The following is a 72,089-nucleotide window of genomic DNA, read 5'->3' as shown; positions in this document are numbered from 1 at the left end:
CTACTCTTCTTTGCCAGCTTGTACATTTATGAGTTTCCCTAAAAGCAATAATAGGACATTGTATTTAAGGCTATTGAAAGGGAGAAAAATTGAAATTGCCTTAGCACACTACACTGACTATAACTAATAGGATGAAATATAAGGGAATTATCTAACAATGTGTACTTAACAATACTACAAGGATTAGCTAAGGAAACTTTACTTCATCATCATACAAACCACTAAGATGCTACATACATTCTAAGATACCTCATTTATGAGAGGATTTAAACCGATGTAGCCACATGTGTTGAAGAAAGGGTAACTAGGTTCGGTCTTCATAATGACATGATCTCTGTAAACGATGAAATAAAAGGAATACAATTATTTTTGTATGCCTTGCTGCATGGGTTTCATGACAAGAGGTTTATTTGTTTGGGGCTCCCATTGAGAGCCTTAGGATTTATTATTAAGTCAAAGAGTCAATGTCATGTATGAAGAAGCTCATATTGAGCCTATGTTAGATGTATACAAGTCTATAGAAATTTCTAACAACCCTCCAATGACAAGCACAATCCCTCTTGAAGAAGTCCTCCAACAAAATGAATTAAATACACTCATGTCATCTCACTTGAAATGACACATCTCTTCATGAATACAAGTAAGCTTATTATGGAGACGAAACCACTATAAATAACCAGCTAGGGTCTGCGCAAAAGAGCAGGTACAAGAACTCAGATTCCCTGCAATTCTCAGATGGGTACAGGGTCTGAAATCCGCATTACAGGAGGGCATAACAAAACTCAGATGCCTTTGTGCTTTCTTGGGTAATTATAGTCATTGTACCTCACAAATCTATGAGATTTCGGTAAAGTATTCCAATCATCAAGCTCAGGTTATTTCAATAAAGTCTCGGTGGATGTCACAAAAAAGGACTTAGACCCATCTCCTTGTAGCCTCAACATACATATGATGAGAAGGATCTCGGTAACACTCACTGTCTCAGCATACATTCTAGACATAGTCACAGTCTTGGTGATCACTGTCTCAACATATTAAACATAGTCATGGTCTTGGTATATTTGTGATGAAGAGGATCTCTGTGATACATTCTCGGCATACATTCTAGACACAATCTTGATCTTGGCATAGATGTAATCATGGTAGTTATAAGGTCATGATCTTGATCTCGGTACAACTCTCATATCTCAGTGTAGAGATCTCATTGTCCTAATGAAGATCTCAGTGGTGTAGCAATGATGCAGCAATGATCTCAGTGCAGCAAGGTGCAACAAAGATGCAACAATAAATGATCTCAGTGGTACAGTAGTGAAGGCCTCGTGTTGCAGCAGTGATGACTTCAGACTTCAGTGGCAGTGATGATGATCTCAACAATGACAAAGAAGAGGATTGGTGTCTTGGTCTTGGAGTGGCTAAATAGGTCAAGGGTCATGGTATTTGTATTCATCAATTGGAATCTCTATAAGAATAATTTTGCGCGGGTTTTCCTCTAAAAGAGTGAGAGGTTTTGGCCCTGGCAAAAAGCCAACATCTCGTGTCCTCATATCTTTTGTTTTGGTAACTATTTGATGAAATAAGAAGACACACTCTAATAATAACAAGTGAATATTATGCTAATAAGAAAAAAGTTAAAAATACCTCACAAATAGTTATCTTAGCGAGAAGAATCTTATTAACCTAATTTGCCCTAGATTCTTCAACAACATGTAGTCAATGTTCAAAGTTTTTGACCAGTGTTTATATCCCCCTCTTAGTTGCGGGTACAATTAATGCATCTAATGAAGCCTATACAACCTCTGTGTGAAATTGGGTGAATCAATAGATTTGGACCTACAATGATAACAAAAAACAAACAGAAAATGAGAATGAACTAATTACATGCATCTAATGAAGCCTATAGAACCTTTGTGTGAAATTAGGTGAATCGGCAAATTTGGACTTGCCACGACAAAAGAAACAAACTAAACTTGAGAAGGAACCAAGTTCCTTTTATAACCCTTCATGCCACCACTAAAGCTTTTGAATTTACCTTACATATATAATTGGTCTAATCATTATGGTCAACAAAGGGCAGAAGACAACACCAATTAGACTTATTGCAAGTTTCATTATGACAATCCAATCTGATCAATTTAAGCAATTGATCATTGTTGAATGCAAATGCATCAAATGGGTACGAGGGAGGAAGAAACAAAGCATTGTTCCAACCAATCACTTCTTCAAACATGGTATTTCTTTATGTAATGTAATCATAATTGGATCCAAACACATTAAGACAAAATATGTAAGTAGCCAGTGTGGACCAACCAAGGCACGATGAATCAATTAACTATTTAATCCAAACCCTGGAGGTAATGAACTGCCCCTAGTTTGTAAAGACATGCAAACAAGCTTGGTGTGTTTTTTACCATGACTCTTCCATTATTCAAGTAGATCCTTTGTTCTCAGCACTGGAAGACATATTTGGGAAAAATTCAAAACTAGATTCATGCACAGTTGGCATACAAAATGATGTTAGCAAATCTTCCCCAACTTGCACGAGAGTTTGTGGTGTAACATAAAAGTAAACAATCTGCTAGATATAGGTATCGAGTTCCATCCTCTCGTTAGCAATAACTACACTTTTGGTGCAACTGATAACTGGGGCAGAATCAAAGTAATTATTCAGGCTAAAGACCTTTGGGATTCTTGTGCTTGGGTACCTACAATGTTTTGAGCTATTGTATACTATTATAATTGAACCTAGTGATTTCATACCATAAATAAATGTTAACTCCCAAAAACAAATAACATTATTGTAAAATTCTAATTTAGATGCATGAATTTCTCAAAAGAGGAAAGTCATAGGCCTAAAAAGTTGGACTTAGAAAGTGGCAAAAGGTCGGGAACTGTTGACCTAGGTTGTCATTGATGATAATGTGGCAATATTCTAGATACTAGAGGATGATATGAAGCCAAGAGGAAGCCGAGCAGATCCATGAAGAGACAGGAGCAAGGCCATCAGGATAGCCAAGCCATAAGCAAGAGTTTGTTAACAGAGGAGTTAACAAAGGAGGCATATTAAAGCATATTGTAGAATATCAGAGCAAGGTATTGCAGAATACCAAACGGAGCTTTGAAAGACATTTCCAAGCCAGAGGAGCCACATTGGAGCAAGAGGAGCAAACAGGAGCAAGAGGAGCCATATCAAAGGAGCGTTGCATGTAATACATGCCCAAGAAAAAACCAAGAGGAGCTACAGGAGGAGCCATATATATATATATATATGCCAAAACAGAGCTAAGAAGAACAGTGCAAACAGAGGAGCAAGTGGAGGAAGCAGAGAGCAAAACAGAGCCATCGGAGAGCATATCAGAGGAGCAAGGCGCATATATATATATATATATATATATATATATATATATATATATATAGTGTGTGTGTGTGTGTGTGTGTGTGTGTGTGCTTTTACACTATCAGAGAACTTATATGCATGCATTTAACAACTATCGGGAGCTATCGGAGTGGAATACACTATAGTGGAATACACTATGCATACAAATGCACTATTGGAGGTATAAACCCATATATATAGATGCATTAACACTATCGACGACAAAAACATATATAGATAGGGCTATATACACTATTAGTGGCATAAAACGCATATACATAGGCAAATGCACTATCGGGGCGGAAAAGGTAGAATTCATATAAGTATGCACATAATACACTATCAGAGGCGCAAATGGAGGCCAAAACATATATATAGGCAAATACACTATTGGAGGCGGAAGACTGAGCTATAGTGGAATACACTATCGGAGCGGCACAAATATATGTATATCAATGACAGTGAAATCGACGAGTTCTACCATGCCATCACCCCAAAACCCCTGACTGCGATATATATATGGATATCATATAATTGCAATACATGTGGACCCGCTGCAGCATTGTGCTATGGTTTAATGCTATATCGCATCCGCCCATCGCAACAATACACAAAGGGATGTCACTCTCCCGAGCGCTGATTGCGATGTAAGTCACGGACCCGATGGTCCGACTGTAACACAACTCAATGCTATATCGCATTCACTGGAGGATCGGCCCGTCGGCCATCGGCCATGTCATGGGGTCGATGTATAAAGGACCCCTGGAAGCCTTGAGCCTCGATTGCAATAAAGATCAGACCCGATACAGAAATAGATGCGGGTAAAATAAATTTGAAGTCTGCCTTTTAGCATTTTCGCCTATTTTAGCTCATATTTCTTGTGTATTTGTATATTTGGCTTGCGCAGGGTTTGGAGGCAGAAATACGTTAAGGAATGCTCCCAATAGTTGAGGAGGCTGAATCAAGCTGATTGCGATTGCGATAGGAACGTGGCATGTCCATTACACTGTAAATCCCTGTGTATGTCAATAATTATTGATAAAAGGAGCGTTGTTACAGGTTTTAACTCGTAATATGTATTCTCTGTGTATTTGGCCCTTTCTTATGCATTAACATGTCATGTGAGCACGAAGAGACAGAGGAAGCTACAACGACCAAAAAAGCCAAAGCAATGAAGTGGTGAGGAAGCTGAAGCAAGCAAGGAGGAAGCCAAAGAGCCTGCGAAAAGAGGAAACCGACAGACAGAGGCATGAGGAATGGATAAAAGAGGAAAAACAGAGAACAAAGGTTGTTGAACATTGTTGAAATAAGTTGGAGGAAACAGAGGCAGTGAGAGGGTTTAGTAGAACAGAAAAGGGCCAAAGGACCAACATGACAGAAGGCATTCGAAGGGTGAACTTCTTAGCTAATCATGTTACCCTATGAAAGAATTAATCAGGTAAGCAATGCAGTCTGATGAATAATTCTATGATGTAATGAATAAAGTTTTTATCTAACATTGTTTGAAGGAAGAAGTACCGAACATAGAAGCAGTTATGCTGAAGCATTTACTATGACAGTAAGAATAGATGCTTGAACAGAAAGTTGGTTCTTATGCAAAGCTTAGTGCAGCTAATAGTAGACTCACTAAAGCTATGTGGAGACTTTATCAGAGGTCATCTATTGGAGACTCTGTGTGGACAGTATGAAGAGTTGCAAAGACTCCTTCATGAGAAGATTGGTTGTCATTGATGTTGTAGCGTGGAGACTACAGTGAAGCTGTAAATAGACAGAACTCAATAATAAAGAGCTCTGAGAGCAAAACATCACTATTAAATGTGCCTTGACAAGATTGGGTCGGAACCATTGGCGCTGGTGCCTCAAAAGCAAGAAGGATTGGAGTCCTTGGGGCTGGTGCCTCAGAAGCAAGAAGGATTGGAGTCCTTGGGGCTGGTGCCTCAGAAGTAAGAAAGATTGGAGTCCTTGGGGTTGGTGCCTCAGAAGTAAGAAGGATTGGAGTCCTTGGGGTTGATACCTCAGAAGTAGGAAGAATAGGTATCTATTGGAACTGGTGTCTCAGGAACTGGAAGGATTGAAGTCCTTGGGAGTTGGTGCTCTTAAGTCCAAGACTGGTGTCTTGGCAAAATAGAGTTGGATCTCTAGACATTGGAGCCTCACAAAAGTCCAAGTTGGTGCTTGGAAATCGATTGCAACCACTTATATATTGTATCTATTTTACTGCAAAGATTATACTAATAAAAGCATTCATTATTGTTGTTCACCTTGTGTTCTGAATATAAATGTCTTAACTGGTAAAAAAATAGTTGGAAAAAAAAATACTGATTCACCTCCCCTCAGTATTTCCAACAGGAATAATGTTTTTACTTGTAATCCTTTTCTATTGAGTTGCTTCAAAGTTACCTCAACTTTCGCATGGGGATAGTTAAGGATTTTGATCAAACCTCTGTACACAAACCCAAATCCACCTTCAAGCATGAGGGCACAACTAAAATTCTTGGTTGCAGCCCCGAGCTCGGCATAGGTAAACACCTGAAGATTGTGCAGGGGCCTCTATGACAAGTTGGTCATTATATTGGATCTAGGGGAATCAATGCTCACGTCTAAAGAATTTGTTTGAGAGTTAATGTCATAATCTGACCTCCTCCCTTATGTGCATGACCCACCACTCAAAGACCTCGTCCATATTGATTTATTGTTGATGCTTGCATCTTCCTTCCTCTCCCTCTCTACATACGAAAAATGAAAGCACTTCATCCTGTTGAATCCCTAGGTTTCTGTCCCAAATCTCAACCTTGAATTTTAGTTTACAATTAGTTTCTAACCTAGAAATCTAATCTGCCCAATTCATGAACATTTCATGAATTGGGTAAAACATTTTTCTATCTATTGCCACAAAACTGATATACCGAGATGCACCCAATTAGCCTTAAAATACTTACAAAACTTTAGTTGTTTATCAGATAATGTCTTTTCAAAATACAAATGTCATTGAATTTTAGCTTCTATTTACTAGACAATGTCTTTTTAGAATACATAATTTCTAGAAGCTTCCCAACAAGTTCAATGTGACATTCATTATTCTCCATATATAATAAGATTACTTGTTGGAAAAATGTAGGATAATAGTCCGACCACTTCAACTCCTGAACACACAACTTTGCTTCTTCACAATAATGAACACTAAAATACTCCTCCAACATATTTTGACTTCTTATCTAAGTCAACAGGTGGTTTTCCTAAGGCCAAAGGACTTTTCCATAACAGACATGGGGGTCGAGTACCTATCTTTCTCAAATTCTTGGACTTTAAAATACCTACAATAGATTTATATCCTCTAGATAGACCTTGAATATGAGGCTCATTTGCCCCTACATTCGGCCCTGAGGTTGTCAACGACCTAGGCGTTGAATTCTGCAGTAATGCACTTGGAATACCAGTAAAAACCCCCCTAGTTACCTGTGGCAAAAGCCTTGCATTACCAACTGAATGCTTGGGAACAACCTTGACTTGGAGGTAGAGCAACAAATGGCACCATATTTTCATTTTTGTTTACTAATAGACCAGATAGGCCTTCCAAACCATCATTGCCAATTGTAGGCCTCCCGGGCATATTCCAAACCATTACAAGCAACCCAAGCATCAAACCTCCAGGCCGTCCACTCACGCAAATGATGCGATGACGAACTACATGAACCAGAAAAACACAAGCTCACACGCCTTGGTCAATGGCTTGAGGTCGAAGGCGGACGAAAAATGGTTAGACAAAGTTTCCACGCATCAGATTTGATTAGACAGAGGATGACAAAAATAGAGCATAGGGATTGACTAGGGTAAACAATGTCTTCTCATTGAACCCTACAAAGAAAACACCTTCGGTGTAATTACAAATAATAAAACACCTCAATTTACCAATAGGGCAAATCCATGTAGACCAGATTCTAAACTTTAATGCTAACTTCACTTCAGTATTTTTAATTTATTTTAGCTATATTTAAACTAAACAACAAAGACTTTTATTTAAACTAAGCGGTAAGGCTCTAGTAAGATTGTCTATCATTCTTAAAAACAAAAACAAAAACATACAAACAAACACTAAAAAAACAAACAAACAAGAGAACATGTAATTTCCCGAAATGTCTTCTTTTATACATCCTTACATATATCCCCTATATGAATTGTGAAAATAAAAATGGAAACCAATCATCAAAGCAAAAAAAGTTATGGGTTTGTTGTGTTTAAAGGTGTTATTATATTTTCTATTATGAACATAATTTTATATTAAGAAATAACAAAAATAATAAAAAAAGGTAGTTATATTAAACAATAATATATGTATGAGAATGTCATTTAGTATATATATATATAAACTATCAATTTCCCAAAATGTCTCTTTTTGTACATCCTTACATATATCCTCTATTTGAATTGTGAAAATAAAATTTGAAACCAATCATCCAAGCAAAAAGAGTTATGGGTTTGTTATGTTTAATGGTGTTGTATTGTCTATTATGAACATAATTTTATATTAAGAAATAACAAATATATATATATATATATATATATATATATATATATATATAGTTTGAGTGGCCTAATGGGTAAGAGCATGTGTTTCCTCCTAAGAGGTCACAAGTTCAAAACCAGAGGGGGTAGAGTATGTATGCCTTTGTAGGCTTAGCAGTCAAATTGATGCGCGGAGGTAGGTCCCTTGTCCCATAAACAAGGGGTCTCATACAACAATTTGGTGTCACTCACACACACACACACACACACACATATATATATATATAACAATCTTGATAGAAATACATATATTCGTAATACAATTTCTATCAAGATTGTTAATTGTTCTTGTTTAAAATGTTGAATGTATAAATAGGTTTAACACCCTGAAAAAAACTCATAATCACTCAAACTTTACAGATTAAACAACCAGATTTACTACAAAGTTGGCCACGTTGTAAATTAAACAACTTGATTTACTGTAAAATTGACCAGTAATATACATTAAACCACATTAAACCATATTTACAATGTCAAAAGTTTTAGAATCACTTTCTACCTCTAAAATTTCAAGGGCTAAATTTCACCCATGTCTAATTTTCCATTTCCCTAATTTTTATTTTTTCTAAAAATGATTAGCGTACAATTATTTTACCTTGCAAGTCGCCAAAATTTTATAGAAACTACATAAACTACTTAGAAAATTGAAAATATATTTATAAAAATAGCCAAGCATTTCACAATTTTATCTTAAATGCTAGTAATTGTTGAAATTTGGTACCGGAGGACAGGTGGTTCCCTAAGGCTTTGATCTTTGGCCTAGGGAAAAGTGTCCAAAAGAATTTAATTTTTCTCCTAAAGTAACTTTATAATTTTTATAAAGTTAAATCTAATTTGAAAGTGACTTTAAGTGATAAAGTTACTAAGTCTAATTTTAAAGTGACTTTATAAAGTCAATGAAAAATTAGAAAGGAAAAGTGACTTTGGAAATAAATGACTAAGTGGGTCTTTATTAAAGTGGGGTGAATTAAAAAATAGAAAGTGAGATTTAAATGAGCATTTAATCTCAGCCATTGATCTAAATCTATTTCAGCCATTGGATTTAGGGATCACCCAAAAGTCATTTAGGGTTGGGTTAAGGGAGGAAAAGGGGAAAAAGATCATTCATTCTTTCATGAGCAGATTGGGAGAAGGAGAGCAAGAGAGCAAGGGAGATTTCTGGACAAGGAGGAGAAAGAGGCAGCAGTTTGGCACACACACCAAGGCAGCATTTCAGCAAATCTGAACAGCATAAAGAACAAGCAGAAAAAGGCAGATTTAGTGAGCAAAACAATGAAAAAATTGATTTTCAGCACGAATATCGAGGAGGCGATTTTCTGCACGAATTTCGAGGTCTGTCCGTACAGTCTGTACGGCCGTCCGTACATTCCGTACATTCCGTACGGTCCGTACACCCGTACGTCCGTACAGTCCGTACGGTCCGTACAGTCCGTACAGCCATTTTCAGACTATCTGTTAGCTGAAAAAACAGATAAGTTTGCTTGCTGGAAAATTTCTGTTTTTGCTGATTTTTTGCTGAAAAATATTTTCTCTGTAAAAGGCATTTTCCAGAAATAAAGAAGAGCTCTTAAACTGGTTTTCCCCAAGAGTTGTAGGGGGTTTTTCCAGGGTCAAGTTGACCAAAAATCACTGAGTTTAAATGTGTTTTTATGGCTGTTTTAATTGCTGATTTTTTATTTCTGCAATTTCCAGCACTCTGAAAAATTTCCAGAATTTGTGTTTTCAGCAATATTTATTTTTTCAGTCTGTTAAATGTATGGCTATGGGAATGGGCATTTAACTATATGGGAGAAATAAGGTGAAACCGAAAACCGGGGTGGGAATCAGAAAATTTCTACATGGTATCAGAGCTTGAGCGCTGAAGGGCAGTTTGGGACAGCAAAAGAAAAAAAATACAGCTGCTGATTTTTTCACTCAGAAAATTCCAGCAAGCTGATATTTCATAAACAGCAGTTTTATCTTTACCACAGCAGTGCTATTTTTCAGTTTTAGGACAGCAAGATGTCATTGGGATTGAGGGTGGAGGATAGGTTGGATGGGCATACAAATTACAGCGTTTGGAAGGAGAGAATGCAGAGTATCTTTGAGGAGGCAAGAAAGGCAAAGGGAAGAAGCAGGCTTCCACAAGCGGTGGTGGAGGCAAAGGCAAAGGTAAAGGTAAACAGGGTAACTCACAAAAGGACTATTCCAAAGTGAAGTGTTGGAATTGTCAGAAGATGGGACACTATGCAGTTGTGTGTCCGGAGAAGAAGAAGAAGAAGAAGGGGAAGACCCAGGATGTGGCAGCGTCAGCTGAGATTGAGGACTTTGCAGGTCGTTTTGACCGGGAGTTTGCGTTCACTACATGTGAGTCCTCTAGTGCAGGATCACCTGCCACACAGGTTCAGAGGGAGCATGCTTTTCCCTCGATTAGCGGAGCATCTACAGGTATCTGGTATGTGGACAGTGGGGCTTCACGTCACATGACAGGAGTCCGGGAGTACTTCTCAGAGCTTTCAGAGAGTGGCACTGATATTGAGGTAGTACTCGGTGATGACAGAGTTGTTAGAGCAGTCGGGGTGGGGACAGTGACATTTCAGAGGGAGTCCAAACCTCCCTTGAAGGTGTCAGAGGTTCTTTATGTGCCAGGGATGAGGAAGAACCTCATATCCGTCTCAGCGTTGGAGGACAGAGGATATGAGGTACTGTTCAGGGAAGGACAGGTGTTGATGTATCCCAGGGGCTCTCCAGCTGATTCAGCTAGAGTGATAGGTGTACGCCATGCAAAGGTGTACAAGTTTGCATTCCAGCCCCCTTTGGCATTGAGCTGTAGTACCGACAGCAGAGCTAGCAGTTCTGAGCTATGTGAGATTTGGCACCGCAGGATGGGGCACATGTCTCATGGAGCCTTGAGGACATTGCGGGAGATCACTACAGGTGTGCCAGATTTCAGTACTGATCACCATGATACTTGCAGAGGTTGTGCGATGGGCAAGTTTGCCAAATCCCCTTTTCCCAGCAGTGACAGCAGAGCGACGGGGATACTTGATTTGATTCATTCCGATGTGAGCGGTCGGATGTCTCATGTTTCCTTGAGTGGATATGAGTACTATGTCTTATTCATTGATGATCACTCCAGGAGGACCTGGATTTATTTCTTGAAGACCAAGAGTGAGGTCTTCAAGCGGTTTCAGGAGTTCAGAGCTCTTGTGGAGACTCAGACAGGTCGAAAGATCAAGTCCCTGAGGTCGGACAATGGAGGAGAGTACACCCTTGGAGAGTTTGTTGACTATTGTGCAGAGGCAGGCATTAGGAGGGAGTTCACTGTTCCTTACAACCCCCAGCAGAACGGGGTTGCGGAGAGGAAGAACAGATCCATCATAGGGGCTGCCAAAGCCATGTTATATGATCAGGGGTTGCCATTGTTCTTGTGGGCAGAGGCCTGCAACACAACTGTTTACTTGCAGAACAGGAGTCCGCATCGTGCCTTGGGGCACATGACTCCGGAGGAGGCTTTCTTTGGGAAGAAGCCTGATCTTGGTCATCTTCATATCCTTGGATGCATTACATACTCCTATATACCCAAGGAGGAGAGGACCAAACTAGAGCCCACCGCAGAGAAGGGTATCTTTGTGGGCTACAGTGAGACCTCAAAGGCCTTTCGGATTTACATTCCTGCACAGAGGAAAGTTGTTGTCAGACGGGATGTGAAGTTCGAGGAGGACAGGGCCTTTAGGAGGTCACGGGAGTTAGAGTATCTGGATCAGCCAGACCCTCAGCAGCAGTTGAGTCAGTCGCAGGGATCCAGTGGGCAGGGATCAGGAGGATCCGGAGGTACATCTATGAGGATGTCAGGTCCATCAGTGAGCAGTGGCTCGCCGAGCCAGAGGGGTGGTGCTCCGGGCAGCATACAGAGCAGTTCACAGAGCAGTTCACTAGGGAGTCCACTGATGGACAGTTCACACGGTACCTCAGCTTCTACAAGTTCAGGTGCAGGCAGGAGGACAGCAGACAGACAGTCAGGAGTTCAGGCTACTGATGGGGATGAGGAGGAGGAGTTTCATTCTCCTATGGGAGAAGCATGCTCAGGGAAGAGGAAGCCCAAGTGGCTTCAGGACACCTTGAGAGATGCCACATCTGTTGCTGAGCCGAAGAGGCCGGTCAGAGAGAGTAGACCACCTGAGAGATTTTGTAGCTATATGGCGATGGTTACCAGCATCCTTGACTCTGAGCCTTCTAGCTATGAGGAGGCAGCTAGCCAGCAGGTCTGGAGAGAGGCCATGCAGGAGGAGTATTCTTCTATCATGAAGAATGATGTTTGGGAGGTGGTGCCGAGGCCTGAGGGCAAATCCGTGGTTACTTCCAGATGGCTTTACAAGGTAAAGCATGCTGCAGATGGCAGCATTGAGAAATTCAAAGCAAGGTTTGTGGCTAGAGGGTTCTCACAGGTAGAGGGAGTTGATTATGAGGAGACCTTCGCTCCCGTGGCTCGATATACTTCGATCCGCTCCATTATATCGATAGCAGCAGAGATGGGTTGGAAGATCCACCAGATGGATGTGAAGACCGCATTTCTCAATGGCTTCATACAGGAGGAGGTGTACATTGAGCAGCCACAGGGCTTTGAGGTGCATGGGAAGGAGTCCCATGTGTGCAGATTGAAGAAGGCCCTTTATGGCCTGAAGCAAGCTCCCAGAGCTTGGTACTCCAGGATAGATGCATACTTGCAGGGGATGGGTTTCACAAAGAGTGAGGCAGATCCGAACCTTTACTTTATTGTGATTGGTGAGGAGCCTCTCATTCTGGTGCTGTATGTGGATGACTTGATCATTACAGGTGCAGAGAGACTCATAGAGCACTGCAAGAGAGATCTTGCAGCGGAGTTTGAGATGAAGGACATCGGCTTGATGCATTACTTTTTGGGTTTGGAGGTGTGGCAGGAGGAGGGGCATTTCTTCCTGGGGCAGGGGAAGTATATTGTGGACATCCTTAGCAGATTCCACATGGAGGATTGTAGACCCATGTCGACACCGATGATCACCAACTGGAAGAAGCTTCATGCTTCGGATTCCGAGTTGGTGGATCCCACATTGTACAGGCAGCTGATTGGTTCCTTGATGTATTTGGTCAACACCAGACCAGATATCTGTTTTGCAGTCAACACGATGAGTCAGTTTATGTGTGAGCCTAGGAAGGTTCACTGGGTGGCTGCAAAACACATTTTGCGGTACTTGCAGGGGATAGTGGATTATGGTTTGGACTACAGGCAGGGAGATGGAGTGAGATTGGCAGGATACACTGATTCTGATTGGGCAGGTTGTGCTTCTGATAGGAAGAGCACTTCAGGGTGTTGTTTTGGGTTGGGTTCAGCAGTAGTGTCATGGTTCAGCAGTAGTGTCATGGTTCAGCCGGAAGCAGCAGTCAGTAGCACTGAGTTCAGCGGAAGCAGAGTATATGGCAGCCAGTCTAGCTAGTTGTGAGGCCATCTGGCTTCGCAAGATGTTGTTTGGCTTATTTGGTCAACCGTTGAGACCTTCAGTGATTTACTGTGATAATCAGAGTTGCATTAAACTCACGGAGAATCCAGTATTTCATGACAGGTCAAAGCATATCGGGATCAGATATCATTTCATCAGAGACCATGTTCAGAAGGGAGCTGTAAAGCTTGAGTATATTTCCACTGATGAGCAGGTTGCAGATATTCTTACCAAAGCCTTACCACGGGGCAAGCATGCCTACTTCAGAGACAAGATGGGTGTGGTGAGGAACACCTTCCTCGGTAAGAGGGAGTGTTGAAATTTGGTACCGGAGGACAGGTGGTTCCCTAAGGCTTTGATCTTTGGCCTAGGGAAAAGTGTCCAAAAGAATTTAATTTTTCTCCTAAAGTAATTTTATAATTTTTATAAAGTTAAATCTAATTTGAAAGTGACTTTAAGTGATAAAGTTACTAAGTCTAATTTTAAAGTGACTTTATAAAGTCAATGAAAAATTAGAAAGGAAAAGTGACTTTGGAAATAAATGACTAAGTGGGTCTTTATTAAAGTGGGGTGAATTAAAAAATAGAAAGTGAGATTTAAATGAGCATTTAATCTCAGCCATTGATCTAAATCTATTTCAGCCATTGGATTTAGGGATCACCCAAAAGTCATTTAGGGTTGGGTTAAGGGAGGAAAAGGGGAAAAAGATCATTCATTCTTTCATGAGCAGATTGGGAGAAGGAGAGCAAGAGAGCAAGGGAGATTTCTGGACAAGGAGGAGAAAGAGGCAGCAGTTTGGCACACACACCAAGGCAGCATTTCAGCAAATCTGAACAGCATAAAGAACAAGCAGAAAAAGGCAGATTTAGTGAGCAAAACAGTGAAAAAATTGATTTTCAGCACGAATATCGAGGAGGCGATTTTCTGCACGAATTTCGAGGTCTGTCCGTACAAGTCCGTACGGTCCGTACATCTGTACGTCCGTACAGTCCGTACGGTCCGTACAGTCCGTACAGCCATTTTCAGACTATCTGTTAGCTGAAAAAACAGATAAGTTTGCTTGCTGGAAAATTTCTGTTTTTGTTGATTTTTTGCTGAAAAATATTTTCTCTGTAAAAGGCATTTTCCAGAAATAAAGAAGAGCTCTCAAACTGGTTTTCCCCAAGAGTTGTAGGGGGTTTTTCCAGGGTCAAGTTGACCAAAAATCACTGAGTTTAAATGTGTTTTTATGGCTGTTTTAATTGCTGATTTTTTATTTCTGCAATTTCCAGCACTCTGAAAAATTTCCAGAATTTGTGTTTTCAGCAATATTTATTTTTTCAGTCTGTTAAATGTATGGCTATGGGAATGGGCATTTAACTATATGGGAGAAATAAGGTGAAACCGAAAACCGGGGTGGGAATCAGAAAATTTCTACAGTAATATTAGGCAATGTTTATACACTTTAAATAAATTTCCATTATTGAAGGGTTGACTTCTTTTTTCCGGAGAAAGAAAATTCATAATTTCTATTAATAAGAAATTACATGTTGTTGATGCCCGAAGGCATATGCTGTAATGTGACACACATCCACTATCAAAACTAGTTGCAGAAATTAACCCCATAGGGTATACAGTTTTTAGGTGCCGAGACCTTCAAGAAAATTTTAGAAGTAGTACGTCTGTACATAAAAAGTTCCTATTTACTAGCATATACTGAAATATATACACTGTATAATCAAAAAGTTGTGTTCATCCTCAATCTGATATAGAGGCCTCTGCCTCATTGGAGAGCCCCATCTATATATGGCCTGTGAAAATATCGGTATGTCCCTGCTGGAGAAATTTCCTCGATCATCCACTCGCTTAGAGGACGATTCGTCGCTTCTTTCGATAGCCGGTTAGCAGTTCCATTTCTTTCCCTGTAGATATGAGAAACATATATCTGGTCAAAGAATGTTTTGAAAAAAACAATTTCTTCCAATATATGTTTCAATGAGTATGCATAACGAACAGACGTGTTGTTACACCAATCAATCATAGTCTTTGAATCGCCAAATATTTGCAGCTGCCGGCAGTTTTTCATAATAGCAAAATATAAAAGGTGACGTAGAGAAATCAATTCTGCATGATTGTTTGTTCTGGGACCAAGCCCCATGCTAATCAGATAGTAATGCGAATCAGATAAGTGCAAGAGGATGTCGCCACCACAGCCGTGCTGTTGGGCGGCCCCATCAAAATAGGCCTACGACATATCTTTATTTATCTGCTCCTGTCGAATGTTTCTGGGCAGATTAAGACTGATCTCGTTTGGTAGTTCTGAGTATGCCGCACAGATAATAGGGTGTAGGAGGTTCCAATTAACTGTACTATTCTCAAATATTATAGTGTTCCTCTTGACCCATATATACCAAGAAACTAGGAGGGGAAGGTTCCTAGGCTTTTCCGCCACCACTGTGGTCCACCACTGATCCCACGCTGAGTTTATATCCACCTCTTGCCAGTCTGCATTTAAATTTAGAGATTGAATGACATGAGACTAGATAGTCCTAATAGTCGGACATGAGAGGAAAAGATGTTGGGTCGTTTCTTCATCATGCAGGCACATTACACATCGGGAGAGTCTCGAGAAAGCCCTTTTTTTTAAATAAGAACCAGTGGGGACTTTGTTCTCCAGGATGTTCCACATCAGCAGCCTGGTTCTTGGAGGAGCATTCAGTTTCCATATAGAGACCCACCAGCTTTTGAGGTTGTTAGTTTTTCTGTCTGCAATGATTTTATCATAGCCCATCTTCGGCGAATATTGACCAGATTTTGCTAGAGCCCATATGAGTTCATCCTCATCTGCCCTTAATCTGATATGGGTCTCAGTTAGGGCCTGTATATATCGCTTCCAATCATCATTCCACTCAAAAGGTATGTTCCAGTGTTGTTCATTTAACCAGGCCTGAGAAAAGTTTGTGGAATTCTGCTGGTCACCAATCTGTGAAAGAAATTTTATGCCTCTGTTATTTAAATAGAGTACCAGACCATCTGGTAATCTGTGGGAGTTTCCGCATCCCGGCCATGGGTCAATACCAATGTGGACAGAAGAGCCATTGCCAATTTTCCATAACATGCTATCTTTTATTATGGGCATAGCATTTAGAATAGCCCTCCATATCCCAGAGATGCCATGTCTATTCCAATTCGGCCTTCGGATCCAGTCAGTGATGGTCAATGGCCAAATATATTTGTGATGTATGACATCCGCCCATAGACTGTTCTGTTTCAATAAAAGCCATCCTTGTTTTGCAGCCAAGGCTTGTGCAAAGGCCGGGAGAGTTTTTAGTCCCCACCCTCCCCACTTCTTAGGAGTAGCAATCTTGGTCCATTTTACCCAGGCAAAAGTCTTTCCCTCCTTCTTGCCCTTCCAGAGGAATCTATAGCAAATTTGTTGAATTCTGTGAAGTATACCCCTGGGTATCCAGGCAAGAGACATCCAGTATACCGGGGTGGCTTCAAGGACAGATTTAATGAGGGTGAGTCTGCCCGCTTTTGAAAGGAGCCTGTGATGCCAGCAGCTGATTCTCTTTTCTATCTTTGTGATGAGCCAGGTCCAGTTTTCAATCTTGTATCCATCAGGTTTAAGCCTGAAGCCCAGGTATTTGATTCCTTCCATCAGATCAGTTTCTTGGAAAGAAAATTTCTGCAAGGCAAGCTGTGATTCCTGTAGAGTACATACCGATAGGGATATAGTGGATTTTCCCCGGTTTATTTCCATTCCTGTAGCACTGCAGAATAGGTGCAGTATCTCATTGAGCGAGGTAGTATCCCGGACACTCCCATTTAAGAATATCAGTATGTCATCAACAAAAAGTAGATGAGTTAGATAAAAATGCTCCATGATTTTTAGGCCACTAATTCCCCCGCTCCTTTTGGCGGATGCAATAAGTCTGCTCAGGCCTTCCATAACGAGCAAGAAGAGGAGAGGGGATAATGGGCAGCCCTGCCTGATCCCTTTGTCGATATTGAAAGATGATGAGGCCGATCCATTGATAAGTATAGCAAAGGAAACATATGAGATACAACCCATGACCCAGGATATGAGAACGGGGGGGAAGCCCAAATGGGTGAGGATCATTTTTAGATAAAGCCAATTAACTTTGTCAAATGCCTTTGCTAAATCTATCTTGAGGGAGATGCCCTTGAGATTTTTATGTTTGATAGAGTGTAGGGCTTCTTGGGCAGTGCCAATGGCTTCCTGAATGTGGCGGTGATGGAGGAAAGCGAATTGGTCTTGAGAGATGTGGGAAGATAGAATGGGCTTGATGCGGTTAGCAATGATTTTGGAGATAATTTTGTATAGGCAGTTGCAAAGGGAAATTGGTCGAAAGTCATTGAAAGAAGATGGAGAGTCAGTTTTAGGGATCAAGGCAATGTAGGTGAAGTTCATAGGGGGGTGAATATGTCCGGTAATTCTACTTTCTTCTATGACTGCCAACAGATCCTCCCCCAACAACTCCAGGAAGGCCAGATAGAACTCCATAGGCCAACCGTCCAGACCCAGACTCTTATCTTTCTTGAACCACTTTAGTGTTCCTTCCAGTTCCTCCATGGTGACCGGTTGGATCAGATCCTCGATATCCTCCTGCTCAACAAATCTTGGAAATTGTCCTGCCAGGTTGATAATTTCAGGGAGATTTATGGCAGTCGGGGCAGTAAATTGCCTTTTAAAGTGTGATATACCCAATCTGGCTAATTGTTGGTGCGTTGATGCCCATCCTTCCGGTTCACTAGGCAGCTGCCAGATAGTATTGGAGGCCTTTCTGCCATTTGCAAGGTTGTGGAAGAACTTAGTATTGCTATCTCCCGCTTTCAGCCAAATGGCTCTGCTTTTTAACCTCCACTGCTCTTCCTTGTCTTGTAACAACTTGATTTTTTGCTTCTCCAAATTGTTCAGAAGAGATTTTGAATCCGCCGATTGGAAGCCAGTCCCCCTTTCATCCATAAACTGTGCTATCTGTACCTCAATATCCGAGAGGAGCTGATCATCTCTCAATCTCTTCCTCTTAGCCCAATCCTTAGTCTTCTTCTTTAGAACTTTGAGTCTATCGCAGAAGTCAGCCGCCTTCCTCTGCTCCCTCAGTGGGGGTTGCGATCTCCAGAAGTCCGTAACCATATTGATGAAATCAGGATCATGCAAATGGCCAGCAAAGAATTTGAAGGGGGAGCGGGGTTTCTTAGTTGTTCCACTGACTTGTAGTAAAATGGGTAGATGATCAGATAATCCGCTTAAGCCTACCCATTGTCTGTACAGGGGTAGTTTATGGATGAGGTCTTCATGTATAAGGAATCTGTCCAATCTCCGTCCCAAGGCAGCTTCCCCCGTTCTCCTGTTATGCCAAGTGGGGACCTTCTTGTTCATGGGGACATCAACAAGCTTGTGTGAGTCCAGTAACATACTCATCTGCTCCGAGATAGGGTCCAATTGAGCATGATGTCCCCAGGATTCCCCCACCCCCAAGGAGAAGTTTAAATCTCCGCCCATAATGGTAGAATTTGTGACAAGATTATTTTCTAATAGATTGTGCCAAAAGGCCAGTCTGTTCTGATTTGGGGCATAAATGTTGATAACTTTTAATGTTAGCCCAAGTTCTCCCATGAAGATATCCATACCAATAAAGCCCCATCCACCCCAGGATGATATGATCTTGACAGTCCTGGGGTTTATGCCAATAGCTAGGCCACCTGATCTGCCATTTGCATCCATGCCTTGAAAAGTCCAACCCGACAGGATGGATTGTAGAGTTCTCATAGAGTTGTCCGAAGAGCATAGAGTCTCCTGTAGGAAGAGGATGTCACATCTGGATTCCTGAGTCAGCCTTTTGAGAGCCAAATGCTTTTTGGGGTTGGCTAATCCCCTGCAATTGTAGGAGAGCCAAATCATGGGGAACTAAGGGCAAAGGGCTCAATTGCTTTAAGCGCCCTCTCAATAGTGCATTGTCGTCCTTGTGCTACATCTGCCACAACAGTCTGAATGGCTGATTTGATTTTGGATGGACGACCCCTAGATGGTTTATGTTTAGAAGCCCATCCAGGGGCTAGTCCCAGACCCAAAAATTTTGGTCGGACTCAAGGTCGAAGGTGGTATGGGTGCGATCCCGAACCAGTATGGGAGGAAGAAGGGTTGGGGAGAGACGATGCCATCCTGAGAGAGGAGGGAGTGGTGGAGAAAGTGGGTGGGGGAGGGGCAATGGAACATGGAATAGAGGGGATAGAGCCCGGATCGGAGGATGGAGGATGCAGAGATGAGTGCAATACAGAAAACATAACTTCTGAAAAAAGTGCAGATGTTATGGGAAGAGATTCATTACCCGGGGCAGATGATGCTTCCGCCGCAGTCTTGGAACGGGTACGAGGTGGAGCAGGAGATGACGCAGCTTTCCTTCTACTGTTTGTCTGCTTTGTGGCACCATATTCCGCCTCCGATGGGATCTCGCTATGGATCAAGTCATCTTCACCTTGCTTTATGTCACCTTTGTTCTGCCCAACTGATGGCTGTTGTTTTGTTCCTCTTGAATTTTCGAAGTCACCCCCGAGAGCAGTGGACAGTCCTTGTACATGTGGCCCACTTTGTGTCATCTCCTACAATGGAAAGGGACACCCTCATAATCCAGTAGTTGTTTGCGCGAGAAATGTCTGCGATGCAAAGTGATTTTTTCCTCCAGCCCAGCCCTGGTGTCAAGATGAACTAATATCCTTGCCATGGTCATAATTCCCGTTTGCTCATAGGATTTGTCGTGTTCAAGATAGGCACCCAGTGCGTCTCCTATGCGTTTGAACACCTGGGGAGTCCAAAATTGCATGGGCAATCCCGGCAGTCTGGCCCATATAGGCCCAACACCCATCTGTTCCCGCTCCGGATCAAAGAGGGGATCCCATCGCTTCAGAAGAACAGGAGCCAACTCGATATGCCAGAATTGGGACAATATCCATTGTGTGTATTCCGCTCTATGAAAGTGAAGAGCAAACCAGCCTCTTGCTAAGACCCTTATAGCTGGCAGTTCCTTCAGTAAGGAACCCCAAATCTCCTCTGTCCATTGCCGCAATCTTTCCACTGAATAGGTCCGTCCACGAACCCGGCCGACCAGTACTTTCCTCGCAGTATCAATCGCATCCGCCATTTGAACGTCCTCCCCGAAGGTCAAGTTTATATCTGAGTCTATGGCCCGAAGGCACCTACCTTTTTTCGGCTTTTCTGAACGCCTGCCAATAGGGAGTTCCTTTAGAAGCTTGCGACACGGGTCCGAGGTGCTATGCTGGGCAGACCTGGCCGGACGAGCAGGTAGGAGCGGAGAGCTGAAGCATCCCGAACGGATAGGGGAGTGAGGATTTAGACTGCAGGATCCGGGATGATAGGTAGATCGAGCGGGTCGCTGTAGTTCAGGGGGCCCAACCGGTGCCAGGGAAATGGTGGAAGGGTTTAAGGGTTGGGAGGTAAGCGAGGGGGAAAGCAGGGGTTGCTGAGCAGGGTGCGGTAGAGGGGAGTCGAAGGATGGAGAGGCCTGTAGGCAGGAGCCCAGCAGATGAAGCGTGGCCGGCGAGAGAGGAGGGCACTCAAGAACCGGAAGGTCTGCTATGTTGACATCCGGATGCTGCTTTTTTCCAGTGTGCGGTAGGTGGAGTGGCGAATGAACTGTAGCTATCGAGCTAGGCTGGTCTTTACCCCAAGGATCCATAGTCGGTTGATTTTTATATGCCCAAATATCTTGATCTGGCATGGGGTCCTCCTCGTAGTCCACGAGGTCCTCCTCCACCATAGCAACCCGACAAATCCTGCTCTGACCACCGACCAGGGGGACCGACTGCAAGGGATACCGGGAATTCGAAGCGAGAAATACGGCCGTTCAGTTCTGCGAGCCCTAAATAACAGATACCAGTGATCCCAGTATGGATCAAAGCATATAAAATGTAAAGACCCTCAATGGGCCCGCGAGAGTCACCATAACCCGTGAAACCATAACCAGGTCAGGTTCCATCCATGATTCCTGTGTTTCATCGGGCCGAAAACCTAGGGTTTGTCGTTAGCGCCATGTCCGCCGTTCTCCAGAGCTCCCACGCATCTCACCAAAAAATACTTTAAACTTATGCGGTTAGTCAAGGGTTGACTTCTTGTTAAAGTACTCTTCATATTTTTTTTTTCCATGTCGAGAACATATCACTCCAAGATACTCGAAGTATGACATGATTTAAGATATCCTTAAGAGTATGTTCCAAAGGTTAAAGAGAGAATTTTCCTACAAAGAAAAGGTGATAGCTTACAGAGAGAATTTGCCTTCAAAAAAAAGGTGATGGATTGATTTGCTTTATTCACAACACAAAACACACATTGATGGCCATGGCCCTTGCATGCCTCTTTTCTGGAATATTTTATTAGCCATCAACTTACCGTAAACCATTACCTAACAAAAAACATTAACTCTTTGGAAGTGAGTCATTTTTCCATTTTCTGGGGAACCTTTCGATAAGAGAGCCCAAAAGCATAATTTTGAACATAATGATCTAGTTTAAAATAGGATAAGCAAAAGGAAAAATGTAACAAACACAACAAATCTAATAATTTATCATTAGGGCCTTTTATAATTGATAAAATTGAAGGTCAAAATTCTCTCATTAAAAAAATTGATGGAAAAACCATTGATACACTCAAAAATAGGTGAGTTATTGAACATTATCTTACATACTAATTTAAAATAATAATAATAATAACAAAGAAAACAATTGTACAAGTACAAAGTTTATGGCTTTATAAAATCTTTGTTTTTAAAAGCTTTTTATTTTGAGCAATATTATAACAAAGTCTAAATAGCAAGTGCTTTCCTTTTCTTTTCACATTCTGTAAACATATTTATTAGTCCATGCAGAGGCAAGATTCTAGCAATCGATTTGCTTGTTGACCTCTAATAGTTTAGCATTGACCATGTCAAGTTATAATGTTTAACTTTATAAATAATTAAAGTATTTTTGTTTTAATTTAAAAAAAAATTGTTAGCATTTGATTGACTAAAAAATTGTATATCTTATTTCAAGGTTCCTGAGATCTGTCCCATGTCACCCATGAAATTTTCTCACCATGACAACTAGTTTTCATAGGGATCATGCTTGGGATCTTGTAACCTCATTAAACAAATTGATAAAAATTAATATATATATGAGTTTTTTTGGATCTGAAATCATTGTCAATATATGATTAACATGTCAGTTATAGTCTTCCCTGTTTTGAACCAAATCTTGGCACCCTTCAATGTAATGACATTCAAAATTACTAAATCTAATTCCGATCTCTACCTAAAGCAAATTCTTGCAGTATTATGTTTTCTTTTTGAATGCTTCTCTAGGTATTTGCAATGATATTGTTAGTCGACAGTCTCAATAATTTCCATTTACAGGCCATTTCAACCTTCGATTCTTCTAGCAACAGTTCTGCTAACACACAGGAAAATCTTGCAAGTAATCATAATCTGAAGGATATTATCACCCATAAGAGAACATTGGGAAAATCTTTTGTGGCAATCCTATTTTGCCATAAGTAATATGGTTAATGTAGCTGCTTGACAGATTTCTATGATTCAAGAAGATATTTAATGAAATATTAATGATTTGTCATGTCAATACACAATGTTTTTTGACAATTATATTTAACAATTTACTCTATTTTTCGACGCCAACACTTTTCTTGTGGACATATAACTTTGTTGAAACTTTGGAGAGGGAGATGGTTTGAAAAGCTAAAAAATCAAATGTATGGGACAACCAACGTGCTTCTTCGTGAAAAATCTTTAGTTTGAATTTGAAGTCTTGGCCAATGGATCAGAGTAATAGATTACTTAGGTGTTATTTCCTAGCTAGCCAAAATTACACGATATAGAAATATATAATATGATATATGTCAATTCCCTAATCGCACATGGTGCATATACAAATTCTTTTTATTATAGAAATGTGTTAGCTTTGAATACATTTTTTTCATAACAACCTATATATAAATGTGGTTGTCAACATGTTTAAATTTAAAATTGACAACTTATTTTTGTTTTTACAACATTTGCAATCAACATCTTTTATCAAATAATAATATGTTATTTAATAACTCTATGACTATTACCATTATAAAACACAATGCATATTAGGATAGTTGTTTGCTATCAATCCTCATATGGCTGTAATTTAATAACTAGTACAATAATGGACTAGTTTTCATGCGTACAACTAACCCAGTGGATGTTCACATTGAATAAGCGTTTCTAATATTTGTATATAATGAACTATTTTTTATGTGGACGAAAGAACAATGAACCTTTAGGTGAGACTCAAAGGGTTTCTAATATTTGAAATGTTTCTATTTTTTTCGGAAATGTAGTTTTTTATGTTTTTTGAAATGAGTCAATAAAAATTTCCCAAAAATTGTGTACCTTAATGAATTTACTTCTTAAAAAAAATTAACATTAATTAGATAAATTACAAAACTCAAGTTTATCATTCCAAAAACTTTTCATTGAAAAAAAACAACAAGAAACTTATAATAATTAAACTAATAAGATTATGAGTGTATTGCAATTAATGTCCTGATGTGTTGTGTTTATTGATTGTGCCAAACATTACAAACGCTAATGATCAATAACAAAGATTAAACTACCCCGCAATACTTGTTTATAAATATTATCTTCTTAATTATAAAAAACTTTTTAATTTTATGAGTTCAATATTTTCAAACATTATACCAACACTAATGATTAATAGTAAAGACTAAACTACGTTACAACACTTGTTTATAAATATTATCTTCTTAATTATAATTTTTTTTTAATCTTACCAGTTTAACATTTTTAACATTTTCATATGTATTCAGTTTAACATTTTTATACTATGTTTTGATCATTAAAAAACCAACTTCCTTTCATTTCTATAACCAAATCATATGAGGACATATTTAAGCGATATCTTAATCTTAATATATATCCTCCCTTGATAATAATATATATATATATATATATATATATCCCTATCGAGTTTTGGTATTTGAAATCCAATCCCACCGTGTTATATAGATGAACATGGACAAATGTTTATGGTAATAGATTTTTACATGGTGCATAACCATCTCAGACGTGTCAGAGATGAAGTATTGTTTCATCTCAGACATGTAAGAGACAAAGTATTGTTATAATTACGGAATAGAGGCGCAGTGAGAACTAGGGTTCCAATGTAATATAATAATAATAACCTGTTTATGTCGACAAACCCGTTTATATGTAATTTTCAACCCGTCATGTTAATCTCTCTGAAAGCGCTCTGTTTCTCAAAAGAACCGCATATGCGTCTAGCTACGAATGCATTTCCTGCCCTCGTATAGGCTTCGAGATTGAGTCCAGCAACAGCAGAAGGGTTTAGAAGGAAAGATGGAGACCATGGAGATGCCTGTGCCAGTGCCTCCCCATCGCCTGGGTAACGATATCCAGCAACTCAACATCGATTTTTCCAATGTTGACTTGGATTCAATACAGCTTCCTCCCGGTGAAGATTTCGGCATCAAAAGGTATCCACCATACTCTATTCTAATCATTCAGAAAAAGTAAGAAAGGCCATGACGCCTTTTTTTTTTCTATTTTTCTGAAAACCCTAAACCCTTTCTATATACTGGGCCCGCGGTTTCGTCTGTTTGGTGTGCGTCCATCTGTCATTTTGTTTTAGATGTATTCTCTGGTGATCCATAAAGTTAAAGTCAATTTGAATTGATATGATTTGTTCATCTCGTCAGTTCTGTACCAATTCAATTCGGAGTTTACTCTTTTTCTATTCGTTTCACCAATCTATTCATGTCTAATTTGCCACTAGTGAGGATGAGGAGGAAGACGAAGATTCACTAGAGTTCGAGACTGGGTTCGGCAACATTGTAGTTGTAGACAATCTCCCGGTTGTCCCTACAGAGAAGTTTGAGAAACTCGAAGGTGTTGTTCGCAAGATCTTTGGGCAGATTGGTACAATCAGGGAGAGAGGGCTTTGGATGCCGATTCATCCCGAAACCCAGAAGACTCAAGGATATTGCTTTATAGAGTACAATACCTCTCAGGTACAACCTAGTCTTGATCACTCCATGCTTTATTATTTTAATTCATAGAGTACAATATCCTTTAGGTACAAGCTAGCCTTGATCACTCCTTGCTTTATTATTATTATTATTTGTTTAATTTTTTTTCAAGGACCAGAGGCTTCGTACTTTTACTTGCAAGTGTCTGGGAAGTGTTCCTCAAAGTTCTAGAATTGCTACTAGTTTTGTAGATGGCCAAGCTGCCCTATCATTAATATATCGGCAAAGATTAACTGATGCTTTTATTGGCTTTGCGGCAAGTTTATATTGAGACTATTAATTCCTTATAGAATCTTTAGAATGTTACCATTTCTTATTTTTATAGCACGTTTGTTGTATTCTAGGTTGATACCTGTTGGTGCATTGCAAATATCTCTCTCTTTAGTAGGAGCGTTCGAATAAGTTTGAATGCCATTTTGTCAATCTTGTCTTCCTACTCACAGTTCTTCATAACACAATTTTGTTGTTTGCGTGACGCAGGAAGCACAAACAGCAAAAGATCAAACAAATGGATATAAGCTAGACAAATCCCACGTATTTGCTGTGAGCATGTTTGATGATTTTGATAGATTTATGAAAGTATCAAACGAATGGATTTCTCCAGAAACGAAGGCCTATACACCTGGGGTAAGAGTCATTATCTGTTTACATGACACTAAGCTATCTATGAAAGTGAGCATTTTGGATCTATAAGAGTTCAAAAAATATCGAACATTGAACTATATATGAGAGCAGAACCCATCAATAATATATAATTTATTACTTCCAGACAGAACTGTTGATTCTTGGCTTTCTACGATCGCGCATCTCTATTACATTAACACGTCTAACACTGCTGAGTTGAATTCGTATAAGTTTGTTTTTGCTTTTGGTAAACATTGTGTTGTTACTTGGCAGGAAAATTTACAACAGTGGCTAACAGATGAGAAAGGACGTGATCAATTTGTTATCCGTGCGAACACTGACACAGAAGTTTATTGGAATGATCCTAGACATCTCAAACCAGATCTGGTCTACCGCCGTGGAGTAAGTTCATCATGGCATTATATGTTCTATGAAATAGATCTCTTCGCGAGAGTGTGATCACTGATGATACCACCAATTCCTTTTTTCAACTGCTAAAGGTGCTGTACTTAAAGACCTTTTCTTTTGTAGTACTGGACTGAAAGCTTTGTCCAGTGGTCATCTCTTGGAACATACCTGGCAACAGTGCACAGGCAGGGAGCAGCTATTTGGGGAGGCAGTACAACCTTTAACCGCCTGATGCGCTTTGCACATCCACAGGTTTGTGATTTTCAAAATCTACTTGGTGGGCATTGAATATAGTATTTGTAAGTTACCCCTGTTCTAGTACATATAAGACCTATATTAAATACAAAATTAGTAAATACAAATTTAGAAAAGTAACTGACAGCTGTACTTTCTGTACAGGTCAAGTTGATAGATTTTTCTCCTGGTGAAAAATTTCTGGTTACTTACAGCAGCCACGAGCCAAGTAATCCTCGAGATACACAGGTACTTGTAAGCTATTGCATTTTATTTGAAATTTGTCAATTTTTATTAATTATCAATGAAGTATAGTGAGCATATTTTGTCTAGCTAGAATGAAACTCATATTCTCTATGTGCACTAGGCACTTTACAATCCTCAAAGAGGTTCCATCAGGCCTCTTAGTGTAAAAGACATATCACAATTGCTTGCTTTCCCAAGAAACCAGTCTTGAAGCTACCTGATATTAATTTTGTCTTCTCCCCAAACTCAAAAAGTAAGTTCAAATATTCCAGAAACTCAAAATCTTTTATCATTACCACTACCTGTTGAAAATTATAAGTTTGTGCTGGAGAGAAAACAAAATGCTAACAGTATGAAAGCATGGTGTGCATATAAAACCTAAGTAGACTGTTTTGACATAGTCACGATCCCATACTGTATCTCTTCCAAATTGAAAAACCCAGTTTCCATCTAGATTCTACTGGCCATCCTCAAGGCTTTGACAAAGCATCTACTTCATTTTTCAGATCTTGGAATACATGTGTTTATGTGATTTGACCAAACAGCTAACAGATCGAAGTAAAATCAAACTCCACCTCTACCTGTTAATAAGACCACCGGAATTTCAATATGCATCAGTAGCTATACAATTTCACCCTTTAAACCATTTTCTTAGACTACTTACCAAACTAACTTCATTCCCATGGTTTCCCGCAAAAGAATGACCTTAGGCTTCTCTAACTCTACCAGTAAGATTCCTACCTACTGAAGCTGCTTCATTTTCCTTTCAAGGATCAGAGCGCAAACATCCTAACTGAAACACCCTGGACAAACCTCTTCATTGTGTTTTGACCTTAAATCATATCCTCCCTCTCCCCTATTTTCCTTCTCACACTCTCCTTTTCCTATACCTACAACTAAATCCACAAAACATCTGATTGTCTCCATGCTGAAGTCTGAAGAGGGTAACCCTCTGCACCTTTAACGACAGCACCTTTTCGAGACTCGACATCTTAACCCGAGCTCTCACTGTTGCTTGCCATTACTTCCACAGTCCCTGCAAACTTCAGATTATGTACCATTTCTTTTCTGTATCTATCATTAATGCCCTTAGTATTTGCTCTTATAGACTTCTTAATTTCCCTTTTCCTCTGCATTTGCTTGACAAAGGGCAGGGTGCTTTTAACATCAATGTGTCAATATTGGTGGCATCTAATGCAATGCACAGGGACATAAGGATAATCCAGAGTCTGAGAGTAAACTGTCTCTTCCACAAAATTATCCATACTCTCAATCAACGCTTCTTGAATATCAATTTCAATAACGCCCTTGCCATGCACTGAAATACAGATGACTTGAACAAAGAGTCAACAAGAATTGTTCTTCCCAAGAGATTGCCAAGGTCAGTGCCAGGGGCAAGCCTGGATATTTTAACCATATAAGGATTTTATATTCCACTTTAGACCTTGGGTCAAACTTTAAAAGCATCGGTCCTAGGTCGTTCATCCCAAATTCAGAAGCCAACTCCCTCTTACATTTGTGAATGAGAAGGTCTGCACTTCCATCAGCTCCATGCTTGATTTTGTAGAGCCACTTAGAGGTGACAACTGATTTGTCCTGGGGTCTAGGGACCACATCCCAAAGATCCTTCTTCATAATTGACTCGTATTCTTCATTCATAGCATCCTTCCATACTTTATGCTTCACGGCTTCTTCGAATGATGAAGGCTCATTTTGAATGATAGTGCTCATGGTGGTCAAATATCCTTGGTACATGTTCGACTTCTTGCTTTCACGAAAAGTCCCCCTTGGTGTGCAATGTGTCTCTCAACATCTTCGAGAGTCTCCCTAAGCCACGAGAGTCTCCCCTTGGAGGAGGTAGGCTCATGAGGAGGAGGATCCATAGGTTCATCAACATCAGGCATCATTTCGTCTTCTTTTGCACCCTGATTTCCGATGTCAGTTTCTTTGTCCTTCCTTAGGATAGGAAGGTTGTTGATCTTCTTGAGGGCCATATCTTCGTTGAAGGTGACATCATGACTTATCTCAACTTCGTTTTGACCAACCACAAATTCTATATCCCTTGGAATTTTCACTATAGCCCACAAAGTTTCCTTTCTTCCCAGATGCACCCAATTTGCTTCTTTTCTCTTTCGGCACATGAAAATATACAAGACTTCCAAAAATTCTAAAATGAGAGACATCGAGTTTCTTACCAGCGAACATTTCTTCTCAAGTCTTGGAGTCCAATGCTTGATGAGGGTATCAGTTTTGAACATACACGACGGTATTTGCAACTTCAACCCATAAAAACTTCAGAAGGCCTTGATCATGAAGCATGGCACGAACAAATTCTACAATAGAGCGATTCTTCCTTTCGGCCACACCATTTTGCTTGGGGGTGTATGGTGTTGTAGTCTCCCTCTTAATGCCAACTTCTCTGCAATAATCTTGGAATTCATTGGATTCGTACTCGGTCCCATTATTAGTCCTCAATATCTTGATTTTTTTCTCGAATTGGTTTTCGATCAAGGCTTTGAAATGTCGGAACCAGGTGAACACTTCATCCTTCTTCTTCAAGAAGTAGATCTAGGTCTTGTGAGAATAATCATTTGTAAAGGTGAGATAATATAAGTATCCTCCCAAAGAGTTTACGTTCATCATACTAGATATGTCAGAGTCGATCAATTGCAATATATTTGTGGTCTTGCTATTACTCGAGGGGAATGGTCCCCTTGTAAGTTTTCCTTTGGCACATCCCGGATATACACCTTCATGCTCTATTTTGAACTCGGGCATACCTGTCACCATCTGTCTCTCATTGGGTAGGGCCTTATAATAAAGATGGGCAAACCTCCGGTGCCATAGTTCAGATTGTAGAGATGTGTCGCAAGAAATGGCTCCCAATGGACTTCCTCCAACATGATACAAAGTGTTAACCTTGAACCCGAGAGTAAAAGCATCTTTAAAATTTATTTTCCAAACACGTACCTTTCCATCGATGAATGCCACCTTGAATCCTTTGTCCTCCATGGCTGAAATGGACATCAGGGTCTTCTTGAGATCAGGTACATATAGTACTTTTTGCAAATGAATAGTGTTACCTTGATTCAATTGAAGGGTAACATTCCCTACTCCCTTCACGAGATAGGTGGCATCGTCTCTAAGGATGATCTCTAAGTTTGTATCTTTTTCTATCAGATTAGAGAGTTCTTCCTTGTATCCGGTGAAGTGCCTTGAGGCACCACTATCAATCAACCAATTTCCCGAAGTGTCCAGAGGAGAGGTAGTGGAGAGGGTCGATATAAGATAGTACTTTTTTTGCTTATTGTTAACAACATTTGATTCTACATACCTGGAGTTCCTTGATTTCTTGGAGGGTCGACCATTTCCTTGATGTCCAACATTCCTTTTTCCTTTTCCATTAGACCTGCCATTCCTTTGATCGTTGTTGTTGAAGTTGTCCCTTCTATTTGGACACTTCCTTGCATAGTGGCCAAACTTATTGCAAACAAAGCACCTGCCCTTCCTTCCTCCCTTAGATCCAGGCTTTCCATGGAAATGATCTTTAGACCTTGCATTATTTCTCCTTTTGGCATGAGCGGAGAATGCAGTGGGCCTTCTTCTATTAGAAGGCATTTCTTGCTCCACCATTTTTGTTTCTTCTTGACTGCATCTCGACATCAATTCTTCAAACCTTGGAATTTGATCATTGTTGAGGACGGTGGTTCTAAATACATACCGCTCAGGTGGGAGTCCTCCAAGGGCGGTGAGAGTAAGTTCCTTGTCAGGAATGACTTCTCCAGTCGAGAGTAGATCATTCTTGATCTCAGTGATCCTCAAGAAATAGGATTGAATATCCTCGTTCTTTCCCTTCTTAATATCCTTCAACTTATTCTTGAGAAATAGAATTTGATTAGCATTACTAGCCTTGAACATGTTGACCAACCTGTCGTAGATCTCCTTGGAGGTCTTCAATTCAGAGATGTAGGCCACCATATGCTTGTCAATGGAATCCCTAATCATGTTCTTTGCTTTGACTTCAGCCCTATTGTACCTGGTTTTCGCAGCAGCCGGTGCATTTGAACGAGGTTCAGGGATTTTACCCCGCACATAGTTCATCACTTCTATTTCTTCCAAGGTCAAACCAAGAGACATCATCCATCCATGATAGTCAGATTTATCATGGAGCTTGTCTTCAGCCGAGAAGTAGGATGAGGAACCCATTGAACCTTTTGTCCTTGTCCAATTGTCTTTGGTGATTGCTCTTTCACTCTTGCTTGGGGTTTGTCTTCACCTCACCTCTGATACCATGTTAATTTTAGGCAATAATGTTATGTTCTTATGCTTTAGAGCAATTTTACTTCAATTTCTTAATTGGCCCAATATCAATATCTAGTTTAACAATCACATCAACATGATAGTAAAATGCAGATAGAACATAAACATAAGCAGTAGAAGACAAGCCAAGACAAGAGGACACAAGATATGGCACTAGCAACGGGCAAACCCTTGATCAATTCTTTTTATAGTCTTCAATAGTTCAGCAGAGAGAGATAGTACAATTTACAAATCTAATAATTTATGATAGCAACAAAAGAGCCTAACTAGAAAAGTCAACGTTGGTCAATAGTGAAGATTTCACCCTCAACTAATTGGTCAACTTCAGTCAACTTCAGCCTCCAAACAACAAGATGAATCAACCCTCAAAACAGCCCAAAAACAACCCAGTCAAAATCCGGTCAAACAGCCCACTCGCGGTTAGCGCTAGCTGCAGTCAACGCTGGTTAAAGTCAACGTTTAGCCTTGATTTCTGTGCCCAGAAATGCGGCCTGCCCAAATAGAGATAGCCCTCACAAAAATGCAGTCAAAGGAGGTCAATGCATGCTGGTCAACGCTTGGTCAAACTGTCTTGAAATTCAGTCTCTTGAAATTTCGGCCTCCTAAAATTTTGCGCTCTTGAAATTTTGGCCTCCTAAAATTTTGCTCTCCTGAAATTTCAGCCTCCTAAAATTTCGCTCTCTTGAAATTTCAGCCTCCTGAAATTTTAGACGTGTGGAGAGAGAGAGAGGCCCAGAAATCCGTACCCAATTAATGAGGAGAGAGAGAAAAGTGTGAAGATGAGTGTGTCCAAATGAGGCTAAGTCACCTTCTATTTATATGCAACGTTGAGGATGAATAGACGTGACTGTTGGGCTTCTGAGCCTACATAAGTTTGCTGGCCGACCTTGACAATTTGACCATAATCAAAATAAATTCATAACTTCATTTGTACATGTTAGAATCAGATGATCTTTAGATCAATCCTACACCTCTCGGAGAGAGGAATCCAGGAAAAATATCAGCGGTCATAAATAAGATGACCCATGTGGAGTTTGGTCCTAGTTGCCAATTTTAACATGACTGCATCTTTGACACTGCTCCATCCTATTACTGAACACTGTGGGCCCCCATAGCTAGGTAATGATCCTATGACGTAGACTTCACAAAGAACTCTGCCCAAACTCTGTAGCTCTCTGGGGCTACAACTCCAAGTCACTCCACCTCACTCTTGGAGGTATGGCTGCTAACATAGCGAAGTCTTCCTCCAACTTGGAGGACAACCTATCTATCTCAGCATATGCTGCTGTTTGGTCCTCCTTGCCCTTCTTTCTGAGAGGACACTAGGTATTATAGTGGCCAAACTCGCCACACTTGAAACACATGACCTTAGATAGGTCCTTTTTCCTTTTCTGTTCCCCCTACCCTTGACAGGGACCCTTTGATGCGAGGGCCACATTCTCCTCCTTCACCACCTTCGATCTGCTGCTACAATTGCCACTGATGGAGCTCTTTAATAGAGCTCGACTCAACTCCTCTTGCTGCAAGTCTGACCACATCCTGTCCCATTTTGGTAGCTTGTCTTTGCCTAATATACTTTGGACAAAAACTTGCCACTCCTTAGAGACACTGTTTAGTGCTAATCTCACTAGCTCTATTAGTTGAGGCGTTGCCCCAATAGCTGCAAGCTGGTCTCGAACTCCTGAATCTTGGTGAAGAAGGGATCTATGCCTTCTCCTTTCTGTATTCTGATGCACTCACCTTTTCTTCCAGGAACATCTTCCGCTGCTCGGAAGTGCCTTGATATAGCGTGGAGAGAGCATCCCACATCTCTTTGGCAGTATCCTTGCCAACTATGTGTGATATTGTATGATCTTAGACTCCATCCAGGATCAACCGCTTTGCCTTTTCCATTTCCTTCCTGTATTCTTTTAGTTGATCCGCATCTTGGGGAACTGCCACAACATTGTCTATGGAGCTTCAGGCCATATTCATCTATCAGGAAGGACATCCTGGCCTTCCAGATGACATAGTTAGAGGAACTCTCCAACCTATCCTAATCTCTAAATCTTGATATGGCCATCTAAAAATTGTCGAAAACTCTCTCTTTCCATTTGCTTGGCTGTTGCTCTGCTACTTGCACTCCCTTCTGGAATGCGTGGAACTGCTAGCTGCTATTGTCAATTTGCCTCGGAAAAACCGAACTTCTGAAACCTGAAGTTCCTTAAGAAAATTTTTCTCTTTGTTGTGTGTGCTTTTCTCTTCCACCCGACGCTGGTTCTACAACGACAAAACCCTCTGCGTCCAACTAGAAATCTGCTCAGCGAAAATTTGAGTTGCAACTCCTTCGATTGTTGGAATCACAATCCCAGGCAATTCGACTTTTCTGCAAGCCTGCAACTGAAAATCGAATCCTTGCCCTAGCAACTCAGCCTGCTTGTCAAGGAGCTGCGCAACCTCTAGGAATTTCGTCTTGCTGCCCCTGCAACAAAATTATTTCCTTCACTTATGAGCTTCCCGGTGGATCACTCACGCTCTGATACCATGTGAAAATTCAAAACTAAAATCCTATTGCAGCAACTGGAATTAAGTATTCTCATTGTTAATTAATTTAACAATTTATTTGCTACGACAAATATCAAATTAATCATACTGCAACCTTCACAATAAAATTCTATGGAAATAATAACACTGGAAACTGAGAAAATACTAGCACACACACACAATAAAAATGACACCATTATTTTTGGACATTTGTCCCCGGAAAAACCCAACTTGGGAAAATTGGTGCAGCGGTTGAGGTTTTTTATTATTAAGCAACAGTGAAATCTGAGTACAATAATATGGATGCCAAATTTGACAATCCTACAAAGAAAAATATTGGCAAAAATCTAGTGAGGAATTTTCCTCGCTCCACAGGCAAATTTGATATTGAAGACTAGCCTCTAAAACCCTCTACGAATTGCCATGTGTCACCCTCTGCGTGGGCTATGCGCAGGCTCTAATTTGTCACTGACTCTGGCAATGCTTCTCCCGACCTTTGCAAAATTCTTCTGCCACCGGAACACTGAAATGACTTCCTGAATTTAGAGGCTACTTTGCAATCCCTGCATCAGCCTCATTTTGGCTCTTTTTCCTCTATGCAAATGCACTCATTGGATTTGGAAATCTTCCTCCAGCATCACTGTTCTTGCCCCTCACTCTCTGCTTCCCCACTAAAGCTCGAACTCTCTGGTGACTGATTGCTGCACTTTGGAAAATCAAATTCTCAAAGTGACTAGTGTGTTCTCCATCTGTAAAGTTTTGTAGATGTTCTATGCTAAGAGCAATTTCACTTTTCTCACAGCAATCATACAAGTAGATAAGCAAAATGCAGATAGAACATATAAGCAGATCTTACAGAAGACAAATCAGAAACAAGAAAAATGTATGTGTTCGTTTCGGCGGTCAACAGGATGCTTCAACTAGCAAAGTCTCCTTTGGTCAGCCAGCCCAGCATGTGTCACAACAACCCTCCAACCAGTAGATGAGTCAACCCAAGTCAGTTCTACAAAAGTCAACGCTGTCCTGAAAAGTCAACGCAGGGGCAGCAAGCTAAAAGTCAACGCAGCAGCAAAACGGTCAACCCTTTGACCTCGATTTTTGTGCCAGGTAGTACGGCCTTCAAAAATCGAACCTCCCACAAGTTTTCAGCTTGTTTGGACCAAGCGTTGACCCCTTTGACCTCGATTTTTGTGCTAGGTAGTACGGCCTTCAAAAATCGAACCTCCCACAAGTTTTCAGCTTGTTTGGACCAAGCGTTGACCAAAGTCAACGCTGGTCAAACTTCTGCGAAACCCTAGCAGCAGAAACCCTAGCAGCAGAAAAATCCTCTTCGTCCTTCCCACGTGTGGCTGAAATTCGTCCTCCAGGTAGCTCGTACTTTTAGGATGAGAGAGAGAGATGTGAGTTGTGTTGTGATCAAATTCTCTCCAACTTTTCCTGTATATATATCCATCAATGAGGGTGTGTGACACATCTGTTGGGCATGTGAGCCTACATTACAAAACTGGCTGACCTTGCACATATAATTTATTAAGAATAATAAATTCAAAATATAAGTTCTGCTCATCGGATTAAGACTATTTTTATATGGATTTTACACCTCTCAGAAAGAGGAATCCAACAAAAATATTAGCCTCTTAATCTGAGCATCAGAACATGGAGTTTGGACCTAGTTGTCCAAATTTAACACTCCCTCTCAACTAGGGAGAACTCCATCTATTAGTGCAATTAACATCGTGAGTCATCCCGCCGAAACTTGCTTTGCTGGCTTCTTTATTTCAGAACAGAAGTGGGTCAGTCACAAAGACATCATTCCCCGACTGACATAATCAGTCCAGAGGTCCCAGACCTCACAAATCTTGATCCCAGATCAAGTGGTTGGACCATGCCATCCTAGATAGAGAGTACGGCAATCTCTGATGCGTCCATCAGTCTTTGCTAATAGTCTCTAGATTTTCCACACCTCATTGGCCAAATGAGAGGTACTTCCCATGAGCCCTGAACTCAATGGGTAGGATGCATACGGGGCACAGATTAAATGAGTGGCGAACCAGCTCAATAATCACAAGGGTGGGGCAGAAGCATTATGAGTGCTTATAGCTCCGAGAAGCTATCCCCAAAGCCCCCCAGAGCTCCCAGAGCTCATCGTCCAACAGGACCCACATCATAGGGTCTTTCCACGACACCAAGACTCTCACGGAAGGTTAGGAACTTGACCTTCCCCAGGGGCTTAGTGAGAATATCCGCGACCTGCTCATCAGTTCCTATATGATCGAGCCTTACGGCGCCTCGCTGTACCATATCCCGGATAAAGTGGTACCTGATATCAATATGCTTGGATCGGTCGTGGAACACAGGATTCTCAGTCATACGAATCCCACTCTGATTATCACAGAGTATTACAGTGGTATCTAGCACATGTTGGAACAGCTCACTAAAGAGCTTCCTCAACCAAACTGCGTCACAACAGGCCATACTAGCAGCAATGTATTCGGCCTCCGCGGTGCTCAAAGCCACCGACTTCTGCTTCCTGCTCATCCATGAGATCGAAGCAAAACCAAGATTGAAACAGCATCCATATGTGCTCTTACGATCCACCACACTGCCAGCCCAATCGGCATCAGTATATCCCCGGAGTATCACACTCCCGGCAGTGTATCTCAGCCCATGGTTTATCGTGCCCCGAAGATATCTCAAAAGATTCTTGGCACCAACCTAGTGAAAATGATGAGGCTCAACCATCTGTTGACTCAAAGTATTCACTGCAAAACATATGTCCGGACGGGTGTTCACTAAGAACATCAAAGCTCCTATGAGTTGACGATACTCAGTAGGATTGGCCAAGATAGGCCCTGCAGCGCTGCCACTCAACTTCTTAAAGTTGAGTTCCATTGGTGTCGACACGGACTTACAGTCCACCATCCCAAATCTTTCCAGAAGCTTCACAATATACTTTCCTTGAGAAAGGAAAATCTCTCCAGGTCTCTGCCAGACCTCCAGGCCTAGGAAATAGTGCATCAGTCCTAGGTCTTTCATCTCGAACTCAGCAGCAAGCTCCCTCTTACATTGATGAATGAGAGGGTCATCACCTGTCAGGAAGAGGTCGTCCACATACAACACTAGAATGAGAGGCTTTCCTTCCACAACCTTAAAGTAAAGGTTTGGATCAGCATTGCTTCGAGTGAAGCCCAACTTCATCAAGTAACTATCCATCCTCTCATACCAAGCTCTGGGTGCTTGCTTTAACCCATAGAGCGCTTTCTTCAACCTGCAGACATAAGTGTCTCGATCTTGAACTTCAAATCCCAGAGGTTGTTCTACATACACCTCTTCCTTTATTGCACCATGCAGAAAAGCGGTCTTGACATCCATCTGATGAAGACTCCATCCTTGCGTAGCAGCAAGGGCTATGATGGATCGGATGGTGGTATATCGAGCCACAGGTGCAAATATATTGTCATAGTCAATTCCTTCTTTTTGAGAGAAGCCACGGGCAACAAATCTTGCCTTAAACTTTTCAGCACTCCCATCAGATCCATGTTTAATCTTGTAGAGCCATTTAGCGGTGACAACAGATTTGTCCTTCGGTCTCGGGACCACATCCCAGACATCATTCTTCATAATAGCCTCATATTCTTCATGCATAGCATCCTTCCAGACTTGATGTTTGATGGCTTCCTCAAAAGATCCAGGTTCAGATTGTATAATAGTACTCATGGCAGCTAGATACCCTTGGTATCTACACGGCTTCTTGCTTTCTCGGAATGTTCCCCTTGGGGCAGCATGACCCTCAGCATCTTCGAGGGTGTCCCTGAGCCATGATGGCCTCTTTCCTAGAGAAGGGGAAGGATCAATAGGGTCCATTGGCCCTTCAACATCAGGCATAGTCTCATCCTGGGGTTCTTCCAGATTTCCAGGTCTTTCTTCATGGTTTTCTTCAGATCTAGGAAGATCTACTACTTTCTTCAGGGAAGCATCTTCGTCAAAAGTGACATCATGGCTTATCTCTACTTCCCTTTGACCAGGTACATAGACTCTATATGCCTTAGAAGTCTCACTGCAGCCCACAAACATTCCTTTCTTCCCAGTAGCATCCAGCTTACTTCTCTTTTCTTTCGGCACATGAAAATAGACAGGACATCCAAAAATTCTAAAATGTGAGACATCAGGTTTCTTACCAGAGAAAACCTCTTCGGGAGTTTTGGAGTCCAAAGCGGAATGAGGGCATCGGTTTTGAATGTACACAGCAGTATTTGCAGCTTCTCCCCACAGAAACTTTGGAAGACCCTGGTCACATAGCATGGCACGGGCAGCTTCCACAATAGTCCTATTCTTGCGTTCAGCAACACCATTCTGCTCAGGAGTATATGCAGTGGTAGTCTCCCTCTTAATGCCAACTTCTCTGCAAAAGTCTTTGAACTCATTTGACTCATATTCAGTGCCATTGTCAGTCCTCAAAATCTTGATCTTCTTTCCGGTCATATTTTCCACCAAGGTTTTGAAGGTACGGAACCACATGAAAGCCTCATCCTTCTTCTTCAAGAAGTATATCCAGGTTTTGCGAGAGAAGTCATCAGTAAATGTCATATAGTAAGAACATCCCCCCAGGGATGTTACAGGCAACATACCGGAAAGATCAGAATGGACCAGTTGCAATATCTCAGATGTCTTTGTGACACTTGAGGGGAAAGGTCCCCTTGTATGTTTTCCTTCAGCACAGCCCTTACATACACCTTTATGATTATTTCCAAAATCAGGCATCCCTGTCACCACCTTCCTTGCTTCGGGAAGAGCCTTGTAATGAAGGTGTCCAAATCTTCGGTGCCATAGTTCGGTTTGACGGATAGTATCACAAGTCATAGCTCCCAACGGACTCCCTCCAACCTGGTAGAGTGTTCCAACCCTAAAACCAATTGAGATAGCTTCCTTGAAGCTCTTCTTCCACATGAGTACCTTTCCATCAGAGAAAGTTACATTGAATCCTTTGTCTTCCATGGCAGATACAGACACAAGGTTCTTCTTCAATTTGGGTACATAGAGTACATCTTGTAGATGGAGGACTTGACCTTGAGACAAGTGGAGGGTCACAGTCCCGGTCCCTTTCACAGGATAAGTGGCATTATCCCCAAGGATAATTTCTAGATTAGTATCCCTTTCAACCATGTCAGAAAGTGCTTCCTTGAATCCGGTGATGTGTCTTGAGGCACCACTATCGATTAGCCAGACATCCATAGTGTCGGGTGGAGATGCAGCTGAGAGAGCAGATATTAGAATATACTCATTTCTTTTATCAACAACATTAGACTCCTCATACCTGGTATTTCTGGTCCTTTTAGAAGGTGGATTGTTTCCTTCAAAGTGAGCCTTCCTCTTTCCTTTGGATTTGTCATTTCTTCGATTCCCATTCCTTCGGTTGTTGTTGTTGTCGTCACTATCGGGAGAATTCTTCTAGCATAGTGTCCAGTCCTATGGCAGGTGAAACATTTACCCTTCTTCTTTTGAGTCTTAGTCCTTCCTTTGTCCTTGGAACCACCAGAGTTCTTCTTTCGGGAATGAGCAACATAGGCAGCATTTCTTTCATTATCAAATTCCTTCATCCTTGTTTCTTCTTGCATACATCTAGACAGAAGCTCATCAAAGTTAGGGATGGTATTATTGTTGAGAATGGTAGTTGTGAATACTTGCCATTCATATGGAAGTCCTCCAAGTGCGGTGAGAACCATCTCACGATCAGCTATTGTCTCCCCAATAGCTAGCAGATTGTTCCTGGTTTCGGTCAACTTCATAAAGAAAGTTTGAATAGACTCGTCTCGGCCCTTCTTCATATTCTTCAACTTGTTCTTGAGGAATAGCACTTGGTTCACATTGTTTACTCGGAACATAAGTATCAGTTTGTCATACATCTCCTTGGATGTGCCTAGTTCAGATATGTAGGCAACCAGACTCTTATTTATGGATTCCCTGATCAGCAGCTTTGCTCTGATTTCTCCCTTCTTATACTTGTGTTTAACAGCAGCAGAGGCATTTGATGGAGGTTCTTGAATCTTCCCTGTCACATGATCTAGGAGATCATGATCTTCTAATTTGAGATCTAATAACATCTTCCAGGCATGGAAGTCATCACTTCCAGTCAGCTTGTCATTCTCCCTGAATTCAAGCTTAGAGGAATCCATTTCCTTCGATGATGATTGCTATAGATAGAGTTTGTCTTCACCTCAGCTCTGATACCATGTAAAGTTTTGTAGATGTTCTATGCTAAGAGCAATTTCACTTTTCTCACAGCAATCATACAAGTAGATAAGCAAAATGCAGATAGAACATATAAGCAGATCTTACAGAAGACAAATCAGAAACAAGAAAAATGTATGTGTTCGTTTCGGCGGTCAACAGGATGCTTCAACCAGCAAAGTCTCCTTTGGTCAGCCAGCCCAGCATGTGTCACAACAACCCTCCAACCAGTAGATGAGTCAACCCAAGTCAGTTCTACAAAAGTCAACGCTGTCCTGAAAAGTCAACGCAGGGGCAGCAAGCTAAAAGTCAACGCAGCAGCAAAACGGTCAACCCTTTGACCTCGATTTTTGTGCCAGGTAGTACGGCCTTCAAAAATCGAACCTCCCACAAGTTTTCAGCTTGTTTGGACCAAGCGTTGACCAAAGTCAACGCTGGTCAAACTTCTGCGAAACCCTAGCAGCAGAAACCCTAGCAGCAGAAAAATCCTCTTCGTCCTTCCCACGTGTGGCTGAAATTCGTCCTCCAGGTAGCTCGTACTTTTAGGATGAGAGAGAGAGATGTGAGTTGTGTTGTGATCAAATTCTCTCCAACTTTTCCTGTATATATATCCATCAATGAGGGTGTGTGACACATCTGTTGGGCATGTGAGCCTACATTACAAAACTGGCTGACCTTGCACATATAATTTATTAAGAATAATAAATTCAAAATATAAGTTCTGCTCATCGGATTAAGACTATTTTTATATGGATTTTACACCTCTCAGAAAGAGGAATCCAACAAAAATATTAGCCTCTTAATCTGAGCATCAGAACATGGAGTTTGGACCTAGTTGTCCAAATTTAACACCATCACCACATCAATCCCTTCTTATATCTTCCAGTTGGGACTCCAATGGCCAAGATTAAATCTTAATCGGTGACTTAGATCATTTTTGGATCGATCTCTGTGAGTTTCTAGAGAATTCTCAGCTTGAAGTAATTAATTCTAACTAATTCATAGTTTTAAAAACCGATCGACATGAACTGGAAACTGGTCAAACCGGTCAGTTCATTAGCCAACTGGGTCGAATCGGGAAAAAAAACCAGTTCTTCACCAAAAAAATCACAAAAACTGGTCAAACCGGCCGGTTTATGATGGAATCGACTAGTTTATGGTCAAACCGGCTGGTTCTGTCATAAACCGGCCAGTTCATTACCAAGGCCGCGACGGACGGTGACCGACCCACACAGACTCTTTTTGGAATCTTCCTGGGTGTTTTGGAGGGAAAGTTAGGGTTGTTTCCCTTCAAAAACACCCTCTCCAAGCTTTTAAAAGGAACTCACCCCCCTCATTTGCCTCACCCATCTCATTTGGAGTTTTTGTGAGTTTCATTGGGAGCTTGGAGAGTGTTGAATTTTGGCTGGAGTAGTGGAACAATAGAGAGTTTGAGCTAAGTAGTAGCCACCATGTCTCCAAAAGCCAAGTATACTGCATGGACTCATTGCGATATGATTGATGACAAAATGATATGCAAATATTGCCAAAAATCTATTGAAGAAAGGGGTATAAATAGGCTGAAGCAACACTTGGCTGGGATAGGAGGCCATGCAAAGCCATGTGGAGCATCAAGTGAAGTAATAGGTCATATTAGGGCAAAATACCTTCAGAAGTTTGAGTCTCAAGTCACTGAACCAACAGAGAAGTTTGTGACTCAAGCAATTGCAAAGTTTGGGAGTCGAGACTCAACCAACTAAGTTTGATCATGATGAGAAGTTTCAACTTTCAAAGTTTCAAGTGATAATGTTGATTACTAATATCATATATGTAGACTTGTAGTAGGCCAGTGGCCCCATAGCTTGTAGGCTTTGTTTTTGGACTCTAGAGGCCATTTAGAGCCTCATTGATTATATATTTTGTTGCTAATATGTATTGCACTTGGTGCCATTTTGATATTTTCACCTTTACATGGTATATATATGAGCAAACTTTGCATATTTTGTGTCTATTGGTTTGGAATCATGGTTTTAAATCTTAAAATCAAATTTTTTCATTAAAAATTAATTATTTCATGTGTTTTTTTTGAAACCGGTCCATTGAGATCTAACCGGCCTGGGTTTGAAACCCAATTTATTAGGTGGACCGGTCTGGTCACTAGTTCCAATTTTTAAAACTATGGATTAATTAATCAATTTTCCTAAATTTAGACTTAGGAAACATTAAAAAATTGGTTAATAATGTAATTAAGTCATCTCTAGGTGGAATTTCCAAAAACGATTTCTGGGTTTTGAAGATCTCATGTATTCTAACCTCTCCACCAAATTTTGTGGCTAGAACACATGCGATGCTACAGAAACTAACACTTCCTGACACTAGCAATGTCCTTATCAAGACTTTTGACGGACTGGTGTCACCTGTGACAAGATTCTCAAGCCTGGAGAGTAAGAGTTTGATGCATACTTGGCTAAAAGTTGCCTAATGCAAAAACTTATAATGGTTTTTCTTCTTGATTGAGTTGTATAGTGTGGCTCATTGAGTTTTCTCAACGATGCCCGAGCAAACTCACCAACCTGTGAATAATTTGGTGAGTACTTGCAGAGCAGAGTTTGACTCCTGATTATTCTGAAGGAAAAAATGTGGCTGGGGAGTCAGACATTATGGAAGCAAGTATGACTTGCTAATGCATCAGATTGGCTTGTAGTAGGTCCTGAGCTAGGTTTGGGTCATGATTTTGATTCAAACCTAGTGAGTTTTGTTGCATATCTTAAAGAATAACCCTGCAAGTTGCATAAGCTTGATGCCAGAAAAACAGCAGACACCGAACTACAGAGAGACCAACATACAACCAACATACTGTTCAAAACTTTCGTTCTTATAACAGAGGACTGCAGGGAAGATGCATGGTCACAAAAGCTTTGATTTGATGCAAAGACCGCAAATACAAATAGATGAGTGGTTAAACATGACCTTCGCATTAAACTAATTATAGTAACCTTTCATAATTGCTACAAAGGTGTGTTGGACATGACACCTTTAAAACTCCAAGTGGCATGCAACTCTAGACGGTTGCAAACTAGAATAGAAAAGAGACCAGAGAATGATAGTGTGCCTCACAATTTGCTGCAATTCTGGCCTCCATCACAGCTAGCAACCATGTTTCAGCAACTGTTGCACACAATCAATAGGCGAAGCCAGGAAAAACAGGACTACAGGCCAGAAGATAGCACTTGCTGATTCTCCGTTGAACTTAATTTGCAAGCTGTCAGCAGAAACCCTGTCCATCTTGGTTGTTTTATGAGGCACCAAATAGGGCCACAATTCACAGAGACTGGAACATATAACACTTCTGCCACATGCCCAAACTTGCACATGGCGACCGAGTGATATTCCAGAGTTGCTTGGATTCTGGATTTGCATTTCGACCAATTGCAGCCTCCCTGCTCTTCCATACCATGTGAATGACATTCTTGTGCTGGCAAAACCACAGCTTCCTTTGTCTTCCATACCACGTGATTGGTATTCTCCTGCTGGCTGAGAGCTCTTAAGATAATTTTGGGTAGGTATTGCATAGGCATGACAGAGGCAAAAGCCTTTCCTCTTCTTCTTGACCTGCTTTTACCATTTGAAACCCATTACATTTTTTAATAATCATTATCCAGAAAAGTGCTACCATTTGCTGCACAACAAGAAAAATACATTGAAATATTATATCAAATATTTCACATAAGGGCCACAGTTCAAAGTCTGGATTAGAAAATAACACTGCTGCCACATGCCTTAACTTGCACAAGGAAACTGAGTTATATGCGAGGGGTGCCTTGGAGTACAGACTTGCATTTTGAACAACTGCAGCCTCCTAGATTTTTCATGCCACTTGGAGAGCATTTTCATGCTGGCAAAACTGCGACCTTTTTGCTCTTCTATTCCTCCTGAATGGCATTCTCACTTTTAGCATAAAGCTAAGATAATTTTAGTAGTGAATGCATATCAATGTTATCAGAACTGGATTGGAACCAGTTGAACTGGCTAGTTTGGCCATTTTTGGCCCCAAACTGATTTGTCCAGTAGAATGAACTGGAAATGGCTGGTTCAGTCCTGATTCCTGAACTGGTTTTTTTTCACTGAACCAGACGATTTAGTACATTTCAACCAAGGACCCTCCAAGTGCAATTTTTAATTTTATTTTAATGAAACAATAATTTATAAGTGGGACAGCCTAATATTCAACCCTAAGGCCCTACTATTGCTACGAAATCAATGATAATTTTAAATTGATCACTTTTAGCATTACCATTAATTGACTCAGGATGTTTGAGAGTGGTACTGATCTTATTGGATTTCATCTGGAGAAGTAGAATTTTAGATCCCACTCAAAATCCAACAGACTTAACAGTTTTTATGATTTCAGGATTGTGGCAATTGCAACATTTCCATTGGATACTGTTGTGTGCAAGAGTATGGAAATAACATTTAATCAAAAGAACCAAGCCCTCTACGTACTTTGATGTTGGTGGCATTAACTGTTCAACTCCTCTATCACTACTATAGTAAAAATGTCCCCATCTCTCAAACTAAATCTCAATTTGGCATGTGAAGATTTTTCTATATTTTTTTAATGCTTAGAGGGTGATATTGATGATGATGATCTCACAATACAGGCAATGATTTTGATGATATGTAGATTTTTTTTTGGGACACTAGAGCCCATCTAGAGCATCTTTGTTGATGTTTTTTTGGTTTAAAGATGTGTTGCACTAAATGCTATTTTGGTAATATGCACTCTTGCTATATAAATGAGAACTTTTGCATATTTGTGTCTAAGTGGTTTGTATGTTTTGGTTGACCAGTTTTTGTTCATTTTTTTCCTGTTATTTTCTGGTTCCAGTCCAGTTCCCGGTTTTGGGGTTGATTGGTTTGATGACCCATTCAGTTCTGATAACATTAATGCATAGGCACACAGGAGGCAAAAGTCTTTTCTCCTCCATTGACCTTCTATCAAATTTGAAAGCCATTACATAATTTGAATTAAATGTTGTCCAGAAAGGTGTTGCCGTTTGTAGCATAACAAGGGAATACATTGAAATATTTATACGAAATATTATACATGACTTGATTTTTGATATTTATCTTTTCAAGGTCTTGCAAATTTATTCTAACAATTCAATGCATTTTGTTTAGAGGGTTACCCTTAACATTTTTGAAGTGAGGACCGGTAAAGTATTGAGAGAGTTCAAAGGAAGTGCTGATGATTTTGCAACTGGCGGAACTGGTGGTGTTGCTGGTGTGTCTTGGCCTGTATTCAGGTATTTTTATTTACCGATTGGTTGTAGTCTAAAAGGATCAGTACTCTAATAATGCTATGTTTGATTTGTTAACCATCATATTTGTGAGCAGATGGGTTGGTGGCAGAGATGACAAATACTTTGCCCGCATTGGGAAAAATGCCATCAGTGTTTATGAAACAGATACCATGAGTCTCCTAGATAAGAAATCCCTCAAAGTTGACAATGTAATGGATTTCTGTTGGTCACCAACAGATCCAATACTAGCCTTGTTTGTTCCAGAAGGAGGTGGTGGTAACCAACCTGCAAAAGTGAGTTAACTACTGTGAGTTAACTAAAGTGAGTTAACTCCCTAGAAATTTTTATCAAGGTTGTTCGCTTAACTATTATTCTCAAAATTAAAATAGAAAGGAACCTACACCTGGGCTACAAATTTAACTCGTTTGCCTGTTGTGCGTTAGGTGAGTCTTGTACAAATCCCTGGAAGGGAAGAACTGCGGCAGAAAAATCTGTTCAGTGTAAGTGATTGCAAAATGTATTGGCAAAGCAATGGGGACTACTTAGCAGTCAAAGTTGACCGCTATACAAAGACGAAGAAAAGTACATACACAGGTTTTGAACTTTTCCGAATAAAGGAAAGAGATATCCCCATAGAGGTTCTGGAATTAGAGAACAAGAATGACAAGATCATTGCATTCGCTTGGGAGCCCAAAGGCCACAGGTTTGCTATTATCCACGGGGATGGACCCAGGCCAGATATTAGTTTCTATTCAATGAGGAGCCCTAATAACCTGGGCCGGGTTTCCAAGCTGGCTACCATTAAAGGAAAACAAGCAAATGCTCTTTACTGGTCCCCCATTGGACGGTTTATTATTCTTGCAGGGCTGAAAACCTTAAATGGTCTCCTTGAATTCTACAATGTCGATGAACTTGAGACAATGGCAACTGGTGAACATTTTATGGCAACTGATATTGAGTGGGATCCTACTGGAAGGTGAGACCTTTTTATATCTATATTACGTGATATATTGTTAGTTATTATGCCTATGTTTTACATATCAGTGTTGCAAACATTGGGATTTTTTCATCGCACTGTTTTCTTTGGCCAAAACAATTGCCAATTTTTAAGTCCTGAAAATTGGGATAAAATCACAAAAATTGCGAAAAAAATAGTCGATCCAAAAAATTTGTTTTAAATCACTTCTTTTGATTCTTTGTTTTTGTTTTTTAATTTAGCGGACATTTGCTGATTTTTACCGATATTTTCTTGATTTTTACAATTATTTCATTTTTCAAATCCCTGCTGATTTGATCAGTATTCCATGAGGATGTGTCCCCAAGGGTGGGGTGCACCCCATGCTTCCCACGCACCAGGGACAGAGGGAATCCTGGGGAAACATTTCCCCATGTCTCCCTTTTGGGTAGATGCAGGGGCAAATGTTTTCCCACTGTCAGGGATGTGTTTCCTTAAAAGGGGTGGTTGTGGGATTCTCTCCTTAAAATGGGCTAGCTGTCCCCCCTTAATTTTGCTGGAAAACAATAATTTATTGAGTGGGGAAGCTTAATATTCAACCCTAGGGCCCTACTAATGCTATGTAATTAATTAGTGGTAATTTTAAATCCTCAAATTAAAAGTGAAAGTGACATTCTCCTTTATCTTTCATTTTCATGCTTCTACTTTAAGAATTTCACTTTAATGGAATATAAAGGTGAATGTCGTGATAAATGAGAATGTCACTTTAATGGAAAATAAAGGAGAATGTCAGGAAGTGACATTCTCATTTATCTGACATTCACCTTTATCTTCCAGTGAAATTCTTCAAATAGAAGGATGATAATGAAAGATAAATGAGAATGTCACGATAAATGAGAATGCCACTTTCACTTTTACTTAAATTTTTAACATTACCATTAATTGACTCAAGATGTTTGAGAGTGGTGGTTTGACCTCATTGGATTTCATACGGAGAAAGTAGAATTTTAGATCCCACTCAAAATCCATCAGACTTTAACAGTTTTCAGGATCGGGAGGATTCAATGTTTCCATTGGATTCTAGCATGTATAAAGGTCTAGAACTAGCATTTAATCAAGAGCACCATGCCTAGAAGCACCCTTTTTGAAGGGGGATGTGTCCCCCTCAATTTTGTCTAATAACGCTTGAAATTTAAAAGTTAATTTGTTTTTATTATAAAAAAACAAAAATATAAAAATATAAAATTGAAAGTAAAAAGAAAAACACATAACAAATATCAAAACCTAAACTATTTGCAATCCCTAACTCACACTTTTGACCTACTAAGCTTATCTCTGCTCGGCTTATCACACGACGCTATCTGACTTACCACTTACCAGTTAATTGTTTCCTCTCCTCCCCACGTGACACTCTTTAGTGCTCATTGTTCATTTTTAATTTTTAGTTTTAACTTTCGGGTCTTGACTCTAGATATGAATGACCTTAGACTGATTTTTTTCCTCATCACTCTTTACTTTTTAAAATTTTTGAGTTTGAGTTGCGTCATTTTACTATTCCAGTCTTCAGTATCTACTAGTCTATTTTGCTTAGTACTAATTAGATTCTAGAATGATGAAACTTTAAATCAATTTATAATTTAGAATGATGAATTTAATTTTTAAATCAATGATGAATAATGAACGATGAATATGGATCAATGCATTTCATTATTAAATCTCCTGTTGTATGGATGAATGATGTATATATCTGTACGAATGATGAGTATGGATCAATGTATCTAATTTTTTGATTCAATTATGGATAATGTATTTATGCTTTATTATTGAATATATATATATATATATATATATATATATATATATATACCCTGATGTCCCCTTGTCTCTGCTAATTTTCCATAAAATTTGAGGGTACTCCCACACATCCCCCTGTCTCCCCTAAATTTCTTTAAAATTTGAGGGTACTCCTACATTTCCCCCCTATGCGGCTCCTCACACCTGCATCCCCCTGTCTGGGAGTCTTGGTGGAAGATTGGATTTTATCCTGATGCTGATTTCAGCAACTTTGTTACAAATAAATGGTCTCCATATCACTACTAATATGTCCTGCCGATTTACAGGTATGCTGCAACAGCAGTCACAACTGTTCATGAAATGGAAAATGGTTTTAACATATGGTCTTTCAATGGAAAGCTGTTGTACCGCATTCCCAAAGATCATTTCTATCAGGTAAGTATGCAAAGCATTCAATGAAAATTGTTATATTTTCATTTTCTAGTTCTTGATGTTTATATCTACCTTCAATGTGATTCCCAGCTATTATGGCGTCCAAGGCCACCCTCTCTTTTAAGCTCAGAGAAAGAGGAGGAGATTTCTAAGAATTTGAGAAAGTATAGCAAGAAGTATGAGGCTGAAGACCAGGATGTTTCATTGTTGTTGAGTGAGCAAGACAGGGAGAAACGGAAGAGATTGCAAGAGGAGTGGCAGGGCTGGGTCAATGAATGGAAACGTTTTCACGAGGAAGAGAAATTATATAGGCAGGAACTACGTGATGGAGAGCCTAGTGATGAAGAAGAGGAATATGAAGCAGAAGAAGTTGAAGTTGAAGAGTTAGTAGATGTTACTGAAGAGATTGCTTCATTTGGTTTTGAGCAGATGGACTGAGTGATTGTATAGCATGAATCTATTTGTGCCTCCATACAGGCATATATGATTGTGCCTTCATGCAGGGAGATAGCTTGGGCAGAAAATGCAGTGGTTTTCAACTGTTTTCATTGTCACACTCATAGTAGCATAGATACTTGTTTGTTGAAAGTTTTGTAGTATGGGTTTTGAAATGCCCAATTTCTCAAAAGAAAAATTGCAGTTCGACAGTTTGATCTGTTATTTATCGAATGATAGAATGTTTTGAGGGTACTTTTTTGCATAGTCGGATTTTTTATGTAATAGATTTTCACTGTGATAATTTTCCCTAGTGGAAATGCATTAATTAATTTTTTTGGTTCTTTTTTTACGTTTTCCATGAAAAAGGCTTTATATTCAACATTTCAGAGATAAGAAAGAACATACATCATGTCCGAGGACACTTTCAGAGTTGTCGCACTCTACTATCCTTCAGGCCTATAGGAGACTCATGCTATATGAGTTTACCCCTATAAGAGTCCAGAAAAGCTGTCATAATTAATTACATTAATTTTGATAAACAGTATGTTCTTCACACTGCTTAGAGCACATATAAAAATCAGTTACAGCAGAAGGGAATTTTTGCAATCCAGAACCACAACCAGAATTTGATAAAAAAGAAGCTGGTAACTTGGACACCAAAAGTCCACCGGATCTTAAACCTGCATTTCAATCAATAAAGAGAGATGATAGAGGCTGAAGAGCAACTCTATTTTTGAATTCTTACTCTTAAAAATATCTTTCTGCATATCTAAGTGCGATGGACCATCAGCATGAGAATTGAATTCTCAGTAAGTGCAAGTAAAGATGATACCTGAAAAAAGGCCCTCTGCATCTGAAACTCTGCATGATTTGATTGAGAACCAGATTTTCATTCTTGTTTTGGCTTTGCCCAGCCCATGAGGATTTTATATATCCTATGTATATGGACCCTCTCAATCCCATGCACCACCAAACATTTCAAAAGTAGCCAGGCATAAAATTCTGTTTGATTATTTCCACTTTGTATGATGTAAAGTCCTAAGCGTCAAGGGGCTAGTCTTGTGTAGATCATGAAGGCTATTTATTTTAGTACAATTACTAGGCTTGTTGAATTTTATTGCATAAAATTATCTTTGAAGATTAAGAGTGTCATAATTAAGTGTTGTAGGCTATATTAACAACAATATAAATAAGGGGTGAAAACTTCACATTACACTATTCAAATAAAGCATTGTTAATTACAAGACATTCATAACATGCAACAAAGGTTTCCTAATACAAAAATAAGTATATGAATGAATTGTACAATTAATGTCGCACATAAAAATGATATACCTGCAATCTTCCGTTAGGATCTATGCATGTGATGTACAAATGAAGTTCAAGTAGAGAGAAAACTCCTCTTTATAGAACGATACTCTTCTCTCATACAATGAAATGTTATTATTTGCTAACTAATTCCATATAAAAATTTACACAAATATTAAAATAACATAGTTAAATATCTGCTCAATCCATCATTAACTGAATCAAACAGATGAAGACCCAACTCAACCTATCTAGAAAATGAACTCAGGTATGTACCAAATAATACTCATAAAGGAGACACCACCGAAATAGGCACCAAACTAAATCAAATATCACATGGAATGTGCACTCCAAGTATGCATGCACAATATAATAAAATGAGTCCATATAGGAGGATGTGCTTTATGTTTCACCTAGCATAACTCACTAAGTGCATCTTACAAGATGTGTGATAGAATAAACAATATAATAATCTTCCCAGGAGTATGTTGCATGAAAACCTTTTCCAAAAATAGTTAGAATATTACAAGATGTGTGATAGAATAAACAATATAATAATCCTCCTAGGAGTATGTTCCATGAAAACTTTTTCCTAAAATATTTAGAGGTCCATAGGTGCAAGGAATCAATCCAAGGATGTAAATCCCAAGGTAACAAGTCCATGGATAAAGGTGCAAAATGTTTGGAGCACTCCACAAGAAATGATCTCCATGAGGAAAAAGGGTAGGAGATAAAGGTAAATTGGGATTTTGACCATGCCAAAACTATATATATATATATATATAACAAGAAGTGTCTTTATAAGTGCACCCTCCAAGGATATGCTCAAAAATAGTATTAGGATCCAAGTAAATGCATGCAAATGTCAAATGCGTGCCCTCCAAGTATAACACATGCCTCCAAATAAATTTTTTCCATAACCACCTCTAATAAAATGATATATGTGACGAGTCAAAGTGGCGAGGGAGCTGTCTAAGGAAGATCAAAAGATGATAAGTGTGGTTGAAATGACGACACGATAAAGGTGATAGAGCACCTATGAAAGTTGTGTCTTAGAACTTTTTTCCATTTAATTACCTCAACCACCTATAAAATAATAAAATATGATCCAACGAAGTGCACTTTAGGGATTATAATACTCCTCCACATGCAATGTCATAAATATGTCTAACCAACCCAAAAGAGTGCCCTTGAGATGTGCCAACCTCTCTAAGAAACAAATAAAATATTGCATGCCTTGAACACTATGCCAAGGATAGGGGAGTGCACCTCTAAAAGCCTCAACTTACTCCAACTAATCACCTCAAGTGTGAAAAGGAAGCCAATGAACACTATGCCAAGGGTAGGGGAGTGCACCTCTAAAAGCATCAACTAACTCCAACTAATCACCTCAAGTGTGAAAAGGAAGCCAATAAAGTAGGAAATACTATCTATTAATCTTAATATGGATAAATTAGATTAATTTACCATTAAACAATAAATTCAACCTCAATATGTGTACATACAAGTTAATGTTAAAATAAAACAACAATCCTCCTCCAATTAATCACCAATTGATTAAATAACCATGAACATGTCAATTTTAATTGAAAAATGAAATACATTTTCTCTAGATGATACAACAAAACATAAAATCCAACTTAAGGTGCACCACCACAAATGGATTATTCATCAAAATTCATCATCTAACCTTAGAAAAAGGTTGGATCACCACCAAATAATATATATTCCTCAAAATCTAATTCAAACTTAAGAAATACACGTTAACTAGGCCATTGACATAATTAAACACATTCTCCCATCGTGATGTCTAGCCAATGTTACACAATAGAGTTAATTACCTAGGAAAATCCCACAAAGGCAACATGGACCTTCCCACCATAGTAACATCATAGGAGAAGGCGATATAATGAATAGCCAACCCATCCATTTATGAGGAGTTAGGTTAATGGATTATTAATTCATGTTTAACTTAACTTTATAAACTTAGTATATCCAAACTATTGATCATGTAGATCTAAACTAGTCATTGTTCACTGTACCTTTTTGTTGTATCTATCCACCAAAAAACAAAGATTCGAACTTAATGACTGTTACTAATAGAGTTCTGAACTTGTCTTCACTGCCACTGCCCTTACGAAACCACAAAGAGATTCCCAAATTTCTCATTGTAATTGCTATCCGAAAATCTCAGAGATATTCTCGGATTTTTCTATCTAAAATGCGAAGAGCTTGCACTTATATATAGTATTTCGTCCTATAAATAAGTCGACATGTCCATCCGAAGGGGTGTGTCTTTTCATGGAGAGTCAACATGAATTCTTCACTGTTTTGAGGCAGACTTCAAGAGCAGAACTAGTGCTTGTCGTTGGAGGGATTTCTAGACATATTGTAGGCTCAAATATATTTTTATATCCCCAAGAAGGGTTATTCATACATGACATAGATTCGTTGAATTTTAATGACCAATCCTAAGGTTCTCAATGGAGCCATCTAAAATAAAATCACTTTCTCATGAAACCCATGAAGCAAGGGTTACAAAAATAATTTTATTTTCTTCATTACATCATTTACAAAAGTCATAATTACATGTAATTATGAAAGCCGAACCTACTTACACTTTTCAACACTCCTTCTTAACTACGGAGGTATTCATAATGGTACTTGGTCATTCTCAATCTAAAGAATTTATCATAAGAAGAATTAGTCTAGCATCATATAAACCAACATTGTCAGATATCAAGGCCTTGACTAACAACTGTATCCACATGATAAGAGCACAATGTTGGCAAGACCAATGATTCATAGACGCCAAAATCATTGTCTCTCAAGGTACATACTCCACTCGAGTGTTCACAAAGTATGAACTCCTTTAGACTATTTTTATCTTGGATAACTAGTCCTCAAAGAATATCGGTCCATGACTACTCTTATCTTGGATGCCTTATCTCATCCTCAAAGAGTGTCGAATTCCAGATTATTACCCAATCCTCCATTCTGTCTTCCCAGGTGAAGACCAGAATGATGTGTCTATCTCTCCCTCTTAATTAGGGAGGACATATCAATTCCAATAACGGAATGTACTCATTCCTATGAAAGGAATGTACCTAAGCTCCCTCTTGGATTAGGAATTTCCATGTTTATTCCAAGTAAGAAACTTGCTTTCAGGCTCCCTCTTAATTAGGGACCTACAACAACTCCTCGATCAGCAGCTAGAAGAGCTCCTTCCTTCGATGTCATGAATTTCTTTGTCCATGGGTCTTCATCTTTGTGGCTTCTACATAGGGAACATACCATTGTTGAAAATACAACAAGATAATGGATCTTAGTGGAAAGGAGTCGTCTTCACTAAGTGGGCCCGCAGGCTATTTTTGGCGCAAAGTCTATTTTTAGACATATGGATCATGATATATGAGTTGAAGGATGCTATTTGTGGATGATTGGTCATGTTGGTAAAAATAGATGGACTTCTATTTTTAGACATATGGGCAGACTCTATTTTTACACTGCCAGGCTAAAAATAGAACAGTCGAATATTATTAGCTCTTAATAATATTTGGACTATAAACATTATCTTATCCTCTTGGAGCACTTTAGTTTGAGCTACAGATGTGGCACATGCAACTGTCAGAAGGAAATATGCTTTTCTTGTGGGTCAATTGAGCTATTGCATGCAGAACTTCAGTTAGAACTCATGTGGTTGAGTTTTGGAGGAGTTGATGGAGTTGTGTTCAGTTTGACTTGGTTAAACTAGTTGTATTTAGTCTAACTGCAAATACGATAGTGATGAGTGATGTGAATTAATTGTTAAATTAATTCACTAATTATTAACTCATAAAGCAACTAAAGAATACATCAGTTAACTCAGTAAATGGACAGTTCAGTGGAGACAGGTGTTAGAGGTTGAGATTGCTATCAGTTGTGACTATAGTTGTGCATGAGATCTTGCACAATCAGTGGGATTGAGTAATGCCAATGAGGATTGCGTGGTTCAGCCAAGGAAATACGAGTTTGGTTCAGCCATTCATCATTATTCTCTTGCAAGATTGCGCAGTGGAGGCAGGCAAACAGTGGAGGAGATTTGAGGCATCAGATCTGAGCTAGTTTGTGTGTAACAGGGGGAGATAGTACTGAGTATTTGTGAGGAGTATTGTACTATGTATTGTTACATGTTATCAATCATTATAATATACAGATAGTGTGGGGTTTTCAGCTGTATGCTTTCCCCGGGTTACATACTGTGTTAATGTGTGCATGCGATTGATGTTTCATTGATTTTAATGCTGCTAAATTAATGATCAACGTAGAGGAGGTTATGTATTATGCATGTATTCCGCAATAGTGTATAATCGGGACAATCTCTGTGAATAAGTGTCATATTATTCAAAATTTCTACATGGTATTGAAGCGAGGTTGATCATCAGATCTACTATTCAGAAAGTGTTTACATTTTATTTCTTCAGGCAAGTCTGTAATCGGGCCAGGTAGCCTCTGGATTCATCCTTCTTTTGGAAGGTGAGATATTCGATAAAAGCCCATACAGTCAATCTCTGTACAAGAAATACTTTGTTCTCACGAATTTTAGATCAGAAGCAGTTGAGTTTTGAGCTGGTGGAATTCGAATTTGCAGCAGTGTTTTCTTGGTGTCAAAGTTGAAATGTCTTTCAACAGATTGCGATTGGAGTATGCTCTTGAGGGAAGCTTGAATTATATTGCATGGAAAGATAGGATGGAGGCAGTGTTAGATGATAATGGGCTGAAGGAGTTCATAGAGGCTGAGGTCCCAAAGCCTACTGATGCTGCTGAAGCTGTGGCTTGGCAAAAGAAGACAGCAAAATGTCGAAGGATTCTGTTGGAGGGTGTGGAGGATCACATTGTGTCCAACCTGCATGGAAAGGCTTCTCCATACTTGATGTGGAAAGCGTTGACAGATTTATTCCAAAGCAAGAGCGATCAGAGGAAGTTGGCGCTCAAGGATAAACTCAGAAACATTAAGTGTGAGAATGGAGACAGTATGCCCAAGTATCTCACGAAGTTCACTCAATGCCGGGATGAGATAGGAAGTGTGGGGGTGACTGTCGATGATGAGGACTTGGTGAGCTTGGCTCTCCTTGGTCTTCCGAAGAGTTGGCATTCCTATCAGGACTCTGTCAATGGTCGGGAGAAATTGCCAGGATGGGAGAGACTTTGGTCGGATCTTGTGCAAGAGGAGATCAGGCGGAATACCAGGGACGGATCTTCATCAAAGGCATCTGATGAAGAAAATTGCGCTTTGGCTGCCAAAGCAAAGAAGGGGAAGGAGAAGGGTTCTCTTTCTAAATCCAGTTCTTCCAATGATGGGAAGAAGGTTGACAAATCGAAAGTGCGATGCTTTCGTTGTCATGAGGTGGGCCATTACGCTGCAAATTGTCCACAGAGGAAATCCAAGAAGGGATCCGGGGAAGGATCTGAAGGTGAGGCACTTGCTTCATAGTTTGAGTTGGATTTCACACTCTTCGCATGAAAGGTTTCATCCATGGTGGGAAGTGGTTGGTTTCTTGACAGTGGAGCTTCTTTCCACATGACCGGTGACAAGAGTTGGTTCAGTGCTTTGGAGGAGAAAGATCTCCAGATACTCATAGCAATGGGTAATGATGAGAAGTATAGTGTCTCAGGTGTAGGCACTGTTATTTTTCAGAGGGAGCATGGAGCTCGCCTTACCTTGACCAATGTAAAGTATGTACCAGGACTGAAGAGAAACTTGGTGTCGATCGCGACGCTGGAAGATAGAGGCTATGGTGTAGTCTTCAGTAAGGGAAAGGTTTTCCTTAGACACATCATCATTAGACAGGTGAAGCAGATTGGTTCACGGGTCAAGAACCTGTATGCTCTTGAGGTTCAAGATGCATGCAAAGCCTTGAGCAGCGAGGCAACTGATGGAGACTTGGTGGTTGAGAGGGAGCGTATGTTACCTGTCAACATGCAAAGCCAGAAGAAGTCTCAGACGATTATGGAGGAGCCACGATTGGTGCAACAACTTCAGGAGGTTGTGGAGCAGCCACAACAAGGGAAGCTGAGAGGAGATCGAGTAGAGACATCTACTCATGTAGAGACCTCCAGTAGGCAGAAACTTCGAGCCAGGTGGGCAGAGGGATCACATGCAGCCATACCTCCAGCTAGGAGGTGGGGTGATGTGGATTGATCGTCCCAAGGAGGAGGGGCAGGATCCTTGAGGTACCCAACCTCTTGGATGAGACCTTGCTATGGGAGCCCCGATGTGGAGTAGCAGGAACTGATTGATTGGGTAGAGATAGATGCGGATGGAGCGGCAGAGAGAGCGACAGTGCAGGGAATCCCAGGACAGTGCATAGCTAGTAGGCTGCAGCAATGCGAGAGGCACAAGTGTTTTGCACAGTGCTAGGTGGCACAAAAAAGTGTGAAATGGTGCGAGATGCATGGAGATGTTGCAAAGTGGTCAGTTGGGAGTGTTTTTGTTCCAAGTGTTGTTGGAGCAAGTGGACCGGGAAAATGTGTTGCATGCAGAACATTCCAGAGTTGCAGGATAGGGGTTGCAGATAATCCATATCTTGTTGAGAGGGAGTGTTGTAAATGCAACAAGATGATGAATCTTAGTGGAAAGGAGTCGCCTTCACTAAGTGGGCCCGCAGGCTATTTTTGGCGCAAAGTCTATTTTTAGACATATGGATCATGGTCTATGAGTTGCAGGGTGCTATTTGTGGATGATTGGTCATGTTGGTAAAAATAGATGGACTTCTATTTTTAGACATATGGGCAGAGTCTATTTTTAGACTGCCAGGCTAAAAATAGAACAGTCGAATATTATTAGCTCTTAATAATATTTGGACTATAAACATTATCTTATCCTTTGGAACACTTTAGTTTGAGCTACAGATGTGGCACATGCAACTGTCAGAAGGAAATACACTATTCTTGTGGGTCAGTTGAGCTATTGCATGCAGGACTTCAGTTAGAACTCATGTGGTTGAGTTTTAGTGGAGTTGATGGAGTTGTGTTCAGTTTGACTTGGTTAAACTAGTTGTATTTAGTCTAACTGCAAATACACTAGTGATGAGTGATGTGAATTAATTGTTAAATTAATTCACTAATTATTAACTCATAAAGCAACTAAAGAATACATCAGTTAACTCAGTGCATGGACAGTTCAGTGGAGACAGGTGTTAGAGGTTGAGATTGCTATTAGTTATGACTATAGTTGTGCATGAGATCTTGCACAATTAGTGGGATTGAGTAATGACAATGGGGATTGCGTGGTTCAGCCAAGGAAATACGAGTTTGGTTCAACCATTCATCATTATTCTCTTGCAGGATTGCGCAGTGGAGGCAGGAAAACAGTGAAGGAGATTTGAGGCATCAGATCTGAGCTAGTTTGTGTGTAACAGGTGGAGATAGTACTGAGTACTTGTGAGGAGTATTGTACTATGTATTGTTACATGTTCTCAATCATTATAATATACAGATAGTGTGGGGTTTTCAGCTGTATGCTTTCCCTGGGTTACATACTGTGTTAATGTGTGCATGCGATTGATGTTTCATTGATTTTAATGCTGCTAAATTGATGATCAACGTAGAGGAGGTTATGTATTATGCATGTATTCCGCAATAGTGTATAATTGGGATAATCTCTGTGAATAAGTGTCATATTATTCAAAATTTCTACAACCATCCATCACTTTCATCTATGAGTCAGTCATGTCATAATTCTTTTCATCAGAAAGCGATCCATCAATCTTCACCTGGCCTTGCTTCATGTCATGCTGCTTTCTTCATGCCATGTTTTCCGGAAGGATCTTACATCCTTCTATATGGTCCTCTTGGAAGTCATCCACAATTCTTCCCTTTGGAAGTCCTGCATAAGTCCATCCAAATATTTGTTCAAAAATAAAAAATGATCACTTAAATCAAAATTACTTTTGTGACGGTCTTTCATCATGACATATTAATGTAGGTATCAACATCCTACATACATGTTGACACATCTCCCAAAGATATCCATTGTCAATTGTCTCCATCTTTTTCAGACTTCCATCAGAGTCTTCATATCTTTCTGGGAGATTTCCTAGTCAAATCTTCTTGGTATTTTGGATGTTGATTGCCTTTATCATGGTTGCATTTCTCATGATCTATTCCTTCCTTTCTTCACACATTCCATTCCCAGGAGCTTCCAATCAGAGTTACTTATGTTAGAAAATTATATATTACGGAGCAATGGAACACATAAAATATTTCAGAAATATAAACACAGAAAACGCACAAAACAAGAGAGACACAGATATACGTGGTTCACCCAGTTTGGGCTACGTCCACCCCGAACAGCCAGTCCTTCATTTCTATTATCCAGCAAAATGAAGAGATACAACCTACAACAAGACCGCTGTAATATCCTCTGCTTTCTCTCACAGTCTCACCTCTATGTTTCTCGCTCACCGAATACACATCTCTCTCACAGCCTCAAATACAATGCCCTCATATAAAGAGAGGGGTTGCCTTCTAGGGCAAAAAACCCTAAACTAAACATAAGTTCTACCGTCAGATCATCCGCCTAATGAACGGCCCAGATTGACTAGAAATTACTATACTTTTACAAGGCAATTTTACAGCTGTTTTTAGCTTCGGGGGCGCTGCCCCCGAAACCCCCCGCCAGGGGGGGGCTCCCAAAAGTCCCTGGACCCCCCACGGCAGCGATTATTTTACGGGCGGCGTTGCCGCCCCCATTTCGAACTGGGGTCCTATGTGGCGATACCTTTGAATATAGAAGATAATCAGGCTCCACACCCAACAACTTAATTGTAGTCAACCACCTCATACTTCATATGAGGACATATTATGTTGATTTCATCTAGTGCGACTTATGCCTTCCTGCATCCTTTCAAAAGAGGAGATCCTTTTCCCTTGATCATGCTTCTCAAGATAGAAGTATTAATCCATGCTACCTGCAACAGTAACATGACATTATAATATTAAATAAAAGCATACGTACCTCATTTACCTTTAGGTCATCTAGGCTTCTTTCAACAACTTGATTGAAAATATCTTCAACCCCTTGATCTACTTCATCTCTTATGTCATCATACCATCATCCCTTGAACTCCACAAATTGGAGTTCTTGATGAAACACTTGCTTCCTCTCTAGATCGGTGAACCCTTCGATGAGGATTTCATCAGAGAATATTGAGGATCTTTCATATCCCTATTCGACATGTGTTTCCTTTTTGACTTGATGTATGATGAGCCTTGTCCTAGATGACTTCTTCCTTTCCTTAAGTTTTCAATGAGGTTTCCAAGAGTTATATCTTTCATATTTGACTACCATGGATTTTGTTCCAGACATCCTTCATGTTTCCTATGGTGATGTCATGAGATCTTGTTTCTAATGCTTCCATGATGCCACAATGCATCTTATTATTTATTATAGCCATATCCTATAATATAAGATTTAGAAGCTATGTCAAGACCTTTTGTGAGGGAGACTATCTTAACATAGCAGAGATCTCTTACTTTCTCTTTTCTTGGACTTCTTTTCTTTGGGTTCCTCCACTTTCTTCGGTGTTATGACATTCTTCTCTTCCTCCTTTGATATTGTGCCTTTAAGAATTTTTTTCCTCTAATGTCCATAATTCTTACATCCATAGCATTGAATCTCAGCTATGCTCTTCTTTCTTTTATGAGGACCAAATTTTCCAAACTTCCCTTTCCTTCCTGCAAATGTTTGAGTCCTTTAACCTTCAACACTTTTGCCCTCAACTTGTCTTCTTCCATATTACATAGAAACCACAAGTTGTCGAACGATGTAAATTTCTTATCCCCATGGATATTTGTTACCTTGTTATTCAGCCAATGCAATTACAACAATGATGATTATCTTCTTACCATCTCTCCTAGATCTCGCGGTTGAGATATTATGAAGATATACCTTCATTCTTTGATACCTTCAACTTTGTGTAGATCAGATCTAAGTCACGTGATCTTATTTATCGAATCTTCAGACAATAGTCTTATGATCTTATCATATACATCTCTTTGATGTCTCCAATACTGCTATATGAGGGGACCTTTCATAAGAATCCCTTTCCATGTATTCAAAGGAGGCCTTTTTATTGATGTGTTCAATGACTTCGCTTTCTTCAAGGACTATGTCTATCCTCCTTTTTCCATGCAAGGAATTTTTATGACCCAACCAGCTTATAGATCTCCTTGCAAATACGAAGTCATTTTACCAAATTTGATTAAAGAATGAAAGATACTTACTTGACAAGTGAAGATGAAATTTTCAACTTGATCACTTTGATGATGGTTGAAGAATATGTATTAGTGCTCCCTTTTGGATGATCTTCTTCCAAATGAAAAAGCCTTTCTTCAATAAAGGAGATTTCTCCTTTTATGATGTCAACGCCTTTAGATCTAGCTTTCTTTGTTGATGGCGATTTCTGATGTTTCCTTAGATGATCTTCTTCAAGGATAAGAAGAGTATCCTAGATTCAATGAGAGGGAACTTTCTTTGTAGTTTTTAAAGATGATGGTAATGCCTTCTAGCATTCTTTGGTAGTGAATGAGCGCAGATCAGAAATGATTCTAGGGTTTTGTCTTTCTTCAAGATAATGTGATCTTCGTCTTCAAAGTATTTCGAGCTATCTTGCTCTGTAGATAACTTGATGAGGGCCTTTGTGGTATTTTGATGATGACTAGAGGATCCAAAACTTTTTTTGTTGTAGACCACTTCTCTGATGTAGATCTTGATATTTTGCTTTGATAACCTTCGACTTGCTTAGATGCCTTTATTGAAACTCGATCCATGAGTGTCTATTTGATCATATGCCCTTCCTTTGAATTTTGCACCTTAGCTCGATACCATGTTGAGAAATATAGGGCATTATTATTAGGTGATTTCTCTTCAATTAGTGACTGCTTGTGAATGATATTACTTCTTTGGATTACGATCTTATTTATTTATATTATTATTGTTATTCTTCATCAAACAGTTACCAATGCATGAACATAAATAGACAAGAGACGCAAAATGTAGGATATCATCTAGGGCCAAAACCTCTCACTCTTTGATAGGAAAACCCACACAAATTCTTCTTATAGAGATTCCAATTGACTAATACGATGACCAAGACCCTTGACTTAGTAGCCTCTCCAAGATCAAGACACAAGTCCTCTTGACAATCACTCTTCTTTTGTTTCGACCTTTCCATCACCAAGATCTTCATCATTGCCTTTGATACCGATATCTTCATTGCTCTCTTGACTTCACTAATTCCTTCACCAAGCCTTTCTCTCTAAGATGGAAACTCAACACAGTAGTATCATCAACGAACTATGTTTGCAACAAACTGTTGTTTCATCAATAATGTCTTTCTGCACTTGATGTGCCATCGAGAAAGGGAGACACCGAGCTTATCTTCTGTCAGTTTGTACACTTGATTAAATCCTTTTTACTAATACAGTCTTTTGCATTTCATCCAAATTGTTGATCAAGTAGATCCGAACTAGTCACCATGCTCATCTTCCCGAAATAAAAAAAGGATGTGAATTCCCTTAACTATGATTTTCCCAAACTATTCACTGTACCTTCTTATTGTATCTATCCACCCAAAAACAAATATTTTAACTTAATGACTGTAATAGAGTTTTGAACATATATTAACTGCCACTGCCCTTACGAAACCCCAAAGAGACTCATGAATTTCTCACTGTAATTGCTATCCAAAAATATTAGATATATTCTCAGATTTTTCTGTCTAAAATGTGAAGAGCCCGCACTTATACATATAGTAGTTTGTCCTATAAATAAGTCGAGATGTCCATCTGAAGGGGTGTGTATTTTCATGGAGATCCGACATGAATTATTCACTGTTTTGAGGCCGACTTCAAGATAAAAACTAGTGCTTGTCATTGGAGGGCTTTCTAGACATATTATAGACTCAAATACATTGTTATATCCCCAATAAGGGTTCTTCATACATAAGATAGACTCTTTGAATTTTAATGACCAATACTAAGGCTCTCAATGGGAGCCATCTAAAATAAAATCACTTGCTCATGAAACCCATGAAGCAAGGCTTACAAAAATAATTTTATTTTCTTCATTACATCATTTACAAAAGTCACAATTACATGTCATTATGAAGACCGAACCTAGTTACAATTTTCAACACCAAGCACCCATAGGATCATAGGAGGTGACCTCAATATGATAATCAACCTGAATGAGAAAAAAGGGGGCCTCAAAAGGATGTATAGAGATGCAAAACCTTTCAAATAAGAAATCAACAATTTAAAAATGGTGGATGTTGATACCTATAATGGAATTTACACATGGAATAGCAGGAGAGGAGGAGAAAGGAAAATAACCTCTCAACTGGATCAATTTCTCATCTCTGAATCCATGCTCCTGGACAACTATCAAACTGAAGGAAAAATTCTCCCACATACAAGCTCACATCATTGGCCAATAGCTCTGGAGATTCAACTTCTCGACACCCCCATAAACATACCATTTCGATTTGAGGCATTTTGGATTAAGGACCTCCATATAAGGGACTAAAAAATGTATTGTTTTCAATAGAATATCATACATATAAAAAACAAAATCAGAAAATGGAATAATGAAATCTTTGGGGACATTTGAAAAGATAAGAAGGACACAGAAAAAAAAATGGAGGAGATACTAAAGGACATCATCCTCAATGGGACCACAACACGATTGCAACAAACAGAGACAAAATTGCAACAAAGATAGGAAATTAGAGCCAAGAAAGAAGAAAAAATATGGCAAAAAAATCCCGAATTTAGTGGCTAAAATGCAAAGGATGAAATACAAAATTATTCCACATATCAATGATTTAGCACAAGAAAGCTAACATGATATTATATCTGAAGAAAACTAATGGAAACCTGATCACCTCACATGGAGACATCTCAATATAACTCAACACATTTTTTGGGAATCTCTTGTAGGAACCCAACGAGGATAGGATCCAAGCCATTCAAGACATTGTTTAACACATACCCAAGGTCTTGAGGGATGATCACAACACTATGCTTCTTAAGGAAATTACTGAGCAGGAGATGGAAGAGGCTATCATGTCCATGCCCTCGGGAAAAACCTCGAGACCTGATGGTTTCACCATGAACTTATTTAAATCCTACTGGCCCATGCTAAAGGAATAACTTCATGCCATAGTGGAGGAATCAAGACACTCTAAGTCGATTATGAGAGCTCTCAATGCCACCTTTCTCAGTCTGATCTTGAAAGAAGAAGTTGTTGATTCTTTAAAGAGGTATCACCCAATTTCCCTCTACAATGTCATTTACAAAATCATTTCAAAGGTCGTAAAAAATATACTTAAACCTCTGCTTCTCCTCCTAGTCTCTCAAATCTAATCAGGCTATGTATAGGGTAGATAGATATTAGACAACATAATCCTCTCTACAAAACTGTTCATTATCTCAAGCTCACTAAACAATGCTAATGCAACTAGACATGTCAAAATCTTTTGAAAAAATTAGCTGGAAATACATGAGATAATTTATAATATCCTTCAAATTTCAATAGGACTAGATAACTTGGATAATGGCTCTAGTGATTGGGGCTTTCTTCTCCATACTAGTCAATGGATCCCCTGCTCAACCATTCTCGCCCACTTGGGGAATTAAACAAGGTGATCCTCTATCACTCTTCCTATTCATCCTAATGGATAAAGGTACGGGAAGATCAATCATAGTTTCCAAGGAAAGTAATCAACTTATTGGTATCAAAATTCATGCCAACTCGATTGCCTCCATCCATTAACAATTTGTGGATGAAAACCTTCTTATGGGAGTCCCCACTATTGCTGAGGCCCGAAAACTCAAACAGATCCCCAATCTCATCTCTGAAGCCTCTAGCACATCTATTAACTTATTGAAATCGAAAGTATTATTCTTCAATACCCACTGCCTATCCAACGAAATATAACCAAGATCCTTGGTTTCCAAAACTTCTCCCTCCCATCCAAGTATCTCGAGGTTCCCCTTACCAACAAATTTCTTAGGAAAACCACCGGGGAAGACCTACTTTCAGAACTCCAATCCAAACTCAACAACTATACCTTCTGTTCCCTTAACCTAGTTGGAAGGCCGGTCTTGGTAAAGTTAGTCCTACAAGCCATGCCACTCTATATTTTATCTATCCTAGCTACTCCTAAAAATGTTTTGAAATCCATTCATAATATTCAAAGGAATTTTCTTTGGAGAGGCTTAAAGGAAAGGAAAAAGTGGGCTTTGCTAAGCTGGGAGAAAATTTGTAGGCCTAAATCAACTAGAGGACTTGGTCTTCGGGACCCATAAATCATGGGAAATATCTCGGCGTCAAGGATTGGTGGAAGTGGCTGGAATATGAAAACACCCCTTGGGCGAGCCTATGGAAAGTGAAGTAAGCTCTGAACCATCAACAAAAGGATCTAATTCGAATAGAAGGAACAATCAAAGGCTTGATCATTCAGAATCAAGCTTGGAAAAATATACCCATTATCCAACAACACAACTCCTCGGAAATACAAAATGGTCAAAGATCACTTTTTTGGGAAGATTCTTGGCAACAACTTCCCAAACTGAACGAGGGGGCACAAACAAACTTACAGGAACAAATGCAAGCCAAGGGAAAAACCTTGGTTTCTCACCACTAGAAAAACACCCCTTAGGAAAACAAATGGAGAACTTGCATTGACAAAGAAGAGTAGTAGCCTCTCCCAGAAGAACTTAATTAGGAAGCTTTTTGGCAGCTCCTCCAGGAGCGTCAAATTCTCTCAGATCAAGAGGAAGGCAAACTTAGATGGGGGAGAAAATTAGGGGGAGTCTTCCTTGTCAAAGAGGCATATGGATACCTAGTTGAACACAGTAAGTTAGAAATGTACCCCGATGTATTTATCTATGGTCCAAAAATCACTAGCCAAAGATAACGATGTTTGTATGGATGGTCATGTAGGGGAAAATCCTCACTTGGGACGATGTTATGAAGTGCGACTTCATAGTCCCATCTAGATGTATGTGTGGGGACCAAGAAGAAACAATAAACCATTTTTTAAACAATTACAAAATTTACTCCTCCATTTGGGATTGCGGGGGGGAGGTTCTAAGAACCACAGAAAAAATAAGAACCTCCATTAAGGGCACCCCCGAAACGTGGAAACCTCAAACATCCACTCATCCCACAATTAACAAAGCATGGGAACTGTTTCTAGGAGCATTATGTTGGGTTCTATGGAAAGAGCACAATGCTCAAATTTTCAAAGAAAAACAATTTACAGAGGAAGTACTCCTTACCAAGGTGAAGAAGGTCATTCAAGGCTTGGTGTTGGTCTCTATGCTTCCGCCACAACAAGGACCGCCCTCAGCTTCAGATTTCAGAATTCTCTAGCTCCTACAACTTGAGAAAATCCCGACCTCTCCTAGGCAAACCCCCTCAATTACTCCTGACGTCCCAGAGAAATGGTCTCCTCTAGACATAAATGTATACAAGCTTAATTTAGACAATGCCTCAAGGGCAACCCAGGGCAAGCAAGATTCAAAGGTGTTTTCCATAACCACGACACAAATATACAATGGATATAATTTGAAAAATAAGGGTTCAACAAGAATAATATAATGGAGTTGCAAGCTATGGAATAGGGTCTTGAACTCGCAAGGTCTTGCAACTTGGTTCCATTGATCATGGAAGGAGACTAAGCAGTGGCAATCATGCTACCCAGAACCTCCAACATGACACCTTAGTCAACAAGGTCACCACCAACTAGAGACTATCCAAGATCCTCCAGTGTATTTAGGGACACATCAATAACCTAACTAGGGTCCACTTTTAAGTAGTTAAAAGGAAAGCCAACTCACTCACTAACAGGCTGGCTAATAGAGGGACATATGGTAGAGAGGTCCTCTGCTCCAATGCATGGCATACAACACCTAATGACATGATGCACAATGATTATGAGGACATTAGTCGGAAGGACATGGATAATACTGGCCACCTAGAGCATATCTACTTTCGCTCCACCCAACAACAATTCTCATGATTTCAAAGGATGAAAGGATTAATGGAATTCTATCAAATCTCATGCATGCACCCTCTTTCTCATATCTCTTAATGAAATCTTGAACAAAGGAAAAATGATTGACTCAAGGAAATATTGGCGCAACAACCCATCCTCTCCACACGATTGCAACATGAATTTATCTGATGCTTAGTACAATATTGTCGTACGTGTGATGGAAAGGTTCTTTGATGTTTCCATAATCATCCGACCTGAGTTTCCCTTCCCTGTTTATATTCTTTGCAATTTTCCTCTCTCTTCGTATTGCCACCTCCTGGCCTTACCCTCTTTGCCCTACCATCCCCCCCCCTCTCCCCTACGTATCACCACCTATTATCCTCACATGCCTTATGTCAAAAATATGTCCTATCTCCCTCATTCCAGTAGGGTTTCCACCTCTACCCAAAGGGGAAAGGGTTGTAGCAGTGACTGATGGAGACATGCCAATTGAATCCCTGAACCAGAGTTGAGATCGTAGCCCAACAAGTTTATCTTAACTATCACAACTCAATTTTGCTTGATACTAAAGCCGAAATTGATTAACTCAAGGATAAGGTAAAGGAAATCCAATGAAACACCAACGATGAAGATGTCGACACCCAATTTGAATGGATCCCAGACTTAGGGCTTACCAAAGCACCATCAACCTTGCATGGAGTTTGAAAACCTTGCTGGGGTTAGCCATGCAGGAAAACAAAAAAGACAAGAAGAATTTGGAGGACAAAATCAATTTGTTGGATGCTGAATTTACTGTGTATGTTGAAAAGGTGCACCACCTCAAATTTGTTACTCACACAAAGGACTCTCCCCAAAATGAGCAGACCACAAAGAACATCGGGCACCAGATTGTGAACGATGGTATCACCTTCCTGTCACACGAAATCAGTCAATAGTGCGGACACAACCGACCTTCCTAGAAGTCTAAGACATTCTAATGACAAACAAAACAAAGTAGAGCTATCCTTCTCTAAACATGCATTATGATATGAGATATCAAGTGTTTTGTTCTTACCTTTGTCCAAATGCTGTTGTAGTAGCTTAGCTCCGTTGATCCAGATGAGCTCCTCCTTCACTTCGAAACCTGCAATCACCAACAGTCAAACCATTAAATAGCACCTGATTATAACATAAAACAAAGAATATTCAACATATAGACCAAGGAGTATATGAAACAACTCATGAACAACAAGTTATTGAGAAGAATGGACTAATTTGCATTAAAGGTAACAAAAGGAACCATTACAACCTGAGCCTTGGTGTTGTGCAAGCTCCTTCCAGGGTCCACAAGAGTCTTCCTTTACTTTGACAAAGCTCACCCACCTCCCAATGGAAACAAGTAAAGATGACAATCTCTCCTCACAAGTTCTCACAAAGAGGTCCCAATTCCAGCAGCATCTACCCTTAGGAATTATTAGCTTTCAGCCTCCCCTCCTTCTGGCCCAATGCCTGTATTTATAGTGCTCTAGAGGAAGTTATTCAGGTCCACCATCAATGGGATAATCCCCTCTTTGGTAGGGGTACATGAACCATCTGGAGGCACTCAATACACGTCGAACAACCTTCTAGAATGCTCTAGAAATGACCACAAGTAACTTTTTAAAGATGAAACTTGCGCATTTTGACCTTTTCAGGGGGACGCACCTGCCCCTTTAGATACAAAGCGTCTTTGGACGCAGACATTGTGAACATTAGGTGCGTACCCGCAGGCAAGGTTGAGAGAACCTGCGTACCCAGAGATAAACACATTTACAAAGACTTTCTCTCTTCTTGGAGTTTGACATGTATAGCAGAGGCATAAGAATTGCTTAAGAGGGTGGTATGACTGTTGATAGAGCCATACCAACTGTAAATAGCCATGGTGACATTTTTTAGTATAACAGATTGCCCCCTAAAGTGCGAAGCCTGTAGTAGATTAGGGTTTCATAAGATCTAGGAAGGGTGAAGCGCTTTATCATTTCAAGGATTATCTCGTGGAGAACCTGGTCGGAACCTGCAATTTTCAACACAAAATACATGTATAAGATTATATCATCACTGAGGTAGGCATCCCCATACTCAGATCAAAACTTTAACTAACAGACTAACTACTCTGATACAGGAATGATCTTGTAGTACATCATAATCATAGACTTTTGTAGACACAGTATGGGCGCAGCCATCTGTTTATGATTAGTCTACTTAGATAATGAATACAAAACTCCTCGCAGCCTGGATGGTGGAAACTAGATCCAGGGTCTTCATTTCTACTTCTCGAATTGGTACGATCCTATCCATGCGAATAAATGAGTTGATGTCGAGCATGGTAGAAACCACTTGATTACCGGTCGATGATGTAAACCGTTAACAAGTGTGAGAGAGACCACCAGTAATGTCAATGGTTCTCAAAGCACCCAGTACAATCCATGAGATGTGAATGAATGAATTGATGTCAAACACTTCACGGAATCCTTTGATCGAAAGTCAATGATGTAAACTGACGTCAAAGGCGAGAAACCTGCCATTGATGCATGCAGACTTCAAGGTACTGACGATTTCTAAGTCATCTTTCTAGATAATGTGTTGATGTCGATAGAAAGCGACCCGTTGCAGGCAAGCCCACAACACGAAATCATTGGTCAAGTTGAAGAAATGTTGTTGTAAGGACTGACTCAGGGATGGTCAAACGGATGACAAGTATTTTGCAGATGAAAGTTTTGTTTGCAGACCTCTTGAACACATAACGACACGACAAATGGCTTGGTGATAAACGACTCAAAGTTAATCCCTGAAACCTGATTTGAAGATTTTCAAAGTGGTTTGGTCAACTGTGAGGTAAAAGATTTCCCAACCCAGGTAAATGAAAAGTGTCGTGTTCAAGAGTGGTGATAAGGTTCTTCTGTAGTAAAAGATAACAAATAGGTTCATTCTTCTCTCTTTTCCCCCACCATTTCTGGCAAGTACCTCTTTATTTTTAACAAGCTTGAGGAGGATAACATATGCTTGATTATAAGCTCATCCTTCGGATGAGTCTAACCTAGTTTTGATTCGAACCCTAGGAAGGAGTGGTTCGTTCCTGTTTGTAATTGAACAGGTCCTTTACTGTGAAATGTTTAACGAGCCCAATATAGGAGAAACTCGGCGTTTTTCAATTTTAGAGAATTGAAAAAACTAAAGGAGACTCCACGGTGAACTTTTTCGTAAGTTTGTGTCCCTCAAGCCCGAAAAAGTATAAAATAATACTTGGGGGAACCGCTTGATCTTGCGATCAAGGAGTACTTTCATGTTTAGTGTCGTTGACCTGAAAAGTAAAAAGCGATCAAGGACACGTCATTTTATTTCCAGTATCGAGTTTGAAACGACAAAAACCTGGCAATCTTTTCTTGATTTTACGGTCAGAAAAGGGCTATAAGGGGACCGTCTTTTAATTCCGTTTTAACGAGTGTAAAAGAAACACTCGGCAATCTTTTCATGTTTTAGGAGTCAGAAAAAGGCTTAAAAGATGACTCTGAGGTTTCACTTTTTCGTAAGTTTTAACGAGTTCGAAAAAGGGATAAAAAAGTACTCATGGTTTTCACTTTTTCGTAAGTTTTAATGAGTTCGAAAAAATGATAAAAATGTACTCATATGGTCGACTTTCAATTTAATTTACGAGAAAGAAAAGACGGAAAGAACTCGGCATTTTCATTTGTTTTACGAGAATGAAAGATAGCAAAATAATCTCGGGATTTTCATGAGTTTAACGAGTCTTGAAAATAACTGAAATTGACTCGAGATAGGTTTCATTTTTACAAAAGCTTGAAACAGAGAAAAACTATGCTTCAAAGTAGTTTCATTTTTGCACAAGCTTGAAACAGAGAGAAAACTGTGCTTGATGCCCCCTAAGCATAACTGCTAGAGCGCATGCCCCCCCAGCTTCATTTCATTCAAACAGTTGGATGAAATGAAGGTTCAGTGACGAGATCATTTAAAAGACTCGACCTAAAATTGTAAGAAAAGATGCAAAAACTAAAATAACTAACCTAAATATACAACTTAACATTTATGAGATCTAGTCAAACTCTCGACCCAATTAGAGGAGGATTTGTTTCATTTTTTAACGAGCTTGACACAGGAAAAGAACTATGCTCGGATTCGGTTTCATGTTTACGCAAGCTTGAAATGAAAAACCATGCTTGTTATAAGTTCACATGCCCCCAGCATAATGACGCAAAACGAGGTACATGCCCCCCAAGCTTCATTGCATTCAATGAGGTGGATGGAATGAAGCTTTACTTTCGAAATCTTGGAAAGACTCGTGGGAGTTGTTTCATTTTTTAGTGAGGTTGACACAGGAAAAGAACTATCCTCAAAACCCTTGTTTCATTTTTTAAACGAGCTTGACACAAGATAAGGAACTATGCTCTAAAATCCTACTTTCTAACTATCTATATAACCTATCCTTGTTTCATTTTTTAACGAGGTTGACACAAGACAAGGAACTATCCTCGAAACTAACTGATTCATTTTTTAACGAGGTTGACACAGTAAAAGGAACTTTCCTCGGAACCCTATTTTCTACAATCTACCTATATATCCTAAAATCTACCTGATTCATTTTTTAATGAGGTTGACTCAGTAAAAGAACTATCCTCATACACACTGATTCATTTTTTAACGAGGTTGACACAGTAAAAGGAACTATCCTCTGCACATTGATCATGGCTTCCAACTGGAAGAAAGACATGTCAATGGACACACCTTGATCATGGCTTCCAAGAGGTCTTCATCAGAAGGAAGAATACTTCTTTGGAAAGAACATATGTCAAGGGACTCAAAAGGGATAAGAACATCGTGTTCAAGTAATCCCATAGAGTTTTCCATGTCAATTACCGGATCTAAATCAAAGGAAGATGAGAAAACAGTGAGAGGCTCACTTTCATCGGTAACTGAAAACATGGGGTCAGTTGCCACATAATTAACCCGTGGCAAGGTAGAAACCACTCGAGAATCAGGAACATTTAGGGGTGTCATATTACTGGTAGTTGAAACAAGACTAGGGAACGAAAGCTGGTCTACAGTCACAATACTGCCATTGTGAGGGAAAGACATCACGCGAAAGAGTGTCGATACGACAGCTTTCATTGCATAAACATAGTCTCGCCCAAGGAGTAAATTGAAATCCAAGGGACCTCGAACTACCATAAGATCAATACAGACAGTCTTACCTTCCAAGGTAATTGAAAACTTAGGAAGGATCCCTAAAGGTTCACTAATGGTTCTATTAAAAGCTTTCAGATTCTGCGTAATAGGCGCAAGCTGAGGGGAACCCAAAGTTTTCCAAACAGTTGAGGATAAAATACTAACAGAAGCACCTTCATCTACCAGAGTACGATGTATGTCCCTACCACCACCCTTGACAATGATTTGGAAAGGGATGGAGGAAGGAAGACGAGGTTCTGTCAATCTATTCCAATCAAAGGAAAAGACCTCAGTACTTGGAGGGGGTTCTGTAGAAACAGGTGAAATGCCCCCCGGCATAGAAGAATCTGATGTAACAAGAAGAACATCAGCGGTATGAAATTTACTCTCGAAAGGGAGAGTGTGATCGACCGAATGTGAAATTGAATCGACCACTTGATCAATTAATGGATCATCAACCTGAGTGATATGAGTTTCACTCTCCAATGGAAGAGTGTGATTGACCGTACTTGAAATTTGATCGATCACTCCGTCAGTTGACGGTAGGTTGG

General features: G+C 39.8%; 1 protein-coding gene across 1 annotated transcript; it reads left to right on the top strand.

Annotated features, from left to right (window-relative positions):
* Window positions 1–24,526: 24,526 nt before the first annotated feature.
* Window positions 24,527–49,326, top strand: LOC149205002 (eukaryotic translation initiation factor 3 subunit B-like). The gene is made up of 11 exons (XM_089394865.1): window positions 24,527–24,949; window positions 25,249–25,483; window positions 25,982–26,128; window positions 26,399–26,527; window positions 26,657–26,785; window positions 26,933–27,016; window positions 45,245–45,369; window positions 45,461–45,659; window positions 45,810–46,342; window positions 48,442–48,550; window positions 48,638–49,326. The coding sequence occupies exons 1-11, from the start codon at window positions 24,813–24,815 to the stop codon at window positions 48,983–48,985; spliced, it is 2,175 nt and encodes a 724-aa protein (XP_089250991.1). The 5' UTR covers window positions 24,527–24,812; the 3' UTR covers window positions 48,986–49,326.
* The last annotated feature ends 22,763 nt before the right edge of the window (window positions 49,327–72,089 follow it).

Source organism: Pinus tabuliformis, chromosome 1_2, assembly GCF_031772625.1.
Source record: "Pinus tabuliformis cultivar Carrire ecotype Pingquan chromosome 1_2, CPIR1, whole genome shotgun sequence".
Taxonomy (NCBI): domain Eukaryota; kingdom Viridiplantae; phylum Streptophyta; class Pinopsida; order Pinales; family Pinaceae; genus Pinus; species Pinus tabuliformis.
The sequence above is the reverse complement of the archived record's forward strand: the minus strand, read 5'-3'. Positions and strand labels throughout refer to the sequence as shown.

Bases quoted from the DNA above. Each gene is read 5' to 3' on its own strand.
- LOC149205002 (XM_089394865.1), top strand. From the start codon at position 24,813: ATGGAGACCATGGAGATGCCTGTGCCAGTGCCTCCCCATCGCCTGGGT. The intron at 25,484-25,981 runs GTACAACCTAGT...TGCGTGACGCAG, and splicing joins TAGAGTACAATACCTCTCAG to GAAGCACAAACAGCAAAAGA. The intron at 27,017-45,244 runs GTACTTGTAAGC...CATTTTGTTTAG, and splicing joins GTAATCCTCGAGATACACAG to AGGGTTACCCTTAACATTTT.